This window comes from Sesamum indicum, linkage group LG2 (genome assembly GCF_000512975.1).
Source record: "Sesamum indicum cultivar Zhongzhi No. 13 linkage group LG2, S_indicum_v1.0, whole genome shotgun sequence".
Lineage (NCBI taxonomy): Eukaryota > Viridiplantae > Streptophyta > Magnoliopsida > Lamiales > Pedaliaceae > Sesamum > Sesamum indicum.
The window spans coordinates 3,809,976-3,882,064 of record NC_026146.1 but is presented as its reverse complement, the minus strand read 5'-3'; the positions used below and the strand labels follow the sequence as shown (position 1 = coordinate 3,882,064).

Sequence of the window (72,089 nt, the reverse complement as noted above, 5' to 3'; positions counted from 1 at the left end):
CAGTGCCCCGAAATATCATTTCCTATATCACAATAAAATTAAATGAAAAGTTAAGGATCATATTTCCTGTCCGAATCAAGAATCAAGACCCAAAAATTAATACAAAACAAAAGCAAAATTATAGGCATATAGTTCAATAAAAAAAAAAAAGGTCAAAAACTTAATTGAATGATAATATCTGTGTCTCCGATGTTATGTACTATGTGGAGGATATATAATTACTTCTACAAGCATGCAAATATATAATGAAGAACATCATGTCTAAGCTTTTGATGACATTATTATTTTCACTAATTCAATAGTCAAAAGAATTATATTTATACAACAACAACATAGTAACTATAAAAATATTGTCAGAATTTTTACTAACAATTTTTATCGTAATGATTCGTATCGTCTCAAGGCAGCGCATGCACATTTTTTCCACATGATATAGTTATCTTAAGTTTATGCATGCATTGTTCTTTATTCGATAATAATGTTTAACAAAAAAATGGGGTAAAATTTGTCTCGAATACTAACCCACAAGACGGCCACCATATCGTCCTCATCGAGCTTCTCCTCACCCTCGAGTGAGAGCAAAATATCGACAAAGTCAAGATTATCTTTCACTTTATATTGATCTTCTTCACTTCGATGTTCCTTAATAATTTCCTTAACGAGTTTTTTGACTCGAGGCACCAGAGCTGCACATCGTGCTTGAATACAAAAAGGGTCGTAAAAATACTTCAACCACGGCAGATGATCGGACCAATTGAAAGCTCCCAAGAGCTCAAACCCTTCTCTCACTAATTCATTCAACTCTTTAGCTTCATTATCATGCTTTGTGGTGTTGTACCTTTTCCCAAATACAATTTCCATTATGCTATTCAAAGAGGCAGCTTGGAGGTGCTTCCTGAGTTGTACAAACCCCTTAAGGGATTGTTCCTCACCTATAGCACTCAACATGGCTGCGCATTCTAGTCGGCAAACTCCTTGATGGGCTAGTACGCGCTTGGGTGCAAAAAGGTGAGTGGAGGCGATTCTTCTCAACATACGCCAGTGGGACCCGTCAGGGGCGAAGCCAATAGCTCGGCTGAACATGAGTTGCTTAGCCGATTCTTTGATCGGCCGGCTAGCAAAATGTGGGGATGTTAAGATTTCACGCGCAATGTGGGTGTCGTTAGTCACCACAACTGGAGTCGAACCCAAGCTAAAAGCCATCAGCTGGCTCGCTGCATGGCTTAAAGACATGCGTGCTAGGGTACGGTGTGCCAAGCCGCTGCTCAAGCTGAATAAGCTACCAAAAAAGGGGAGCCCATTGGGCCCTGGGATTGGAACTCGACCCATACGATGGCGGTCGTTCTTCCAAGCAGGCCCACCAGCCGAGCAAGCCCAATTGAGAAGTCCATAACCTAGGAATAGAATAAAAATAAAAAGTAACAGTAAATTAGCATCACATGATCTTGGGATTTCGAGAAGAGTAGGTAGGATAAACATCCACCACTTTGTGTCCTCACAAGAGGTAGTGAAGTCCATGAAGATGTTTGAAAAAGGTGAAAAATGAAAAACAAAGAGAAGGGGTAATTTCAAGAATACGTTTGGAGGAAAGAGAGTTGGTTTCACTTGTGAGGGAAGAACAAATGAACATACGCTGTTTAAATAGGTGGAATGTTTTGAGTAAGAAAGCATTTGTCCATTTATTTATTCATTGGAAACATAAAAAAATGGGATCGAATTCCAAGTTTGGTCCTAACCAAGTGGGAACGTTCTATGGATTGATGAGAGAGAGAGAGAGAGAGAGAGAGAGAACGAACAAAAAAGGTCTTACAACTTTGTGGTAGTCCGAAAGAAAGAACCTTAGAAGCAGCAAGTTCAATTAGGTAGTACGCTGATAAATTTCTTGTTCTAAATTTACGACAACATCTTTATCCTAGTACTTTTTCTAATTAGTGTCTGAGAATCATTTACCCTAATTCTTGTTTTAGTCTAAATCTACCCACTAATTTCGAGCATAAAGTAGAATAAATATTTTAATGATCGAAATAATACCATATAAAATTTAAAAATGTTAAATAAAGTTGAAGAAGGAAACATTTTCTTAGGAGTTTAATTGTTCAACAGATATAAATTAGAGAAAGACGTCTTAATTTGTTATGATATTTTTTATAGATACACTGTAAAACGATATTATTCTCTACACTATAAATTACTGCGGCTTAATAAATGAATAGTATTTATGACAGTCGTACAAAAACAATATAAAAACTTAAATTTTGATCACGATTAATCAATGGTCAAAATATTTGCTACAATTTTTAGCCGTAGAAAATATTTTGGTATCGTTTTAAATACGATTGCTAATTATCATTGCATAGTCGTGGTTAATTAGTATCATCCACTATTTGTTTACTTTTAATTATAGTAATTAACGACAGTGAAAATCATACTTCTTCTAGTGGTATTTGTCCTATGTTATATGATTTTTTTATCATGATAAATTACGTAGTATAGTTAAAAAAATTAATAAATTGTCGGAAATACTAGTTGACCACGCCTATAAAGTGGCTATTATTAATTATTATTTTTACAAATGAGGTCAAAATATTAATCATAGTTAAAAATTAAGGCAAATATTGATTATTACGGTTAAATTTAAATTTTTACATTAATTTTATTTGACTACATTAAATAAATTAATTTATAATGTATTTTAAATCGTAATAATTTATAATGTGAAAAATAATCCATTTATAATTTACAATTTCCTACGTCCTCTTTTTCTCCTTTTTCAGATGCTCATGAATATTTCAATTTGACTTAAGGTGTATGTTTGGTTGTGGTGAAAAGTAACAGTATAAGAGAAATGAGAGTAAAAAATAATGTATAAGAGATGGTTTGGTGTTTATTGGTTAGGAGAAGTAAAACTCGATGTGTATGAGACCCCTCTGAAGTCCAATTTTGTTTTTATCCAAAATTGGACGGAAAAGTGAAAGTATAAGGCTTAAAAGGATAAAAAAGTATATATTTTATTTTTATTTACTCAATTAACCATATATATATATATATATATATATTCTCAAATTCTTTTCTACTTTCTGCTGATAAAACTGTATATAATCGGTAGAGAAAGCATAACGAAATCAGTGAAAAACTACTGCATCGAAGTAAAAGATGAAAAATTTTATTAATAAAAAAATATTCTTATTTTTGTTTGATAAATATTTTTATTAATAAGGTTTTAAAATTTTTTATATACTAAAATTACATTAATATAATATTAATTTATTTAGTTTCTAATACAAAATGAAGGGAATGGTTATTTAGTAAAATTACAAAAAATAATCTTTTCTTCTCTATTTATTTTTCATGTACCAAACAAGTGAAAATTTAAATTTTACTCCTCTTCCAATCATACCAAATAAATTAAAAAAAATTATTATTCTTTTTCTCCCCTCCCCCTCCCCCTTTCACTTTCCTTTTCCTCTTATTTGCACAAAAGAACCCTAAATAAAATTTATTCTTCCAATATAATAACACTATCACAATCTTTCAATCATATTGTATTAAGGGATAATTACAGTACTTACATCCCCACAAAAATGAAAAATTATATCTTTTTCCCAAATTTTTTTTTAGAATTATACTTACACACACTACACAAATTTTGATTTAGACAAAAATGTCGATTTTAATAAAAATATTATATAAATTTTTAATTTTATCCCTCATTTAATATTCATATATAATAATTTTACACTTATAAGATAAATAATATAATAATGTTAACCCTACTCCATATATATAGATATATATATATATATTATCACTACAAAAAAAAATTGAGTTTTCGCTGCACTACAAATAACCATGGCTTAAAAACCGTGTTAAATCAATACTATTAACTACGATTGAACAAAATCAAAGTAAAAATTTAACTTTTTACTATAATTAATTAATATTTGTCATGATTTTAAGTAATAGTCAAAACATGTCATAGAATTAATCGTGGCTAATGTTTTGGCTACATTTGCAGAAACAACAACTAATAGTCGTTGCAAAGCCGTGGTTGATTTGTATTTGTCACAATCTTCTTTTCTTAATTATAGTAATTAACCGTAGTAGAAAATCATGTTTTTTTTTAATGTCTTTATCTCCTTATAAGTATAAAATATACACGAGAATATCAAATAAGGGCCAAATTTGAAAATTTACGTAACTTTTTTTTTTTATTGACGTCAGTATTTTCCCTCCAAATCCTAACAGATGGGGACCAGGTGTAAAATGAAGAAAGTTTGAAGGAGACGTAAGCGCAATTTTGAATTTTTTTTAAAAAAAATATAATTTTTTATTTTTAAAAGGGTCTAAATACAATTAACACTTGTATTAATTAAAATATAAATAGATTGATTTTTTTTGAATATTCAGTTCAAGAGCAATATATGAATTAGAGTATGAGAAATATATGATTTGTGAGGTGTTGAGGTGCTCGGAATACAAAGCTGCAAAGTTGACATCTCTTTTCTTAAGAAATACAAAGCCCAATAAAGGTTAATTTCATGTCCTAACTCACACTAATACCGAAGCAAAAGCAACCTCAGACTACTGAAAAATCTTATTACCAAGTTTTAATTAAAGGCTAAAGGATTACCAACTTTGCTAAGTAATTATTTATTTATTTGATAATTAAAGCTCAAAGCATGGATTTCTAGGTAGCCTTTTATGTCCCAAATTTATAAATAGAGATTATTTTTATAATTAATTATAATTACCATCCTCGACGTATACCTAATATCGCAAATACTTCTCCAATGTTTAAAACGTATTAAAAAGCTAGATCTGATTGACTTAAGCGCGTCAGTAAATTCATCAGACTGGTGCTGATGTGGTCTTTATATATGACCATTGGAGACATTAGAAGAAATATACACCAAGGTTGTTTTCATTTTCTAGTTATCTCCAATGCAAGTCAAAACATACTCAATGTTTATCGTCATTCAAAAACACCTTATTTAGGTGTTTTTAACTGTTTTAGCATAAATACATACATATACATAAATATACAAAAAAGAAATGATTTGACGATAATTTGACAATGAATAGTAATTTTTTACTCCCAAAACACAATATTAAACATATAAACTTATTTTAAATTATCTCCAGAAATAAATCCAAACATACATACTGTCCCTAACACACACTTATTTATTTTTATTTTTCTCTCTCTATCTCCATAAAACACGACAAGACACTCAAAAAATAAATTCAAACATTATAATAGTTTTTTTCACTATGGTTAATTGCCATAGTACTTACAAGTAAAAAAATCATGATGGATATTAATTAATCATGAGTGTGCAATATCTATTAATTAGTTATTATTTCTATAAGCCCGGCAAAATATTTGCTATAATTAAAAGTTGTAACAAATATCTTGTCACGAGATAAAATTATAGCAAATATTAATTAACCGTGGTTAAAATTTAAATTTTTATATCGATTTTGCCTCATCGTGATAGATAGTATTGATTTACTATAGTTGTTAAATCGTGCTAATTTATAATATAGGGAATAATTAATTTTTGTATAGTGAATTATCCACTAAAATTTTGTGGGCACTTTTATGCCTCAAATATATATATAGAGATTGATTTTATAATAAATATTTTCTCTTTTAATTAATTACAAGTATGACTTTTAATAAATTATTTATTTGTACAAAAAAATGAATTAGATCATAAGTAATTTTAAATTGATTTGGAAGAATTTGTTTGAGGAAATTAATTTTATTTTTAGTTTTAACTGAAAATTCAATTTTTCAAAAAAATAGTAGAAAAAGGTTTTGAATACATTACCCCCTATTTATTCTATCGAACACCATCAAACATAGGGTTTGCCGTTGCAAACGTGCTTTCTCGAACGATTCCATACTCAAACTTTGCATATTTGGAATAATTACATTTACACCCCTATATAATATATGGTTTGTTTCCACAAACTACTCTTTTTTTTTTTTTTGGATAATTACACGAATATCTACAAAAAAACATCAACATTTTTTACATATACCATCCCTGCTTTTCAAAAAAATACACATAGACCCCCAAAAAATATCAACATCGATTCATTACACAAACTCTACTCCTGTGTTTTAATTATCAGGATAATTTATATATATAATCATGCAAAAAATACCGACAATTTGTATAAATAAATCATAAATTAAGAAGTATAAATATAAGTATCTCTTTATTTTTGAAACAAGACAAGCCTTTCTTGATCAGGCTTAACATATTTGGACAGCTCTTTGATTTATATTTTCCCACATGAAAAATTATCTTCAATTTTTATTTAAATATCACTATCTAATCCTAAACGGTTAGATGTTCGATTTGTTCATAGTTATTACTACCAAAAGGATAATTCCATCAACACAACCTACGAAAGATACAAAATAAAATAGAATCACTGCTCATAATTACATAACTCATAGCATACAAACTCATAACCCATCTTTATGACAAAACACAAAACGTTCTTTTTAAACGACCATCTTAGTATTACAACAAATACAGTCATTATACATTTTTTGTGTTTTAGAAAAAAAAAATTATATTACAGTTTTAGTCATGTAAGTATAATTACGATGGAGTGACAATTTTAGTACTATAAGAATCTATTTTTATAATTTTATTCAAAAATTTAGCACATTAGGAATAAAAACGACTGGAATTTGCTGAAATGGCCGAAAAAAGTGCGATAAATTAAACTGGCCACGTACACTTTTTGACTATTTTTGTTATCAGTATACGAAAACTTTAAAATTACATAGTAAAATTATCGAAATGAGTTCGTACAGGACTAGAGTTGTGGACTCTGATTCGGAGGGACTAAAATTGCAATTTGACCCTGAGAAAAAGAGAAAGTTGATGTAGTGAAGAACAAGGGAAAGAACCTTTTTGGTATGTTACTCCAAGTAGTTAATTCAGTTGAAACAAAAAAGAAGGATCGAAGCTTGCAATCGAATTAATCGAAGATCCAAAGATCAATTAACTTTCTTCCCCGGCCCTTAATATGGAAACCTAAAATGGGAAGCAAATGTTGCTCGAGGAATGCACAAATCTCAAATTCACAACTCCAACGATGCATCCACAACTTGTGGGATGATTACATTTATAATTCTTTATTTATGCAAATATTTTGAACTTTTAAAAAAATTATGTATACGCCACCATAATATCAATATTATTTACACAAATCACTCTTATTTTTTTAGAAATTACGCATACACCTGATATCGATATTAATATACAAACTAGTACATACTTCTTAACTGTTATGGGTGGTTCTTATAATTATACAAAAAATAGTGGTGATTTGTATAAATAGACCATATATCAGGGAGTATAAATGTAGTTATCCCAAAAGTTACTTATGACATTGGCATTCTAATCAAGGTTGGGAGGTTGGCCTGGGGTATGTCATCAATGAAGACCGAGAATAAATCTAAAATCAGTAGCAACGATAGAGGTGCTGGGATCTTCCCCAATCAAAAAAAGACGACGGTCAAGTTAGAGAAAAGATTTGAAGGTGCAGTACAGAGTGAAATACTAACAAAAAGTTACACTATAACTTCCACGAGGGCTTCCCTGATTATACCATGTGTCTTGTCTTCAAGGACCAGGACTATGAATTTTTTGGCACATCGGCTGGGTCGATTCATCCCGCGTGCAAAAGATGAGGATCCTTATGTCATATTACGATATTTCAGGGGCTATTTCAAAAAAATTTTAGTTTTGACTCCATCACATTCCTTATTACGATAGATTATTATACAAACTTTTCTAAATTAGTACTAAAATTATAAATACATCGCTATTCTCTGAGGGAATTTTTTATTTCAATACATGCTTAGCGCGGACCTTTAATTTAGGAATTTTTCACTTAGTTTTTTGTTGATAGAGCATTTTTGCCCTAGTGACATTTTTGAACTAAATGTGACACCCCTTTTATTAGGACTAAAATTGCATTTATTTTCCTTACATTCCTCTGGCCACATCAGCAAAAGTAGACGAAGAAAATGATAGATTTGCCAGGAGTTAGCCCAAGCTTGGCAAGTGAACCCTTTAATTTAGAAATTTTCTAGCCAATTTTGTTGATATGGTATTTTAGCGCTGGTAATATTTTGAATTAAATGTGTCACACACTATATAATAATAGAACCAGAATTGTATTTTTTTTTTTTTTTAAACTCCTCTTACCACGTAAACAAAAGTGGCCGAAGAATGCTTCCATAAGGTTTTGGTTTTGAATTCTTTTAGTAGCAGAAATAGTGTTTTTTTTCCCCCAACAAATTCGTCAGTTTTAACGGTTAGATAATAAAAAGGATAAAAAAATGATAGAATTTATAAATTTGAAGGACTAAGTTTGATATAAGAAAAACTTGAAGGACCAAATTTAAAAAAATAGCATAGTTGAAGGACCAAAAGTAATGTTTGCCCTTTAAGTTCACTATCATTCTCACTGTCCGAAATCTAATAATGTTAAGAAAACCTAGGTAGTTTGCAAGAAATCATTCAGAAGTTTAAATGGTGATGAAGAGGTATCAAATAATATTATTTCAAAATTGGTAGGTTTAATTTAGGGATAATTACATTCTCCTCTATTGAGATTTGATACAATTACACATAAACTCCTTATAATTTAGAAAATTATATCTAGTACTCCTAAATTTTTCTTTCTTCTAATAAATAAGTTCCTCCTGTCAAAGTTCACTGAATTTGCTGATATTAACAAAAAGAACTGAATGGAAACTAACATTTTTCCTCGATTGATTTATTATTAACTTATAGCAGGTCAAATATGTTTTCTAGCTAAACTACTCTTATAATGGTGAAAATGTACCTCTTCACATGCCTTAACGCGTGAAGGCGTATGAGGGTAATTTGGTAATAAAAAAAATTATTTGATCTGTAACAAATCAGTAATAAATTGATTGGGGATAACAGATGGACTTATTTGTTAGACGACAGCAAATTTTAGGGGTATTAGGTATAATTTTTCAAACTACAAAGAATTTACGTGTAATTATACCAAATCTCATGGGACGGGAATTAATTATCCCTTCAATTTATTTTTCTATATGCACGATTCTTGATGTTAAATCCAATAAAGTACAATGGACATTATAAATTTGATATATTAACAGCCAATTAAGTGTGAATGTTTGTTTTCTTGGGATGATTAATTAAGATCAATAATTGTATAATATATTTATATATGTAATTAAATAGTTTGACATACCCAAACACACCCTTCTAAACCGCTTAGTTACAAGTGAAAAGGTGATGGAAGTTCCTTTCCTATACACATGAATGGGTTATTAGCCCAAGAACAAGAGCCTTGAGGATCACTACTACTTTTTGGTGTTAATTAGAGGCTTAATTCAACATTAAATTAGTGTTAGCAACTATTAATTATTATAATTACAACAATAAATAAATAAATTGTTCCTGCAAATGGCTATGGCTTAAATTTCGACCACAGTTAATGAATATTTGTCATGATTTTAACCGTAGCCAAAATTTGTTATGATGTTTAACTGTAGCTAATATTTTGGCCTCGCTTGCAAAAATAATGACTAATTATGATTGATGTGGTCGAGGTTTTTACGAAGGGATGAAACTAAAAATTTTACCCGCGACACGATAACTCGCCAGGTGAAAACACTATTTTCGAGGGAGTTTTTTAGTAAGAGTGGTCACTATCGATGAATAGTAGTTAGATTAAGAAAAATTAATATTTTTTTATATGTATAGTAGTATTGGAAGTTATACTGTGTGGTGGGTTGGCGTTTGTTTAACATGTGCCTCATATATGTTAAATTACTTTTTTACCCTTGCAGGTTAATTTTTTTTTACCAATATACATCAATTATATATAACCATTGCGCAATAGTAGTTAATGAGTATTAGCCATTATTTTTTACTTTTAACTATAGAAATTAGCCATGACAAAAGGTTACATTTCTTCCGGTGAATATTAGTTTAATTAGCTCGGGATGGTAGGATTTAGCTATAGGTTTAACGTAATTAATCCATTAAATCAACTTTATTTTTTAAAAGAAAAGGATAAATTACGGCATTTATCAGCTCTCTATGAGATTTAGTCTAATTATAAGTAAACCATGAATGGGGTCGTCAGAAGTCGTACTTGCATTTGTGTATGTTTTTTATTATATTAATATTAGATGAAAATGCAGCGAGAACTAAATTTGAGAAAATTTTCGATTTATGAGATACAATGTGTCATAACGTGTGAGATTAAATTGAAAAATAATCGTAACATATGAGATCGAAAATACAATTTTTCCGTATAGTTCATACGGCCGAACCATATAATTTACTTATAATTGACAATTATAGTTATATTTTATCTTCATAACTATAATTGATAAAATACTTTATTTAATCAACCTAAATTCATTTATTCATTTTTGCAAAACATCTTAAACGAAACTATCTTTATAAATATATGATCTTCATATCATCATACGAACTCTCAATAATCATTTTAAGAAATATTAATCTTGAAATATTCTTTAAAAGGAATAAATTACAACGATCTCTCCTAAGGTTTATACAACTACGAATACCTCCTCGTTGTTTGAAAAATTATAAATATCTCCTAATGTTTGATGAAATTATTAATATTTAGATGAAGGTATGAAATTGTCAACTTTGTCCTTATAGTATTTTTTTTAAAAAAATAATTTTTTTTTTTAAAAATCATACGGGGTGGATGAAAAAATTTTAAAAATTATAAAAAAAATTATCCACTTAATCCATAAAAAATAAAAAAAATTTAAATAATAAATAAAATGATACTTTTTAATTCTCAAAGGCATTTTGGTCTGTTCAAAACAAGAAATAGATGAAAATCTAACGAATTTTTAATAATGATGAAGTATTTATAATTATGCCAAATCTCATGAGAGATCGTTGTAATTTATTTTTTTAAAAAAAATATTACTTAATGATCACTTCAATTTCACTCCAAACAAAATGTTATTTATTTATTTTTTAATAACATGCGATTTATTGTATTTATATTTAAAGACTTATTCAATATATACATCAATAATATAAAATTATTGAATACGTTCAAATAAAATAAAAATAATAATAAATTATTATTATTAAGATAAATATATACCCAAATTCTTGATGGAACAAGTCCTGGGAAGTCATTTATTTAGAAGCAATGACGTAGTAAAATCGGTGAACGTGTGAGACGATCAGTTCGAGGAATACAGTACGGCTGGCGGCTGCTTTAGGGTTCTCATTTCGTAGCACATTGTAATAAGGAGGTAAAACTACTTTACTTTGTGTAACTCGGAAGAAACATTGCCAACTTGTACTAAAATTGATGAGCTACGTAATCCAGTTTTGCAGCCAAATGAAGGAGTTCATTGTTGAGCGGTTTTTTTTTTTTTTAATTAAGAATGAAGAATTATTATTAATTAAAATAAATTAATTATAATTATTTTTATTGAATATTAATATTTAATAAAGATAATTATAATAATTATACTATGATTAATGATATTAGATAATTAAATCTAAACAATACTTTTTATTGCAGTAGACAACATCGGTTTATTCACTTTTATATTATTAAAGAATTATAATTAAAATATATATATTTTTCAATGTTATAATAAAAATATTACAAGTCATGCATCTTGTCAACGATTTGAGGAAAAAGAATTTAAAATGTTAAGTAGTGGACCGGGTCCACGACTCTAATTTTTCTTATATTTATTATTCTAATTATTTAATTATAATCGATAATAAAGTTAAATTTTTATTAATTAAAAAATTAAAATCAATTGAAAATATTACGATAATTATGGGTCCTTTGTCAATTCGGATTAAGGCAAAATATTCTAAAATTGTTATATACTCGGGACACAAGCCTACATCATATCTCTAGCAAATCACGTACGTGTATAGATTGAAACCTACAACACATACAATACGTCACTAGATGGCGCATATGATATGATACGATTGTGCAAAGACCACTCCTTTCCAACGGAAGAGATAAAAAAATATGGATATTGGGAATGATACAACAACATAACGCCTCATTTCATATTGTCATCTACTGATATATAGAAAGTGGTATCAACCTGAAGATGCACCCACATTGCAAACTATTGTATGTTATATAATAAAACATACTTGATCTTAAACATGTTTTTCTTACACTAAAATTCATTAGTTTCTATATATTTCAGGCTGAACAACTACAATCCCTTCAATTAAGTTATTAACTTAGACCACATGATATGGAAGGGTAGAGCCAATCAATGGGCCAATTCAAGAACACATTTCAAAATCTTGTTGAGTTCATCAATAAGCCACAACAACATATAACGACATCTGAGAATGCCCCGACCACTTCCCAGAGGCAAAGAAGAAGTTGTAGCTGAATGTCTATTTATTCAATTAAACGTGATAATTAATGTAGATGTAGATACAGTTGGTCCTTCTACATTGTATACACCTTAAGATTACATGCCTCAACTATCACAATAAGCTGATTAGTTTCGGTCAGCTTCATACATGCCAAGCCATGCAGAACCTTATTATTCACATGTTGATGTTGACCTTGTCGTTTGACATTAATCAACCATATACACTAGGATATAAAGTTTCACCAATTCTATTTTCATCATTAAGTGCATATCATGACTATGTTGAGTCCAGTTTTCCAATATCATCAAGTCTGTTGCATTTTAATGCCGGTGATAATGATAATAACAAAATGAGTCAATACCAAATGTAGGTGAGGACATAAGAAGACCTCGACTCCAATGCCATCGCCGCAATTATGGGATGGACGGACATTTTTAATATTTATAATTATTGTACTATTCATAACAATTTATTATAACATTTTTTATAATATAATAAATAAGTAAGACGCCTACTATACGCTAATGGGATTTAACCCAGTTGGCGAAGTTGAGTTCCCATGACCTTAAAGATCATGAGTTCAAGCCCTACTAATTCGTGGGGTGTTGTTCTACTGGATAATAGGTGTTGTTTTTGTACTATAATAGTAGGTGTTGTCTAGATATGATTTATTTGATATTATTGATCAGTTTATGGTTGTTGTAATTGCCTTTGTTAAATATACATATTCGATAGTTGTTGTAGTTGTCTTTATTAGATATAAATATTCGACATCAATGATTGTAATTGATTTATTTCAAATAGTAACAATTCATCGTATTCACCTTAGAAAAAAAAAAAAAAACACCAATTATACAATAAAATAACATCCTACACATATAATGATGCCGGACCTCAAATAAAAATAAAGTTGTCATTTCAGTCATAATCATCTTTCTAGAAGTGATAAATCCTATATAATTCATGAAGACTTAATAGGATCCAATAGTGGGGAATTTATCTTTGCCGGATATGCCTTGTCGCCACTTGCCATCCTCCCATTTGGGCACCACTGACTTCTAGTCAAATTTGTACGTTATATGTTTGGTTATGACCGTATAAACCTACTGTAATTCTACTTAAAAAATACCAATGAAATTGAATTCTAAATTGATTTTTTGTACGGAGGATGGAATAGTTTACCGTAACTCTTCTATCTCTCCTTTAGTTTTTACCTCTGACGATAGAAGTGGGCTAATTTCATTCATAAGGTAAATCAATTTTTATCATATTCAATCGACATCCACCTAACGTTGCTTGCCATCCCTTGCTTATTCTCGAAAATGTCGATCGTTATGCAATTTTTGAGCTATAATGCACTAGAATCATGGATGTTTTTCAATATTACCATCATTAGAAAAATTTTCTCAATTGAGGCGAAATTACAGGAATAGAGAAGAAAAAAGATATGAATAATAGTAATAGTAAATAAATATATATTTAGATAGAAGTATTTATATAATTAGTTATACGGAGTAGGATTTTGTTTGCAAATTTATTTGTATTATGATTCTTCAATGCCATAAGCCTATAAATATATGAGTTAAATTAATTATTCAAGAACCTTTGATTATTAAATGAATATATCTAGAAATTGAAAATTTCTATATAACCATCCACATGGTCTTTTTTTTTTTTTTCTCTAGTGATTTTCATTAATCAAGAGCTCAAGAGTTCAAGGGATTTAGATCCCTTATCACAAAAATATTAATCGGGAAAATGGGGGGAGGGGGAGAGGGGAATAAGACCATTCCAATTGGCTCCATGTGCCCATTTAGACACGTCATGGATCAAACCATTATACTGTCTAGGAATTTTTCAAAAATCCCACTTGAATTCCTTCCCGTGCACTCAATTGTTTCGTGCCTTGCATATAAGCTCCAATTTGATAGCCCATGTGGTCAAGAATTCCTGTTGGTCACAACCGGATGGGAAGAAATTTGATTTTGGGTCCAAGATGAGAAGAAATCACTCTCTAAGTTGCAAGTGTGACAAGGGATGGAGTCTCACTTGCCATTTAGAGAGTAGTCAGATCCTCTCCGAAAATAGGCATTTCATAAACAAATAATGAGAATCTTCCAAATGAAAATCACGAAGAGGACATTCGGAGCATTGGATTTGAAATAAATTGCCAATCTTACCTTGACTTGGAAGCACGACAAAAAGTGTTCTCCATGGATTGCATGGAAGACCACTTTGGTCATGAATTTCCCTAACTTGGAGGGTGCCCAAAACGTTCCAATGTGGTTGGAATTGAATTTTTCTAATCTCACAGACAACATCATTTGGGAAGAGTTGGTGAAGGATTTCAAAGTTTCACTTAGCTTCAGACTGCATAATGAGTTCCCGAACATAGGTTGGCTGAGGGCATGCGGTTACCTCCCTAGGGGTGGGGGTAAAATCCTGAATAGATGGGATCCATGAGTTTTCCTAGATACAAACATAGGAGTTTGGTTTAAATGGGGAGACACGCACCCAACCTAAGAATTTTCATGCATTTCATCACATCTTGCCACACCCATGACGCCCCTGTAGCCTGCACACAAGAAAGCAAATCCGAATCATTTTTCATGTATTTTGCACGGAAGATTTGACACTAATTCTTATTTGAATTTTGGAGAATCCGCCAAAGGAACTTCTGTAATCCAAACCTCTTTTACTCTTGTAAGTACAAATTGCACTCCAAGATCTGAGCGCAATGAATTGGTTGTTATTCTCAACTGATTTATTTTTCTATCGAAAACATCGGACGATCGCATAAAGTTTGTGACATCTTTTTTGGGAGGATGAATGAGGACATATGGTAAACTGGTAGGGCCTGAGCCACATTTTTTATGAGAACCATTTTTTCCTGCTCTTGAAATGTTTTTTGCTTTCCACAAAGCCATTCGATTGGTCATTTTCTCCGTGAGATCTCTGAATGCTTGTGTTCAGGACTCTAATTTGCAGAAAGAAAATCTAAGATGTTTTGCATTGTGGTCGCATTTCGACATTGGTAGGATCTCCCCTATGACACACGCTTTTGTCTATTTGGGACATTTGACCTAAAGTGGATGAAAGATTTGTGGCAGTTTGTAATCTGGCTAGACTACTGTTCGAACGTATTGAAACACATGTGGACTGTGTGAGCGTCTTTTTCTTCAGCCCTACGTAAGATGGTCAAATCATCAACGTTAAAAAATGTGATATAGATGGGACATTCCTACGGACTTTGATTCTTTTAATATTCTCAAAGATTTCTTCATGGCATACAATCTAGATAGGATTTCAGCATAAATAATGAATAAGTAGAGGGATAGAGGGTCTCCCTGTCCTTCGTGATGGTCTAAAGAAGTCAAAGGGGCCCCCATTGATTAAAAGTGAAAAACTCGCTGTAGTAATACACTATTGGATACGGTCAACAAAAGTGTCACAAAAACCAATCCTTCTCAAAACTTGGAGGAGGAAGGACCACTCAACTTAATCGTATGCCTTCTTGAGGTCGATTTTGATTGCCATAAATCCTTTTTGGCCCTTTTTCCAGTGGAGGTAATGCATGATTCTTGATAGATGATGGTGTTTTCATTTATCATTCGTCCATGGACAAAACCCATTTGGATTGGAGATATGAGTTTATTGAGTAGGGGTTTGAGCCCGTTTGCACGAATTTCGGAGATGATTTTGTAGGTGGTGTTGCAGAGGTTTATGGGATGGAACTTGTCAATTGTTTCATCTTTGAGGCTTTTGGGGATAAGGGTGATGTATGTATGGTTGATAGTTTTTTAGCAAGAACTGTCCAGATGATAAAAAGTGTATTCTGGCATAAATGAGGTGACTTTCAATAATGTGCCAAAATTTTTTGTAGAAGATCGAGGGAAGCCATCCGGGCCCGGGCTCTTGAAGGTCGTCATTTCAAAAAACTGTCTTTAATCTCCTCAGTAGTAGGAATCGAACAGATCTCATGATTTTCATCTGCAGTTACAATACTTGGCAAAATCTCAAGAAAGCGATCACTTGGGGAGGGGGAGGTTGTGAGTACTCAAAATCTGATTGAAAGAGGGACTTAAAATAGAGGGAGAATTCATTACCAATATGTTCCCACTCATGACCACATTACCTTCCCGTGTCTTGATGGAGTGAATAAAGTTTGATTTAGATTGGAGGACAGGCGTGAGATGGAAGAATTTAGTGTTTAAATCCCCATCCTCAAGCCATCTTTGCTTGGCTTTTTGTCTCCATTTGATTTGCAATCTAGCAAGTTGTTCATCAGTTCAATCTGAAGGTGCTCTTGAAGGGAAATGACATTGCTGGTTTGGTTAAGTGGTTGGAGTTCCTCTAACTTAGATTTGATGGCATTGATATGATCGTGACACCAGCCAAATACCCTTCAATTCCATTTTCGAAGTTCCATTCGTAGCTTCCTCAACAGACTATACAACTATGATGTCAAATTTCCTGCAACAGAAGTTAAGCATACATCAGCCACAAGTGATTCATAAGAGAAATCTCAAAGCCACATTTCTTCAAAAAAGAAAAAAGGTCATGGGTGATTAACACTGATTGGATGTGTATCGAGGAGATATGGACTGTGATTGGAAATAAAAGATAGTAAATGAAGCATGTGGGCCTTTGAGTACAACATGCCACTCTGTGTTTGTGACACCCCTATCAAGTCTAGGTTGGGTATTCACCATTCCCAACCTTTTGGACCAGGTGTACTTATAACTTGAAAATCCTGAGTCAATGAGATTGAAAATGTCAAGTTCATCTCCCAATGAATTCCTAGAAGTAGAACTAAAAGGTTTGCCCCCTCTCTTTTCCACTTGGGAGAAAACAGCATTAAATTCTCCCATCACCAACCACGGACCAACAAAGGATTGGTAAATTTCATTCAGTGATTTTGCCAAAATACAGGGTTAAAACACGAGACAACAAAATAATTGATACCTGTAAACTGCTATGGACGGGGTTCGCATTCAAGAATATAAGAGCATTGATCATCCATGGGTTTTTCAGAATAATATTTACAGAGATGCTAGCAGTCCAAAGTAAGCATAAACCACCAGATTCGTTAACAGCAGGAACAAAATCAGAGAAAATGAGAAAAATATAATATACTTTGCAAAGGTTGTGCTTACTGTATAATATAATGAGAACATGGATAATTGATATCTTTCCCAATTTTTAAAAATTAAGAAATATGCATCATTCGTTCGTATACCTAATGCACAAAGCGTAAAGTGGAACATATATTTAACACATTCACATTTAGGTTTTTCGGGATGAATAATTAGCTATTTCTTTGAAATAACTTATTAGAGAAAATACAAAATAAATTTTGAAATACAAATAGAGTTTTTATATTTTAATTTGAAGCAATAAATTATTATTAATTGAAATAACTTAACTCTGATCAATAATATCAGATAAATAAAATTGTTCAAACGCATTCTCTCTAATGTCATAGGGCCTCAATTTTACTAGCTAAACTAGACCTCATTAACATATACAGAATTACGTGGATAAAAATATTTAATTGCATTCATACGTAAGTTACATATCTGGTTATCTTAACAAAATAAAAATGACAAAATGAGTGGATTCAAGTATCCGGATCTAAACATAGTGTTTGGATTTGTGGTTTCAGTGCTTTGTTTTATGTTTTGGAGATAGAGAGAGAAAAATAAAGATAAATAAGTGTGTGTTGAAAATAGATGATATGTTTGGATTTATATTTTGAGGTAATTTAAAATATTTTAAAATAAGTGGTGTAGGTTTGATGTTGGGATTTTGGAGACAAAAATCATTGTTCATTGTCAAATCATATTTTTTTTATATATCATTTTATATATAAATATTGTATGTTTAATATTGTATTTTTTAAAAACAAAAATCACTATTTATTATCAAATCATGTCTCTTTTATATTATATATATAAGTGTTTATATATATAAAAAGTTGAAAAATAAAAAAAACACACAGATAAGGTGTAAAAACACAAAAATAAATATTAACTATGTTTTATCTTATCTTGGAAAATACGAAAATATAATATCAAACATACTGAAGGTGTCTATACATCCTTAATTCAATTAAATTACTAATGCTGTGTTTGGATTTGGATTTTGGCCCATTCCCGAGATGGGCCAAAAACACAGCAATGTTTGGTTTTAGTTTTTACACCTTGAATAGGTGTAAAAATAGAAATTGGGCTACTAACCTATTTTTTTTTATTTTATTTTATAGGCCTAGCCCATAACAGAAATTAGTATTTTTTAAAGTGTAAAATTGCAGCTTCTCTTGTTAGTCGTCTTCAACCTTTTCTCCCCACCTTAAGAACTCCGATCGAACCGACCACAGCCTAGCGCCATCATCACCGGCGTCAGACCCACCACAGCGTAGTAAGAAAAACTCCATCGACAGCACAACCCCAGCGCCGCTATCACCCGCGTCCTCCCACCACGACGGTGTTACGATGACCAAGCCACAAACTCCGTTGGAGTCCGCCACCACTCGCCGTTCACGTCAAAGGTGTGTCGCCGGCTATTGGAATCGATTTCTCACGCGCCACCTAGTCCTCGTTCCACACCGTGCGTCAATCAAGCGAAAGGGCGGATTTTCCTCTGTTAAGTTTGCCGACAATTTCTTGTTGTTTTACTTTAATTGCACAATTTCTTCCATTCAATTTTTGATTTCTAAAAATTTTCTGACGTCTTGAGAGTTGGGTTTGGATGTATTATACTGAAAAGTTTGTACGGTTCAACAATAGTTGCCTTAAATTATTGTCTGCGATGATCTGATCTTTCACATGTGCACAGTGCTTTCTTCTTTAAATTATTGTCAGATTTTCACCTTTTCCTACTGTTCCTGTTGATTCACACATTGAATAGTGGTTCAATTTTGCATCTACAATAATCTGCAAACGGTTGTCTGTCTATATATACAATATATAGTGTGATATAAACACCACATTGAAGCTTTCATACTTCATATTGATAAATCAGAGCGTTATAAGATTCAAATCCCGTTTTATAAGTTTTTGAAGCTGCTAGTAAAAGCGAAACCTCGGTACTTTTTCCCAGTGAGTAAAACTGAATGCTTATATTTGTATTCAATGATGTGTTATTATTACCTTCATAACAATCTGATGTTTGTGATCTGTAGTGATGATTTATGTTTGTTAATGCAGTTATCACTTGGTTAAGTTACTTTCTATGTTAGTTCTGTCTATGACATCTTTCAATTTTGTAGGTGTTGAACATATTTAATGTTTATAGTAGTATATATTCTTCATTTCTTTTTGTCTGTGTGATCAGTCGGAGAATTGGTTGTGGAGTGCGCCCGGCATTTCCCTATCGATATATCTTTTAGTTGAGTACTGGATTATTTAGGTAACTATCATCTCTAACACTCATTGTGGCAAGTAAGTGCCTACCTTTCTCCATATCCATGTAACTCATACCTTATAGAGATATATATGATAACTGTAGCAAATGTGCCACTTTGAGGTTTTTTCTCATAGTTCTTGTATTTGTCTAACTACATAAGGAGTAGAATTTATGATGGTTTTCGTTTTCTTAAAAGATTAGGTTACAAGAACAGCTTCTTAAGTCTAGTAGTTTGACTCTCAAATACACTAGATGATCTGGCCTTGATTACTTGCAGCATTATGTCATAGGATGACAAGGGTAAGATTTGCGTTTGAAGGATAATACGATTCTCAGTAGGTTCCACTGTGTGATGTGGATTGACCCAACTGGCCCTGAATAAGTAAATTCAGCTCACAAGTTTTCCAAACTGGTGCAGATAATGCTAATTTGAGTTTGAGTTTAACAATTTGTTTGTAAGCTTGAAAGCAGATGGAACTTTATCTTGAGCTTCAAATTTCCTTTCGTTTTGGCCTTGGAGCATGGTTTGGAGTCTATAGAAAACTAGGGGTGAGAAAGAAGTATTTATGTGAAAGACAAATATCAGCAGACAATAGTTTCTTCTCTTTTTATTTTTTCTCTCCAATTGTAGGTTGTTTGCTTTACTACGAAAATGATTAGGCATTACTTTTCATATGACAAGCAGATGAGGGCAACATGTTTCAGGTTGCTTGGGGCATAGCATAAACCTAAAACCAGTTGTATGCTTCATGTGTTCATATGTATATGTTAGAATATTAAGGGGGGAAGCATAGACTTAAACAAGAAAAGATCTACACTTATAGAATTTGTAAGATACTAATAGTGTCATTGCTTTTGTCACTTCCATAGCACAGTGATGATTGCTCTCAATTTGCTTACATTGAACTTTTAGGAACTTTCTTGATGTATCATTTTGCATTAAGAAAAGATTAGATATCCTGAAATCATGTGTTGGGAGTAACGTGAGTCTCTCATTGTGAATAATTTGATCAGATTTCTTATTAAATTTTGCTGGCATCCTGTCGTATCAGCTTGTGATTGAAATAAGCAATACACCATCAAAACGTTTCATTCGTGATGAAGAAATTACCTGAAATGGTCTTAGGCGTGTGAATTCATTATTCCACTATGGATGATGTTTGATACTGTACAAGCTATTTTTCAATAAAGAGGTAAATTTTTTTTTTGTCAATTTCAAACGCTCTAGTTGCTCCTTGTGGATCTCTTCCAATAAGTCTTCATGTATATGCTTATAATTCAACATCAAAGCAGAGGCGGGATCCTACTGATAAATTATTATAATTGGTGAATATCAATATTTTTTATATAACAGAAATGTAGCTTGCCTGTTAAAAGTGAAATTTTAAAAACAATGTTAGTCAATTTGCGCATTTGTACTACGAAGGTGCTATAAAAACTCCCTTTCTATTTAACAGTAAGTGTTGTTTTTAATATATAATAGGTATTGATTAAATTTAATAGTAGAGGGACATTTTTTTATACGATCTTTACCTATACTATATATAATTGAAAACTGGTAAATTAGCGTCTCAATTGTTTTGATATGCTAATTTTAATATTTAATTTGAACGAAATTTATTTATTTATTAGATTTAGGTTTCTTTATATTATTTTTATTCAAATTTATTTTAAGAAATTTTGAATAAAGAAAAGAAAGAAGTCTATTTTATACTCTATCCCTTATTTTATCCTTACGAACTATCAGATGGAATAGAATGCTTACAAGAGATATAATGAAATTCTTTGATTGGCTCTTTCCATAAAGCAAAGGAATGATTCATTTTTTTATTTGACTGATGAGGCCAAAACAAAATTCATTTAATATAACAAATATATATATATATATATAATTTTATACTAAATCTAACGTAAATAAATATTCAATAATAGAATTAATAATCTAAATAAATAAACGGTGCCTTATTTTATTCGAAACCCCGCATGATCTGCAACCAATTTTGTGCTTCAAATTTGAACTCATTTACTATCTTTCAATAGTTATTTCTTTTTTTTTATTTTAATTTTCATTCATTTTTTCTCACTATATTTTTATAGTTTTAAGAATTAACTTATTATTTTATATATAATTTATTAAATAATAAAAAAATATAAAAATATTGTACTTTAACAGAAATAATAACACATGGTTTTATGTTCTAGTAACTCATTAGCGAGATAATGATTGTTTGTTTATAATTCCAACCCCTTGTGATGTGCGGCAGTTTTTTTCCTTATGGATGTATAAACGATTGTACTTAATTGTTACGACACTTTGATATATAAGACAACCTACAAAGATGCAACACCCAAATGGCGCTGGTTCCTCCCACTCATCTCGATACGATAAAGTGTTATGGAATACTGAAATGGAACGCGTGTTCATTGAGTTAATGCACGAGGAGTTCATCACACACCGACTCCAATCATCCACATTTTCACCGTCAGTCTGGGCTCGTGTAACCGAGCGAATGAACTCGATTATGAGTCAGGGTTGTCTTCTTACGACGGTACAGCTTAAGGGCAAACTTAACAGGCTACGTCATGCTTGGCGTTTGTTAAACGAAATTTTGAATAGGGGGACTGGGTGGGGATGGGATTCAGAAAGGAATACCATGACAGACGATGCAGGACGCTTGGAGGAGCTGTATCGGGTAAACATCTACTTGTGTTGCCTTCTTGATTGCAGTGTCCTTACAGAGTCACAAACTAATTACATATCTTGACAATGTAAATGAATGCAGGAAATTCTGGAATATAAAAAAATAGTTGAGCATGGGCTTCAACGCTTTGACCTATGCACTGAAATGTTCTCACAGAACACCGCAACTGGTGGGCTCGCGCGTTCGTCATCACAACAATGTCAAACAATCCACAGCACCAACCACATAGACGATGAACAGATGGATGGCACTCAATCGGGCAGCCATCATTCACGAGATGAGTACGAAGATACAACATTCTCTCAATCTGTTCCCATGACGTCCCCAGATAAATACTTTTCTTCCCCGGGACCATCGCAGGCTTCCGCTGGTCCATCTGGAAGCGGGCGCCGGTTCTGACGAGTAGCTAGTGAGTTGCAAGCTAGGGAGTGTGAGACGATGGATAGGTTGAATGAATCACTTCAAGGGAAGATTGACCAAACCGGGCCCAAAGCTACTGAATCAATTGAGCGGTGCGTAGACGAGTTGACAAAGTTTGACGATCTGCCAGACATCATCTTCACCACCGCATTGGAGCGTTTTCACAGTCACAGCACGCACACAATCTTCTTACGTCTTAATGACAAGAATAAACTCCAATGGTTGTACTCTTTGGGCAAGTGACTATATTGCTTGATTGTTAGAAAATTGAAAAAAAATTGATTTCATTATGTGTATTTGTGCATGTATGTCATACCAATTTACTCAGATTGCACTAATACCAAGTACCCATGATCGTTAAGTATTTTCATGTCCCCAGCCAACAGACATCTACTGCATGTAACTTACACACTAATTTGTCTTGTTTATGTTTAGCAATACATCAACGATCGGATATATGGCAAGCTCGGGAGTTGGTGGAGGTCTAGACTCGAACTCCGCATGCGAGTGTCCGAGGACCCTAGGGACTCCAGGAAGTAATGAATCTGATGTTCCGAAGGAATTTTACGCATTCAGAGATTTAATATGCCCAGAGTTATTTAGGAAAAATGTGCCACGTAACACATCTGCACTACAAGGAGCAGGATAGGTTGCGGAGATTATGACGACCCCACATCAGGGAAGGTTTTTTGACAACATTCGCATGACCAAGCCATGTTTTTATTCTTTGGTTGATGCATTGACTAGTAGAGGTTTACTGCCTCATGGTCAGACGTCCAGAGTTACCTCAATTGAGGAGGTTGCACTTTTCATGCAAACGGTCAGCATGCATAAAAGGCACCGCGATAATATGGAGCGATTTCAACACTCATTGGAGACTATTAATTGTAGATTCCACCGAGTGTTTTCTGCTTGTGCGCTATGGCACTAGAACTAATAACACATCCGAATTTTATAAACACACATCCGAATTTTACATACACACATCCGAGAGTGGCAAATAACCCAGATTTCTACCCATACTTCAAGGTACGTACCACATCTGTCATTGTCGTAACACCATCTCATAGTCTTCACAACCGCGTAATTAATCCAAACTTGTTTGACATAATATTTCATGCATCTAGCTATACATAATTGTTGACATCGATGTAGGATTGCGTCGGAGCGATGGACGGAACGTTAGTACCTGCCTGGGTCCCCAAGTTGACCAAAATCGATACAGGTCGCGGAAAGGCCGCCTAGCACAGAATATACTAGTAAGATGTGATTTCGATATGAATTTCACTTATGTGTATGCTGGGTGGGAATGAAGTGCGGCCGATACCCGTGTCCTGGACCATGCAGTTTCACAGGATCGAAATTGTCCTTTTCCTCCAAATCGGTGAGCATTGTAATATATAAATTAGAATCCACCAACCTCTTGTTTAAGGACCAATTACTTGGCACTAGTTGTTCTCTTTATGACGATACCTTGTGACAATGCAGGTAAGTATTATTTGGTAGACGCGAATTTCACAAACTACTAATGTTTCCTGGCTCCTTATCGAGGAACAAGGTATCACTTACCTGAGTGGAGGGGACAAGATCGTCGATGTCATACCCCACAGGACATGTTTAACCATGCACATTCAAGGTTGAGAAATATAATTGAACGATGCTTCGGTGTACTGAAGAAACGTTTTTCAATACTACAGTGGGGGATGCCGAGCTACCTTCAGAACCACCAGGTCGATATAGTAATTGCCTGTTGTGCCCTTCATAACTTCATCCATAAGTTTAGCAACGATGACATCATATTCAACGAACCAGATGAAGATATTCAGACTGACATGGACTCATTCTACCATATGGGACATCCAACCACTTATGAGATAGAAACCCAACGCAACCTTCGAGATAGCATAGCAATGCAAATGTGGGCAGCCAACCATCGAAACTAGCAATGAACGTAGTGGGCAATGTTGATTCATATGTAAACTATTAAAACTACTTTCCAAATGTAACTTTGTCTTGGAATGTTACGCTATAAGATTGTTTAGTACTATTTGCATGAAGAATTATAGAGTGTGCTTGATTGTTCACAATTGTAAAACTGTTTAGATAGTAGTTTTAAACAAATTGACATTTTTTTACATTTTTCAACTGTACACGTGGTGCTATTTTGCACAATAATTATTTTACTACCGTAATTCTTTGCAGCCATGGCATACCGCAGATATCTGGAGAGTGTTGGATTTCCACAGGACGACCATTGGAGTTTAAATATTGAGCAGCGCTTCACGTGGATGATACTTGACGACAACACTCGGGCGCCTATGAGAGACGATGCACTTGCGGAGGCGCAGATAGGTCACTGGGCACGTGAATTACGTAGACATTTTGGATATCCTTACACTTGAGACCAAGTCCGTGATAAATTCTACGAATTTAAAAATCGATTTCAACAGTTCCACGGCATCACTCAGATACCAAGGATTTATTATGATATCGAAACATTTATTATGGTGTTTCCAGTAGAGCTACGACCACGTGCGTTACGAGTACGTCATTTTAGTTCCAATCTGATTACATCTACTTAACAATCATCGTTTGAAAATACTATTGTAATTTGCAACGCCAACAAATTTATAAATGGACCCTTTTTGCAGCGTTTTTCATTGGCTAGATGGTACTATGAGTACCCAGAGCCACATCATCCCAACATGTTAGAGGTGTGGGGGCCCATCAGGTTGCCAGGTGTTCCTATTAAGGCACAAAGCGAAGCAGGAAATGACGAAAGTGGTAACACCGTGCGTAATCCAGTGAGAGTAAGCGTGGATACACTATTGTCATATTGGATTCTACTGCCCCATCGTTACAGTCACATACGCACATCGCCGGTTGGGATGCAGTGGACCATGTAGCTCGTGGAGATGGTGGCCCAGCGCTAACATGCAGTACCTCAGTAGCTGCACGACGCAGTATTGGCATGGGCTCGGAAGTGGGGGGGATTGGATCGTGGACTGACTACATTCTTCGAATTGGTGTGCTGTCTGATCGGGGTGCCCCGACGTACAGTGAGGGAGACAGCACAGCGCGCTCGCCGCGACCACGAGTACTACCACCACGCCGTCGTGATGGTCCTTAAGCATACAATGCCGACTGGAAAACTTTCAAGTCGAATATTGATTTAATCATTAAAAAGAAAACAACTAATCGAGCAGTTTGTGAGTGTCAAATGCATTCGTTTCTTATATATTGTGCAGTTGTGTAATTACATTTTCATCATTCCCTAAAATTTGACAGCCTTGTATGTTATGATTAAAAATAATTTTAATTGTTCTGTTTTTGACTAATCAATGGTAATTGCTTCAACTTTGATTATTTACATATTTTGGACTCAATATAGTTTTCTATTTGAACGAAAAAATTTTCAAAATTTGAACCGTGTGGACACTGTATAATTACTGCATGCGTAATGCAAAATACTTATTATTTGATTTATCAATTAAATATTTCACCGCGAATATAAAGGCAGATGAAATCATTTTCAACATAATACTGTAGTGCATGTAATTATTTATTTAATTTTTAATTATTATTTAATATAAAGTAATCAACTCCACACCAAAGCAGATGAGATATAGTGAATTTTTTTAAATTATCTATATAATGTATATTATATATTATTTAATATATGCTATATGTTAAATCTAAGCAACAATTATATATAAAAATAATTTTTAACTTACAAAAATATTGGTATTAAAAATATTTACTATCAATGCTACTGACTAAAAATATTTTAAAATTTTCTACCTCAATAAATTACTTAGTTTTGTATATTGCGGATAATACACCAATGCTATATACAAAATTCATATTTTTTATTATTTTAATTATCTATTATAATTAATCAATCCGAATATAAGGTCTAACGAATGTATTTTCATCACATTACTATACTTCAATTTACTAAATATTAATTACAAATTTTTTGAACTTACACTATTTAAATATTTCGAAATCAAAATTTTTAATACTTCTGTGAAATATTTGAGAAATTTGAAAATTGAGGACAATATACCAATAATATATACTTCATTAAAAATATCTATTATTCAAATGTTTATATATTATATTTTTCCAGTCCAAATTGTAGGTGTAACAAGATCATTTTCGAGACAATACTACAGTGCAGTAAATTATTCATTAATTGTAATTATTATTTAAAATGTTAAAAAAAAAAGTATTTAACAAAGATGATTACTTAATTTAAATAGATATACTATATTTCACTAACAAACAAACTATTATATATATACACAATTATATTAATAAAATATATAAAAAAAGACATAATTTAACATTCAACAGTAACTTGTCTCCTATCTCCAAAATACAAAATTAAAACACCCAAATTACAAATTCAAATACAATGGAAGGTGTCTTTATTGCATTTTCCAACACCATCACTGAAATGATTTGATGTAATATCAATTGTGAAACATCGTTAAAAATCACATAGACATTTGATGTTGACTATCGATTGGACATGAAAGGTTCTCGTCGCTATATGCCCACATTACTTTTTAGTTTGGTCTTAACGAGAGTTTACGATTATTTAAATAAGTGTTTTTTTAAATTTAAAATAAATTAAAAAGAAAAGAATTTTTTATTTACATGTTTTAATATTAAATTATTTGATATATTACAACAATATTTCTTAAAAATTTGACATAATTATGAATACTCATTCATTATTTAAAAAATTACTAATAAGTAGTCAATTCTGTTAGTTTTCGTTAGATTTTCATCCATTTGTTTTTTATGAACTAACCAAAATGCCTTTGTGCACTAAAAATTATAACTTTATTTTATTTTTATAAAAATTTTTGATCTTTTTATGGATTAAGTGGATAATTTCTTGTAGCTATTAATATTTAATATAAAAATATTAAAAGTTAATTTTATTGATTTATCTTTAACTCTTAAAATTAAAAAAAAAAAGACTTAGATTTTTTAATTATATTTTCAAATTAGATAATTTTTTATAAAATCTATTCATAATTTTAATTTCTTTTATCACTTTTGAAAATGTAAGAAGAAAGAGAGTCACTATTAAATTTTACGTTAAGCAATATGTTATCATATTTACAAGAGTTCAAAATATTCATTTTTCATACTATAGATAATTACATCATATTTGTCATATAAAAATATAAAAAAATAACATAGTTTTCTTTCTAAAAAGGACTAATTTGATAATTTTATAAACTTAAGGGACTAAAGTGATAAAATCAAACTTAAATTGATAATTTTATTCTCCAAAAAGTCAAACTCCAGCCACATTTTGCCGAAAAATGGTCAGAGGGACCAAAATGATACAAAAATTAAAGTTTAAGGATGCTATAATCAAGAAATAAACTTGAGGGACTAAAGTGATTTTAGATTAAAACTTAAGGGGCCAAATGTACCATTTACCCTAAATTTTTTAGCATTACACTAATTCAATCAATATATTAATATACTAAGAATAATAAATAATTCAATAAATTTCGGCTCAATTAATACTCAATATGATTGTAAACAAATTACAATAATTATAAAACAAACGCTTACATAAAGTGAGAAAAATAACCACATGTCCGATGAGACTCAAAGCCATGACTTTTGAACTTGTTCGTAAAATCTCAAGCTTAATCTTAACCACACGACTAGAACATTATTGATTCATAGTAATTTTATACCTATAAACTTATTTCCATAGGAAAAAGTATTATTTTAGTCTGCTAAGTATGCCTAATTTTAATTTTAGTCCGATAACTATGTCCATTTTTGTTTAGGTCCAATAACTTACGAAATTACTTATTTTTAGTCCTCTGGCAGATTTTCGGACAATTTTACCCCTATGAGTGCATATGGACTAAAACTGCCTTTCAAAAGTTGCATAGGGTAAAATTGTCCGAAAATCTGCCAAAGGACTAAAAGTAAGCAATTTCGTAAGTTACTGTATCTAAACAAAAATGAACATAGTTATCGGACTAAAATTAAAATTAAGCATACTTAACGGATTAAACTAATATTTTTCCCTATTTCCATATTACAAACGATTACTTTTCTTATTATTAATGTTGGAAATTAATTTAAGGAAGTCAGAAATGACAAAACATTAAGAAATTCTCCAAAGAATTTCATTAAATGATTTTCAGAAATTTTTAATTAGTAACCTACGCCAAAAAAAGCAATTTAACAGTAGGTATAGTTATAATTTAATAGTAAGTATTAATTAAATATAATTATTCGATATTGACGAATAGTATATAATTATTATTATTCGTAGTAGTTATTAGATATTAATAATTATAATTGACTAATTAAAAGAAAAATAAAAATTTCTCACTTTTATTTTAATAATAATAATAATTGCAATAAAAAATAATGTGACCATCTGGTCCTTGGTCGCGTCTATCGATTCGGGCTAGTGAATTGGTCTAGTAGAGCTATTTAATTTTTATTTTTAATAATGTACGACATGTAATTTTTATTTTATTCTTCTAAGTTAATTATTTTAGTAGATTTTTTAAACTTTTAAGATTTTATAACTTTTATCTCTGTTGTTTTACTTATATTGTTTTGGTACATTAATTAATTAATACTTTTAGGTCATTTTTGTACAATTTTATTTTAAGCCTCCTTTGATTTTTTATTATTTAAGTTTATCAGTAAGTATGTTTGTCAAATTATTATGTAGTTTTAATTAATTTTTTTTAGTTATAATTTTTTATTATAAGTGTTTGTTTGATTTAATTCATTAATTTATTTATTTCATATAACAATTCAAGTAATTATTTAAAAAAATAAAAATAAAGCAAGTCTAAGAAGGCCTAGTCTAAGCCTCAATTGGGTTGACCCATAAGTCGGACCTAAGTTTAAAAATGAATATAATTAAAATGTCTAGAACCAATCGTAAATAATACCTGGCTCAGGCTTTCTTTGATTCAATTCCAAATTGAAAACTAAACCGATTTTGTAAGATTTTATTAATAAAAGCAATCCAAAATCCAAACGAACCACAAGCCAAAATGTCGAAGTCCCATTAGCTATATGGGATTTTGTCTTTATTATTTTTTGTTATATTGATATATAAATAACCGAAACTCAGCTATGCGTATAGATAGCTCAAATGAAGACACTCATCTTTGCGATGGTATTTTGAATTTTGCAAAAGATCTGTCATTTGTGATGAGATTAGCAATGAGGAGAGAAAGCCATAGAAAATGTTCGGAAAGCTGTTGGAAAACTTTTGAACCACGATCTAATAGGTCGTTGTATCGAGTAGTTGGATCATAGTCTCTTACCATAAAAATGGCAAGCATCCCTCCTAATTGTCAAGGTTTTCGATAGATCTTGTCTAGTAAGGCAGGCAGGTACCTAAGCTGTACAGCTAAGCCGGATAAAAGACCGAAATGCAACCTGAGGGGTACTTTGTGGAGATTGAGCCTGCGCAAGTTCGTTTACTCACAAAGTCTTGGTTCAAAATAGGACCGATTTGGGTATGAGGCACCTCAAAAAGGCGTGAAACCTATGAATTTTTCCCAGAGGTCTCATCAATAGCAAGATAATATGAATCCCGTCGCAAATAGTATCACAATTTGCGACTGTCTGTCCTCCATCACAAAAAATATGTTGCAATTTTTGGAATTTAAAAGAATTGTGATGGTTCTTGGTACTTACTCTGCGACGATATGACTATCACAAGTTTGGGTTCCTCTTCTTGGAACACGAGATGACATCATCCGTTGCAAGCCCGTCTCAAATTTCAGCACTGATTAGGGTGGACATTGACATTGACCGTCACAAAATGCCCTTGGCAATAAACAATTGTTTTTTTAAAGTGATAAACAGCTGAATTGAGACTCTCATCTTCAAAATTCAAGATTTACCAGAAAGCAGCCACTACACAACGATTTCAAATTCTTACATGTTCAATGCATTCTGGGACAGCAAATAAACATATTACTCCACCAGTGGACTGTAAATGAACGTTAAAGGTCACCTTTTCCTTTATTCTCGATTCTTACGTTCATGCATAACAAACACACAGAGCTTCACATCCTTACCAATGTGTCCTTCTCATCGTCACTGCACAAGCTCAACATGCAAGAAATACGATGTTAACTACTAATACACAACGTGGATGGGCTGAAAATCCTTGTCGATCGACGCCTTAACAGCATCCACCACCATTTGAGTTTTCCTGCTAATTGTTGGCCATTTCTTCTCAGTTTCTGAACCATGATCTGTTATCTTCCTCACTAAAGATGAGAACTCCTTCACCATACGAGCTTCCTGGGGGAGATCGGTCTTGACAAGGTGCTCAGTTGGTGAAGGCTCGATCCCAATTGATAGCTCAGCGAATTTCGTATTTGCATTCACATAAAACGGCCCTACGCTCTCTTGGAAAGGGATTACAAAGTCGTGGACACGCAAGTATCCATTAGCTCCAAGAACGCTGATTTCCATGGTTAAATTGCTCAGAAACGAACAATAGAATGTTGCGATTTTGCCATCCTCAAACTGCAAGGAAGCACCACACGACAGGATAACGCCCGCCTCATTGAATTCAGCATCCCTCAAAGCAGTCACAGTTTTTGGTAGTTGATAGTCGGCAGCCCATAAAATTGCCCGGATACAGTACCAGCCAGTGTCGCCTAACGCACCTAGCGCATCAAGGTCTGGCTTCACACGAATATCGGTTTTAAGAAAATCAGCACCAGAATTGTACGAGAAAATGCTGTGTACCTGTGAACATAAACGGAGACATCTCAGGCAACATGTGGGCAAGAAGGTGAAGAACAGATAGAAAAAGAAAAACTTAGCTACAAGTTGGAAGGCAAGTACTGGAAAGGCATTTCAGTAAGAACAAATTTACCGCACAAAAACTGTATTCATGCGCTGAGCACAATAGTTTAGTGCTCGCTGAGGACCTATACCGTCGGCCTCAAACAACAACTTGGTCAATTGATTGTTATTTGGAACTTATTGCGCACGACTGCCTAGCCGACAGAAGTCATGGCCAAAACGTTCGTCATAGCTTTTGGCCGTTATGTTTTGGCTACACCTGCATGAAACAATGGCTAACAAGTTGCGGTAGAGCCGTGATGGATAGCTACTGACTATGGCTCCTGACGTTCAACTGTGCCTTTATAACCATGCCCAAAGTGAAATCTTTTTGTAGTGAAAAGCATCACAATTTTAGATGGCTTCTAGCAAGAATCATTTCACCAATCTAATTCAGGGAAATTAAACTAAGAACAACAATTTTCAACACAACATGAAAAAGGCACAGGCAAAAATGCATTTTTTTTTTCGAAAAACTAAATAGCAAATCACCTCCTGTATTTTGGAAAATGAGGTAAATTACCCCTTATCTAAACAATTGATAGTGGGTAATTTGCTTCATTTTTTAAACACAGGTGATAATTTGCTAATTCTTTTTTCATATGAGTTTATTTGCTTATTTCACATATCATAAGACGGTAAACTGCATTTAACCCTTTTTCTTTTCCTTCTCATGAATAGGTCGTTTTGTTTTCCATTCCACCTTTTACAAGATTCATAAAATATGCACATTTAGTCCTATCGAACGACACGTTTGGTCATTTTGTTTCACCTTTTTAAAAATTACTGGAGAGAGCCACCTGACATGCAAATGGTTGTTGAATCTACACTTAATTAAGGTCCCATAAAATAAGTTCATTTTACTTGTATCAATTTTATTCTCAATTTTCAATAGTATACGGATATAATTATTGATACGTTGTATAAACATTTTCAAAAGATTAGAATACAATATGAAAAGGAAACATGTAAATATATGTGCAAATCAGCATATTGATGGCAATCACGACTAATTTCTATAGTTTAATCTAAAATGTATGAAATCATAAAATCCATCAAAAAGAGGCAATGATAAATGATTCGTCGAGATTTGTATTAGGTGATGCATTCATAAAGTAATAATCATGTTTTAGAAAACAATATCATGAAGAAACCTGTAGATATTGGCGGGATCTTGACAAAGAGTCGTAAAAATTTATGGAAGTAACTACAAGATTTTGTTAAATAGTGCATTATCCCGTATTTGACTTGAGGTTCCATAGTAACCTTGTGAGGAAATACTGTGTTAATTTGTTTTAGTTTAAGACTTAATGGACCCGTGTTATGGACGTGTACTTTCCGTTAAAAATTTAATGAATTTAAAACTTAGAACTTAAATTGTGAATTTTTTGGAGCTATAGAATGCAATGTGAATAAAAATAATGGAACCAAAATTATCAATGAAGTGATTTATGGGATCTAAAACGCAATTTTTTCTAATCTTGCTTTATCCGGTGATTATACTTTGAGTCTTTGACCAATGATTAATGCAAGTACCCTGACTTTTGGGCATGGTCGCCTATATATCGAGGTTTGTGAGTTTCAATAGAAACTCTGTTGTATATCATCATGATAATGGGTGAATTATTTATCATTTCATTGATAGATGTGGTCAATAATTTGTCATGTGATTAGAGTACAGTTTAGGGAAAGTGACCAATTACGTAATAAGTTTATCATTTTGGTTACCATACAAGGCCAATCCAATCGGACTTGCACTGGACCAACAATCAGGCGATCCTAGGTCATTAAGTTAGGCAGATTCCAACAGGCCTTGAGTCGGACCAGCCTATTTTTCTTATTAGACCAATCTGGCCTTGATCCAAATTAACTAGATATGTCGCGTTTCTTGAATGATTAAAATTAAAATAATATTCCACATGGTTTTTTAAATGTAATAAATCAAGTTGATTTTAACATTTAGGTTTTATGAAAATGTGCTCAAACTTTCTTTACTATATTTAGTTTTTCCATATTGATATAATTTGATTTGTTTTTCAATTCTAACTAGTAACCTTTACCCAATTTAGCAAAATATAATATCTACACTTTCCCAATTTAGCCATTTGGAGAGCATACCGCTTTCAGTTGCCCGAACCGTCGCTCATCGGCGAGAAAACCCTTCATCTCAGCCGTCCGGGGATGGTGCATCCACATGGTAGCGTCCATGTACTGTACCCCACTGGATTCACACGCCGCCAGGATTTCATCCAGCTCCCCCACGTTCAGCGCCACCGGCTTCTCCAGCAGAACATGCTTCTTCTTCCGAGCCGCCAGAACGGCCCAGTGGAGGTGGAGGCTCGTCGGCAGCGGAATGTAGACGGCGTCCACGTCCGGGTCCTCCAGAACGGCGTCGTAGGATCCGTACGCCTTGGCCGAGGCCGGGAAGCCGTTGTTCTTGGCGAAGGCGGCGGCTTTCTCCAGGGAGCGGCTGCCTATAGCGACGATGGTGGAGTTGGGAGAGAGGAGAATTGCTCGTGAAACCTTGCGTGCTATGTTGGCGCAGCCGATGATCCCGAAGCGCACCGCCGTAAGTGGTGGGTCAGCCGCGGCCATTTGATTTCAGTAGGTGGAGCCAGAAAGGAGAGACGGCTGCTCTTTCTAGAATATCTTATCCCGATTGAAATTTTTATTGTAACTTTTGTTATTTGTAGTAAAATTTTAATCGAAATAGAATTTATCGACTGAAAATAATTATATAGTAAGTTAAATATATTTATTGTATAATTATATATAATTTTAAAAAAAATATTACTCTAAGTATATTATACTTATTTTGTGATTGGTTTCCCACTTCACAAGTACAAGTCTCGAGTATAAAGATTACATTGTCAATTTTATCTATTAAAAATTGAATTTTCTAGTACACTTTATGTTACATCTTATAGTCCAATTCAGACACACACATACACTAGAAGAATTATAACATTTAACTACGGTTAATAATCATAGTTGATAACAAATAGTCGTAACAAATACTTATTGACCACGACCAAGCAACGGTTGTTGGACGTAGTTTTTGCGAGAATGGCTAAAACATTTGTTATGCCTAAAAGCAACAACAATTATTTTGACCGTAGCTCTTAGCCGTGAAAAATATTTTTTTTTATGGTGAAAAAATTACTTTTTAAATCAATTTTATTTAACGATAGTTAACAATAGTCATTTATTATGATTTTTTATCATAGCTACTAATATTGCATCTGATGGCAATTTTTTTTTTTAATGATGCACACACAATTTGTATAAAGATTAGATCGTTAATTTGTATATATGAAAATAGTGGAGAACACTGTACACATGTTTGGTATGTTGTAAAAATTTGTATAGGGAAAAGTATTATTTTAGTCCGTTAATAATACCTAATTTTAATTTTAGTTCGATAACTATGCTCATATTTATTTAGGTACAGTAACTTTCGAAATTGCTCACTTTTAGTCCTCTGGAAGATTTTCGGACAATTTTAACCCTATCCTTTTCAACTTTTTAAAGGCAGTTTTAGTCCATATGCACTTATTTCATAATTTTTCGTTAATGCTCGCCTAAGATGGTATCAGAACCTAGATTTATTGAATAAATATATGATTATGTTATATTTTGATATTATTTATCCACTAATGGAGGAGACTCTTGAGAAAAAATGGAATCGAACGAAAGTTCGAGTTACAATGATAACAGGGAATATTTTCAAAATTTTGGAAATACAAAAAAAAAAATTTCTCATGGAAACAAGGCGATAGAAAAAAGGTACGAATTTATGAGGGCTTAATTTATTTCGGAAGCATGTTGCGTCATTTTTAGAACATTAAAATGGACTATTAGGTTTTATTATCAAAAAAAGGCAAAATGGTCATAAAATTGGCTAAAAAACCGAATCTAAGCAAAATGGAAAGATACAGACTAAAAATAATATTGTCAAAGTTAAACAACCAAAACGATTTTAGGATATAAATAGAGGACTATTCGAATCTTTTTCCCAATTGGTATATATAGAAAGTTAAGTTTTATTTAATTTAATCTATAATTTAAGTGGGGTTTAATTAATAAATTTGTATATGTTTTTTGGGTTAATTTAAGGATGAATCACAACCTTCTTTAAAATTTGATAGAATTACGAATACTCCTCATTTTAAAAAATTATAAATACTCCATAATATTTGATGATATTATATAATTTTTAGTTGAATATTTAAAATTGTCAACTTTGTTAATACTGTATTTTCCAAAAAAACTATAATAAAAAATTCGATATCTTTGAGCTCTTAAAACTTCTCGTGATATATAGGAGTTTATAAAATATTTCAAATAAATTTATCCAAACACCCTCCGCTGATCACATCGGCGTATGACTGGTGGTTCTATAGAATGTATAATCTTTCTATAGAAATTTTATTAAATATTAAAGTTTTATTGAATTTAATGCAATTTATCATTATGTGATATTGTAAATGAACAAATAATCTCCTATAAAAAAATAATAACAATTTATCCCAATGTATTTTTAAAATAAAGTAATTTAACTCTCTATCTAAGAAAGTAAATTACTTCACTATAAAACATACCGACGGTAAAATTACTGTATTTTAAAAAATATAAAAAGAGAAATTATTATTATTTTTAAAATTATTTTATAATATTATAATAAAATTACTTGAATTTTTTTGCAAATTTTATTAGTTATATTTTTTTTGGTCAAGTTGGGACAACATATGATGTGATTGATGGTGACGTGACTGATGATTGACAGCAGCCGCAATGCCGAGATAGCGTGTGCTACTTCTCCACCACACTCTTTTTGGTTGCACCTTTGCCTGAATGTTAGGTCAGGACATACCCAACTCCTTGGACATATGTCCCTTTTACTTTTTCTTAGATCAGTAAAGCCGCCTAAAACCCCTTTGCTAATCTTATGATTTGATTTAGAGTAGAAGATAAGTCAGTCAAGGCGGTCTAGATTAGGGTGTAGGGTCAAACTTATGAATTAATTTTAAGATTAAATTCAAACTCAATCAATATTATTAGACTCGAATTTAAATTCAGATTCATTAAAAAAATCAAATCCCATCAACACCCCACGGGTCTATATACCTAATTTGAACCCAAAAAATATTTTTATTTTTCTTTGTTGTTCCATTGAATTATTATTTATCAATGGATCTAATTTCAAGTGAACAAATTTAAAAAACTCAAGACATCGTAGTATTATTTATCGTATAATATTTCATAAGATTATTTCGTAAACCGTATAATAAATGATATATTATCTAAAAAAATTCTATAAAAAAAATGTGACGTCCGTAGAATTTTTCACGTAATCGGGAGACTAATTGATAATTATTAAAAATTTAAATTTAATTAGTAAATGAATTATAAATTGAATTTGGGATATAATAAAATTTGAACGAATTAAATTGGAGTTTTTTATAATATTTGAAAGTAAATTATATTAATTAAGAAAATTAGGAAGGACGTAATGAATATTTTGGCAAAAGTTAAATTAAATTTAAAAAAAAAGAGAAAATAAAAGGGAAAAAAAAAAGGGAGGAAAGAGGGATTAGGGAGGTGGGCCATCACCCACCGCCCAACCTCTATATATAAATATGTGTGTGGAATCAAAATTTCATTCTTCAATTGCAAATTCTCTTTTCTTTTTCAGCGACACGTAGCGAGGTAAGATTTGTATTTTAATTTTTATTAATTTATATAATTCTATTATTTAATTAGTTCTTTTATTAAATATAGTTTATATTGAGCGATATACTATTTAATCAGAGTATTTTATAATGTTAGCTATTTAAATTAGTGTCGTATTAAATATCACATTTGCTATAAAAATGATATAGTTGGGTAATTCAAATATTAGATTTGTTAGATTTAATTATTATTATAGCTAATTTATACAATTCCATCAGAATGATTAACCAAATATGTACTTCTATGTATTGTTGCTTAATTAAATTGTATAGCAACGATAAATTGACAGAAAATTCATAAAAATATTCCGAAAGTTATATTTTAGAAATATTATGTTATTAATGAGGGAAAAGGAGGTTTCAGTGGTAATATAATTTACGAATGTTATTAAAAATGATATTATAAATATATAAGGGGTTTGGTTAAGTGAATTCTTATGAATTATTTGGTAAATTAAATATATTGATTCGTATAATATTCTATTATAGGACATGAGGACAAAGTAGAGGGTTGAGCAGTCCCTTGTGAATCGAAGTATTTTGGAATTTACAGTAAGTATAGCTAATTGGATTTATATATATATATATATATATATTTGTAGGGTGGATAAACCCCTTAGTGATATTTTACCAAATAGCCTAACTGAACTATTACAATGACAAAGGATGGAGTACACAACTCCTTAAAATTATAGGCCAAAAAAAAAAATAAATGAATCAAAACGAATATAAACAGATTATATTTAGATAATGAAAGTGGCTCAGAAAGAACCAGATCTATGAGAGATGGCACAAAGCTCGGTCACAAAGACTTGTACGCCCACTGTCACACCCGCGGCTACTCCACCTTAACCCTTTCACCGAAGAACACCGAGAAACAGGATCACAGAGTCTGAGGGTTTAGTTCACCAAGAACTAATGCTCGGTCACAAAGAACTTTAGAAGGCTTTTGGAGATATGTGGGAAGTGTGTATCGTATCTCTTTCGGCCGAAGTTGAAATCCCCATTTATAGAGGTTACCGGGGTCGACATGAAAGGGAAGGCTTGGTGGCTTTCCATAAGCCATCATATTGGCTTAGGAAAGCCACCTCCATCTCCGGTGAGAAGAAGGGAAGGAGGATCTCGGTTATTGGAGAAGGAGATTTGGGGGAGGGAGAGAGAAATCAGCGGCGCAGTGAAGAAGGGGGAAAAAACTGATGAGAGGTAAAAACTTAGGGTTAGGGTTTTACTTAAGTGGAGTAGCGGGTCAAGTACCGGGTGTGGACCGGGTCGGACGAGGTGGGTCTTGCCAAGCGGGTTTAGACAGTGGGCTTGGGTCATTGGGCCATACCTATCCCAACATGCTCCACCTTGGACCAATGAACCCAAAAAAGGAAACATTGCCCGGAGCTTGTAGATCTGGAAATTTTTCATCACAGCCCGGGGACCCTCCTGCGTTAACCTGCAAAACGACAAACAGCTAGAGGAGAGCAGGGTTAGTCAGGATTTAATCTAAGAATTTTTAAACATGAATTGAACTTATCTACTGGTAGGCTTTTGGTCCCCATATCAGCGGGATTATCTTCAGTCTTGATCTTTTCTAATTTTATAACATCCTTTCCCACGATGTCACGGATAAAATGAAATCTCACGTCAATATGCTTTGTGCGATCATGAAAGACGGGGTTTTTACAAAGTTGTATAGAGGACTGACTGTCCGAAAAGACAACTAATTTTTCTTTTGAAAAACCGATTTCTTTGATAAGACCATCAAGCCAAATGGCTTCTTTGAAGGCTTCGGTTGTGGCAATGTATTCTGCTTCAGTAGTTGATAAGGCAACTATGTGTTGTAGTTGTGATTTCCAACTAATGCATGCACCGCATAAAGTAAACACATAAGAAGTAGTGGACTTACGACTATCACGATCATTTGCATAATTTGAGTCCACGAATCCAACAAGTTGTGTACAATCAGAATTTCTAGAAAAGGTGATGCCAATATCAATGGTGCCACGTAAATATCTAAGCAAATGCTTCACAGCTTCCCAATGAGGTATACCAGGGTTTGACATGTATCTACTAAGACAGCTAATTGCATATGCAATATCAGGCCGAGTGCATACCATGAGATACATGATGGAACCAATAACATTTGAATAAGGGATTTTATCCATCTTGGTTTTTTCAGAATCTGTTTTGGGAGATTGTTCTTTTGAAAGCTGAAAATGTGCAGCTAGAGGTACCGAAGCAGGTTTTGCATTTTCCATGGAAAACTTTTTCAAAACAGATGAGATGTAAGACTTTTGGTTTAAGAGAATAGAAGATTTTTCTCTATTTCTAGAGATGTTCATGCCAAGAATTTGTTTTGCATTTCCGAGGTCTTTCATTTCAAAAACATGACAAAGCTGTTTTTGTAAATCATTAATGAGATGAGAATTTGGGCTAGCAATAAGCATGTCGTCTACATAAAGAACAAGAAAGATAGGTGAATCATGCACATGCTTAAAGTAGAGGCAGTGATCATAATGACTCCTATTGAATTTCAAGGAATGCATGAATGAGTCAAATTTCTTATTCCACTGTCTAGGTGATTGTTTTAAGCCATATAGCGATTTTTTCAGCAAACACACAAAATCAGGCTTGGATTTATCAATAAAACCAGCAGGTTGGCACATATAAATATTCTCATCCAAATCACCATGTAGGAAAGCAGTTTTAACATCCATTTGCTTGAGTTCCCAATTGTAGTGTGCAGTGAGAGCAAGAATAATACGCACAGTTGTAAATTTCACGACAGGAGAAAAAAATTCATTATAATCTATTCCCTCTTTTTGCGTAAATCCCTTAGCTACTAACCTAGCCTTGTATTTGATAGGGTTTTCTTGCTTGATTTTATAAATCCACTTACAATCTACTATGGAAGCATTTTTTGGTTTGGGAACTAAAACCCAAGTTTTGTTTTTCTTTAATGACTTCATTTTCTCATTCATGGCGCTAAGCCAGTGTTTGGAATTCATAGCCTCATCTATGCTAGTAGGTTCAGTCATCTCAATATTTAAGGCGGTCTCGAAATCTCTAAGTCTTGTTGGGGCCCTAATTTGTCTTCTATTTCTATCCCTAGCAAGTTGGTAGTTTTCTAATGGGTTTGGTTCAAGATTTTCTACATTTTCGGTCTCACTATCAGGTTCAATTTCTAATGTGTTCTCTAATTCTCCCTCCTGTTGGTTATCCCCTAGATTGTTCTCCACCTTATTAAACGTTTGCTCTTTTTCTAAGTTTTGGTTTTTCTCTAAGCAAGGCATTTCGTTTTCATTGAATGTTACGTCTCTACTTATTAGAACCTTAAATCCGGGTTGACTACGTACCCAAAGGCGATACCCTTTAACACCCATAGGATAACCAATAAAAACACATTTTAAGGCCCTAGGTTCTAACTTATCAACAGATTGATGTGCAAAAGCAGAACATCCAAAAACACGTAATGCAGATAAGTAAGGAATTTTACCAGTCCAAATATGTTCAGGAGTCTTACCAAGTAATGGCACAGAAGGGGACATATTTATTAAGTGAGCAGCTGTAAGGATAGCTTCACCCCAAAACGTTTTTGGTAAACCAGAACTCACAAGCAAGCATCTAACTTTATCAAGTAAAGTGCGATTCATTCTTTCAGCAATACCATTTTGTTGGGGGGTATAGGGGTTGGTTTTATGCCTTCTTATGCCATGTTTATCACACATTTCAGAAAAATTTTGATTACAAAATTCCAAACCATTATCAGTACGAAGAGATTTCAATCTTTTTCCAGTTTGATTTTCAACTAAAACTCTCCATTTTTCGAACTTTTCAAACACCTCAGATTTGTGCTTCATTAAGAAGACGAAAACTTTTCTAGAAAAATTATCAATGATAGATAAAAAATATCGATTACCACCATGAGTAGGCACATTCGAAGGTCCCCAAACATCAGCATGCACATAATCAAGGATGCAAGTAGACATGGAGGGACTTGGGGAGGGTGAAGCAGGGAAATGCACTTTATGATGTTTACCAAGTATACAATCATCACAGAAGTCCAGTTTTTCAATGTTCGTATTCAAAATACCATCCTTTTTCAAAAAATCAAGACCTTTTTGACTAATATGACCAAGTCTCTTATGCCATAAAGTAGTGGAATCATTTTCAGAAACAGTTGCAGCAAGATAGTCATAAGAAACAGTGCATATATAAAGATTACGCTTGCGTTCAGCTTTAAAAACAACTAATGATCCCTTCATGATTTTCATGAGGCCTTTGCCCCATCTACCCTCAAGACCATCTTCCTCTAAAGCGGCACAAGAAATAAGATTATGACTCAAATCAGGAACATATCTCACGTTTTTCAAAGTCATTTTATAGCCATCTTTAAAACAAATAGAAATGTCACCAAGACCTTCAATTTCACATCTTTTCTCATTAGCCATAGAAACAAAACCAGCATGTTCATAACGCAGATTAGTGAAAATATCTTTGAAAGGACTCATATGAAATGTGCAGCCAGAATCAATTAACCATTCATGCATGTCAAAGGAATTCACAGAGTTTGCTTCGCACACAACAAAGACTTCGCCATTATTCTCATCAGACACATTATTAACCTTCTCTTTTTCTTCATACCTATCTCGATTATCCTTTATAGGTTTTCTACAATCCTTAATGTAGTGACCTTTTATTCCACAGTTATAACAACGCCTTTCTCTAGTTTTGTCATCATTAAAATTCTCTCTAGGTCTAGACTTGTTCCGATATCCATTTCTACTCTTACTTCTACTTTTGCTTCTATTATTATATCTAGAGTTTCTAAACTTAGGTCTTCCCCTAACCGAATTCACTTCATGTTGGTTTTGACTAGGTTTATTAGCCCTAAGGTCCATCTCCTTACTCTTAAGTCCGTTCACAACAGTTTCAAGATTAACAGAATCTCTACCATACTTAATAGCAGATTTAACATCAGAGTACGATTCAGGAATAGCATTCAGCAAAATAATAGGAGAATATTCATCAATGTTTTTATCACCGGTGAGCTTAATGTCTTGTATAAGCTTAGTAAAATCATCCAAGTTTTCATCAATGTTTTTTGACAAGTCAAGTTTATACTTAAAAAAATTTTCCAATAAAAACAGTTTACTCGGTAATGAAGTCTCAGTATAAAGCTCCTCAAGTTTATTCCATAAATCTTTGGAAGAGTTTTGTTTGCCAACCTTTCGTAAAACTGTGTCAGATAAATTTAAAATAATCGAGGAGTAAGCAAATTCATCATTTTCTTGAATCTTTTCTTCCGAAACGTTTTCTAAATAGTTTCCATCAATGGCCTTAAAAACTCTTTGTTGTATCAAAATTCCCTTCATTTTTTGTTGCCAAATTGAAAAATCAGTTTTTCCATCAAAAGGTTGTAGGTTATATCCGGCCATTTAAAAAAAAAGGTTTTTAAAAAAAATTTCAGCAAGTTTCAGAAAATGTACCCCTTTAGTGATTAACACGAAAAACCGAAATTCTCAACAGATACGGCAGACAACAGGTTATAGAAGCAGGGAGTCACAAAGAAAACAGAGATTTCAGCAGATGTAATAAGCCACAGTAATCAGTTTATTAAAGGAAGAACTGAGTCGCAACAACTTAAGATTTCACAGAAAATATGAGATCACAAAGATCACAGTTATTCTCAATTAGTTGATGGATGACAGAAATCACTCAAGAAAAATATACCAGCAGTTTTATATGAGGATCACACAGATCAGTATGTATCACAGAGATTAAGAAATCACCGTAAACAACAGAAATCACAAGGACGATAATATCAGAACCAAAAGATAATGCGAACCGAGGCTCACCAGCCTAAGTCCCGTCCAGATACCCGACGACCTCAAGGGTCCGGCCAGGAGGGATATTAGGGGGCTTAAACCGCGGTATAATAACAGTAATATATGAATATTAACAGTAGACAACAGCAGAATATATCAACAGTTATGATCAAAAGGAGAGGGGTTAGAAAGTTACCACCACCAGGAGCCGAATCTCAGAGGTATGGCTCTGATACCACTGTAGGGTGGATAAACCCCTCAGTGATATTTTACCAAATAGCCTAACTGAACTATTACAATGACAAAGGATGGAGTACACAACTCCTTAAAATTACAGGCCAAAGAAAAAAATAAATGAATCAAAACGAATATAAACAGATTATATTTAGATAATGAAAGTGGCTCAGAAAGAACCAGATCTACGAGAGATGGCACAAAGCTCGGTCACAAAGACTTGTACGCCCACTGTCACACCCGCGGCTACTCCACCTTAACCCTTTCACCGAAGAACACCGAGAAACAGGATCACAGAGTCTGAGGGTTTAGTTCACCAAGAACTAATGCTCGGTCACAAAGAACTTTAGAAGGCTTTTGGAGATATGTGGGAAGTGTGTATCGTATCTCTTTCGGCCGAAGCGGAAATCCCCATTTATAGAGGTTACCGGGGTCGACATGAAAGGGAAGGCTTGGTGGCTTTCCATAAGCCATCATATTGGCTTAGGAAAGCCACCTCCATCTCCGGTGAGAAGAAGGGAAGGAGGATCTCGGTTATTGGAGAAGGAGATTTGGGAGAGGAAGAGAGAAATCAGCGGCGCAGTGAAGAAGGGGGAAAAACTGATGAGAGGTAAAAACTTAGGGTTAGGTTTTACTTAAGTGGAGTAGCGGGTCAAGTACCGGGTGTGGACCGGGTCGGACGAGGTGGGTCTTGCCAAGCGGGTTTAGACAGTGGGCTTGGGTCATTGGGCCATACCTATCCCAACAATATCTATATGTGTAGTATTGTATATATTATACATATATTGGTTTCTTGGATGCGAACGTGGACTTGGCTTTATCTTATTATGTGTGGCTTTCGTATATTGATTGTTTATATAATTAGTTGTGAATTATTTGTTAGATTATCATAATATTGGTAAAATTGTTACTATGTGATATGTGATGGTAATGTAGAGATATGTGGGATATGATTATGTGATACTCATATAATTGATTGTTGATGAAATATAAATTGGGAGTTGTTATTGAGAAAGTGATTATTATAAAGAATAGAATGACGATTGTGAGTTGAAATAAAAGATGATGCTTACCTAGTTGGGAACACAGTCAATGGTTTATGAAAATGTGATTGATATTGAGATATGAAAAATATATGATTTAAGCTAGGTACCATGGCGCGTAGGGTATCGGGGTATTCCGGGCAGCGGGGAATATCCTGTGCTGTTAGCTACACACTGGGGTGGTGTGGGGATACCATGTTTGTTGTGATGTCCTGTGCTAATATTGCTACACAGCTGAAGTAAAAGAGTGTGGGGATATCACACAACGGGTATCCTGTGTTGTATATGAAATGATGATGGCCGGCGAAACTATTGACTGGTGTACTCCAATTAGAGTAAGTGGGGCCCTTAACTAATAAACAATAATGTCGAATATTATGTCATGGATTGATTTATAGTTGAGTATGTATTACTGCTTATATCTGATGTTGCTATATGATGAATGACTATTGTCGATGTGACTGCATGTACGTGTATTGTTGCATGTGTATATATATATAAACTGATTGGCTATACTTATTGAGTAGGTAGCCCATTCTTTGCCACGTACTTTTCAGGAGATAGGTCACACTGATTAGCCACATTGGACTTTGAGCGGTGCCGTCGTCTTTATTAGGTAGGTCAGCTGTGACTTCTGAAGCTAGAGTTTTTTATTGTTGGGTTGTTAAATATTCTGGTCTTTTATCTGAATTTGTGTTTTAAATTGTGGTATGATTTTTCTTGAGGTTATGTACATGAGAACATCTAGTGGGGGTGAATATAAACTTTCGGAGGTATCTATTACCTTTTGTGGTATATATATATATTATATTAATAAATTAGAATTTATTTTACGGGTTGAAAGAGAATTACTTATAAAATGAGTTTTAATTTAAAAAAGGGTGAAATAGTGATAATTAGATGTAGCGAATAGGGGGTGCTACAAAAAAGATTTGTTTGTAAATTGGTCTCAATATTTATGAATTTATTTATAAATTATTAGGAGTGTTAAAAATTTGGTTAATCGGTCGAAAATAGGCCGAGCCGGATTTTTGGTTCGTATCGAGAATCAAACCAAATATTCAGTTTGATTTTTTATTTTTATTTTTTTAATAAAATTGCTACAATCGGTCTCGGGGGAGGTCGTTGTAATTTACCCAAAATTTTAACTCCTCAAGAGATTAGGGTAAATAACATAAAATTTAGATATCCTAAAGGATAGAAAGAAATACAAGCTATATTTGACATCACTAAGAAAAATCTTTTTTCCTTGTGTGACTTGTATCATTTGCAACAACCTATTATTGGTAGATATGAAGGCATTTTAGAAATAGCATGCCATGAAATTCTAGTTGCAAGATGAGAAAATGGGAGCATGACTTTGGGGTTAAGTTTCCTCGACAATCATAAAACTTGGGAAAGAAAAAGTAATGATATGGGATTCAGTCTTGATGGTGTTACCATAAGGATTAAATGACTAGTCCCTTTGCTATATACATATAGGTTGGTATGTTATATAATCGATATAAGATAGAGTATTTTGCAACTTATATTGATTTCTAGGATCAGGAATTTGCACAGCAAAACCTGGAGTTTTTCCTAAAAAAGAAAGGGAAACCTTACTCATTATTGCAGGAAGGGATTCTTAACATAAAATTCTAATACTCAATAAAGGAATACGGGAAGCAATGATCATGATTGGAGGAGCATTCAGAACACTCATGTCTATTTTAATGATATAGGTGCTGATATCTTGCTTGGTGATAGTTTCATTAAAACATTTTGAAGATATATACAAGATAATCAGATGAATCTGTTAAATTTTGCTACTAAGGTTTTGCAAAGAGAAAAGGCATTTAATAGGATAATGCCCATAAATTTTCACAGCAAGCGTGGTAATTTTGATGTCAAATTAACTCATCCAAAAATGCAGGATAAGAGAAAAAATTTTGTCTTTTAGGAAATAGGGACTCATCAATAGCAATAGCTTCAACGAGGAATCTGAAGAAGAAATTAGAAACCTCAAGGAAGCATTGCACGAGATAAAGTCACTCGACATAAGCCAGGAAAGCAGGCTTTCTCTCGTAAATGTCAAGAGACTTATCTAGAAGAATTTTAGCAAGAACTCTCAGCATGATGGGATAGGACCAAGACCAAAGAAATTCTGAAAGTCAAATACGAATGCAAATATGAGTGTCTTTGGTAAAAGCCTATCCAGATGAACCTGGAGGATAAGAAAGATATACAAGAGATTGTTAAGGAGCATATCAATCTTAGACTCATTGAACCTAGATGAACCTTGTGGTGTTTGATATGTATATATATATATAATATTGTAGGTTGATAATACTTGCTATGACATGTTGGGATTACGTATGCAAATTGATTAGTTGATTATGTGCAAATTTATATATATGAATACAGGGATTACTATAAGTATGACGTTTAGGGAAGATATAGCCCTTGTAGCGAAGGGGGTGCTACAGAGTACATTTTCATTAGTATATTCAAAAAATATGTCTTTTTCCAATGTAATATAATTAATAAATATTCTAAAAATAGTAAGTATTTTAATTCTATCTTTATTATTAATTAAAAAAATTAACAAGCTCGAGCTTGAAACTTTTGCCCATCTCCTACACCCCACCCTACTAAGAAGTGGAATAGTATTCAACTCCTTGTCCTTTGTGCTTGCCTTTTACCAAAGGCTTTAGTGAGATCTCAAATGTGAAACTCTCCCCCTGCACAGGTAAATTGATGAGGCTAGTGTCATGAAGGCACTCTTGGAAGTCCTTCAATGTTGTCCTTGTATCTCCCGAAGTGCCAAGCACTTCATTCGTATTGAGGACAGTGTTAAAATCTCCACCCACTAGCCAACGAGAATCATCAATACTTCACTCGTATCGATGATAGTGTTAAAGTCTCCACCTACTAGCCAACGAGAATCATCAATAGCACAGTGTTAAAGTCTCCACCTACTAGCCAACGAGAATCATCGGGACAGTGTTAAAGTGTCCACCTACTAGCCAACGAAAATTATCATTAGTATGCGCAAGATGACCAAGATCTTGCCAGAGCTCCCGTCTCCCTCCCAACTCCTTAGCACCATAGGCAATTGTAAGTAACACATGCATATTCATTAATCTGATAAGCATACGACAATGGGTATGTTGTGGTCCAACAAATAGCAGTAAGACCTCAGAAAAAATATATAGGGTGCTTCCCTAAAATGAAGGCATTATTCACAATCAACTGGAGATTTTATTCTCAATGAAACAGGCACCAGGCCTGAATACACAGAGTTTGCACTGACATTACTGGTTCACAACAAGGATTTCACAATAAATTGGCAGGAGATGCACATAGTAAACACACATGCCAGGCAGGGACAACATAAGCATGCAACAAAAGTAACCTAGTTCATGACCTCAACAGTTTCGTAACCTCTCTCGATCGATGCCTTCACTGCATCCAAAACAAGTTGTGTTTTCCTACTAAGCATCGGCCACTTCTTCTCTGGTTTTGCATTTTCAAATTTGATGCTTCCAACAAGCCGGGAAAACTCGCTCAACATAAGGGCTTCCTGAGGGAGTTCTGTTGTAACGGTGTGTTGACTTGGTTTTGGCTCCCATCCCGTCACCAACTCATTGAATCCCGATTTGATGGATGTGGAGAACGAAGCCTTCTTCTCCTCGAAAGGGATTACAAAGTCGTGAAAATGCAGAGTGCCGTTTGTTCCAACTACAGTCACATCCATTGTCAAGTTGGCCAAAAACGAACAGTGGAAGGTTGCGGTCTTTCCATCTTCCCATAGCAGAGAAGCACTGCAAGCTAAAATGACTCCCGAGCTATTTAAAACTGTGCCACGCAATGCAAGTACTGATTTGGGCAGCTCAAAATCAACAGCCCACAAGATTGATCTGATGCAATACCACCCCACATCACCGAGGGCACCAAGAGCATCGAGGTCGGGCTTCACGCGGATGTCATTCTCTAGAAAATCTTTGTCTGCAGCAAAGGTGAAGCAGCTGAGCACCTGAAGTAAAAGAAAAAAGTCACTATAAAATTCATAAACAGCTGAGAATATGATGGCTGGTAAAAGGGAAAAGGAGGATCCATGTGCTGACGACAAACAAGTCCTAAAGAAATATATGGCCAGAAGATATAACCAAAACAGTTTAATACAATCAAAGGTACAATGCTGGGTAATTTCTTACCTCCAACAACATGTAAGTCTTGGACCAGCTAACTTAACATGGGATGTTTATATTTCTTTCATCTTTAGCACTATTTGTTTTAAATATAAACTAGAATACTCCTACAAATCTACTAGCTACAAAGGAAGTTCTTGTCGTGAACTATAAAGATGACAGAAAATTTTAACTAAACCTGTGCACATTTCAATGTTCTATAGAATAAGAAACCTGTCTTCTGGAAGTAAATCTCATTTACAAGTAAACGAGCCTGTGTTCAAAATACACGCAATTAATTCGCTTTCCTTACAAGCTTCAATCTCATTCAATGTCTTTCCCAATTTGCTATGTGATCGAGTTTTCCTGTTCTTTTCCCTTCGCTTAAGGGTTCTTTCCTTTCTCTTGCTTTCTTCTAATCCCCTTCTTCTCCTGTTTCTTATTTCCCCTTAATATTTCCAGAGTTGCTTCAAACATTGCCTAAAATGCTTGGAGGTGGTTCTCGTGGCAGCATACACAATACTCATAAGTGAGAAGGAAGAAAAGGGCTGGTGTGTGGTGTGTGGTGTGTGGTGCGTGCTGGGCTGTTCCACGATTTCTTTTCAAAACTCCATAGATGAAGAGCATAACAACCAAAAACAACAAATGCAATCCCTCCAATGTGCAACAATCGAACAACTTCAGTAATTCCCATATGATCAAACCAACAATTAGGCCGACAAAATCCAAATTCGTTTCTATATCAGACCCTCTGTTCTTTGTTTATTTTTTCATCCCATCTAGCTCCACTTCATAGATACATGCCAAGAGTGATATATTCTGTAATTTATATACTTAATGAGACATTTTGTCTGAGTAATACATACGAGAAGGGAATACAAACCAAAGAACTAATATCGGAACATATGATCCTGAACCATCCATTTTCACCAGAACCATAATGTCGTCATGGGATCAAAATTCTCAACTTTAACAATGAAAGGTGGATGTCTTTCTCTAATTAACACTGTAAGGAAAAGAAACCTCAAGAACAGTAGAGCAAAACTTGGCAATTTCAATTCAACAATTTCTTGCCTTAAACTAACTTCAAAACCAAGAAAACACGAGCATATTTAAGAGACATATGAACATACAGATTTGAGTTCGCCAAACATCGAATTATCCGACAAGAACTCCCTCATTTTGGCCGTCCTCGGATGATGCATCCACATGGTAGCGTCCATGATCTGCACCCCACTGGATTCACACGCCTCGAGAATCGCATCCAGCTCTCCGACGTTCAGAGCCACTGGCTTCTCCAACAGCACATGCTTCTTCTTTTGGGCAGCGAGCACGGCCCATTTGATATGCAAGCTGGTGGGGAGCGGGATATAGACGGCGTCTACGTCGGGGTCATCCAAGACGGCATCATACGAGCCGTAAACCTTAGCCGACTCCGGGAACCCGTTTTCTCTAGCAAATTTGGCGGCCTTTTCCACTGAGCGGCTGCCGACGGCATAGAGAGTTGAGTTCGGGGAGAGGGTTATGGCCCGAGACACTTTCCGGGCGATGCCGGCGCAGCCCAGAATCCCAAATTTGATCGGCGGCGTAACCATTCTGTTGGCTAGTTGGTGGGGGGTAGGTGGGCGTTGAGTGGATGGAGAGGATTTTAGAGTGAGGATGAGGAATCCGGAGCCTCTGGACAAACGATGAGCCGACAAGTCAGAATAATTAATAATTGCTCATCATCAATGGCACAAACATTTCACGATTTGAGCTGCAACTTTTGTGCTTTTAGCTATTTGAGGCAACCCATTTCCGCAAACTGACAAAGAATTGCGTGTTATCTCTTTTTTTTTATTTTTTTGGGAAAAATCCTCATACAAGTGATAATATAAAGGTTTAAAAAAATTTCTATAAAAATTAAAATATCAAATACTCTCTTTATAATATAAAGTAAAATTAAAAAAACTTTTTTCATACAAAATTTGGATCACACGCACGTTAACTGTAATTTTTCTATGAAAGTACATTTTTTTTATATTTTTGTCCTTCTCTTACATTTAATATATATAATATTATATATTTATTAATAATAAAATATTATTTTTTATAGTAATTACTTAATTATTTATATAATAAAATATTAATTTAATTAAATTATATTAAAAAAAATACAGTGGCGGCAGCGAAGAGGAGGGCGTCGCACCCTCCTTACCCCTGGGCGATGGCCAGCGAGGGTGACGGCTAGTGGGGGGGGTTATAATTATTGTTTTAAATTATATATATATATATATATATATTATAAATATATTTTAATAGTATTAAATCATATATATTATAGATTAAAATAATTATAGATTAATAAGCCAAATTTGACCCGTTGACTAGAAGGGTATTTTAGTCGTTGTTTCTAAAAAAATAGGTTCAAATTAACTAGGGGACAGTGTGCTTATTTATTCGTAATATAGGGGTGATTTTGATATTAAAAATTTTATAAGGAGATTTTTTTATATTTTTATATATCACAGAGGGTCAAAATGGATTTAACCCCTTCTTTTTCCTTTTTTTTTTTTGTGAAAATTGCCTAATACCCTTGTGTTATACTAAAATTACACAAATCTTACCTATATTAAATAAATAGTCATAAAAGACCCTGTGAATTCTGAAATCCTACAAAAAAGAACTCCTTTGTCAAAAACTGACAGAAGGTGCTGTACACGCAATGGAATGAGAGTAGGAGTATTTTTTTATCCTATTTCAACTTTTTTGGTAGTGCAATGATCCAAAATACTCTTCTCCTTCACTGATATATAACTTAACATCCTCCCACAAACATACTACATAAAAATAGGGTTTTAAGTGGGCAGATATTCAATTTTCCCTTTTATTTGACTATAAATAAAAATCACTTATAATATTATATATTTTTAATTAAATTCCATTATTATTTAATTCAAATATACTTAAAATTTATTTATAAAATATACTAAATCAATATAACAATACCTTAAATTTATATCAATTTTTTTAACTTATTTAAAATGTTATATTAAAATTATTAATATAAATTTAAATTAACCATTTCATATTCTTTATTATTTTTAAATTTTATTAAATTAAATAATTTTATTTAAATATAAATAAAAATCACTCACAATATTATATATTACTAATTAAATTAAATTATTATTTAATTTAAATATATTTTGATATTTATTTATAAAATATACTAAATAAATATAAATTACCTAAAAATTATATTGATTTTTTTAAATTATATAAAATATTATATTAAAACTATTAATATATATTTAAATCAAACATTTAATATTTTTTATTTAAAATTTTGTTAAATTAAATATTTTACTTAATTTTTGTTTTCTCTTCTTCTCCATCGGCGACTGATGAAAATGGCCAAGCTTGGCCTCGTTCGAATCGTCTGGACGAGAGGAGTTGAGCGGTGATAGTGTCGGGTGTTGATTCGCCCATACAGCGGTGAATCAACGGCAAGAAACTTCACGACAGAAATGAATTTAAAATTTTTGGATCTCAGCAAAAACTTGATGAAAATGAGCAAGGTTGATCTCTTTCGAATCTGGAGGTCGAGGCAAGTCTAGTTGTCGTGGTCCTAGGCCGAAATTCATCTGGACGACGATGAATCGAAGCCAAGAAGTTTTGACGGTCGTGCTCGGTGCCCATTCTCTTCGATCAATGAAAATTCAAATTGATTGTATGGATATGTTCGCTTTAAAGGGAGGATTTGAATGGTATAAGCCCTGGCCAAAAATTCTTTCAGACGACGCTGAAATCTTAGAGAGAAGATTTTGGAGAAATAGTATATTACATTGTATATAATGTATATATAAAAATATATAAATAAAAAATATATTTAAATTACTTAAGATGTGGACCGTTTATTTTTTATATTCAAATATCAATGGTTGTTATAAGAAGGGTTTAACTGTTAATTTAGCAAAAACTTAATGCCGTTAAGGTTTACCTAATGGAAAGGGAGAGTATGCAATATTTTAAAAAATATAGAGGGGTTTTTTGCCTATTCTTTTAGCATAGGAATTTTTAACTAAATTTTAAAAATACACGCGAAATTTATGCAATTTTTCCTTTTTTTGGAGTGTTTAGTTAAGCTTCTCCAAACATCTTAAAATATTTGGTTACTTTGGTAATTTATAAGGTTCAAAAGAATTTGTAATTTTTTTTAACAGTGTATAAAATTTAAAATAAAATATTTTAGAACTTATAATATTTTTGAAAGAAAAAATTTATTTAATTTTTTTAAGATATTTTATAAAATTTTATGAAATTAATTTGTCATAAAATAAATATATTTTTATTATTTTGTTTATAATACATACCCACCTTCCACATCATTCATGTAGTTTCTGAATTTATGTCTCTCTCTCTCACGCACATACACTTTACTCTCTCTCTCACACACACTATCTTTGGGAGTTTAAAGAATTTTCTAGTGATTTTTTCTTCATATTATATGTACTGAAAAAAAAAATATAGATTCAAAATATTATAGGTTATATAATTAAAATTAGTTATTACATTAACAAAGAAAATATCAACTATATATTTATATTAATAGTGGATTAGTATGAATCTAAATATATATTATTTTCATTCAAAAATTAGGTAATCATTTATCAATTTTTTATATAAAATATTATTTATTAAATTTTTATTTAAAATTTAATTAATGTGTACTATTGATAAAAGTATTTTTAAAAAATTTGGATGCAAAATATGTGAACGAATAGCTATTTATTTGATGGAAAAATGACCAAATAATAGTATTACGTCCTTTTTTTATTTTTTAATCAATGTAAAGATCTTATTATGTCATACACTATAACATCTTATAAGATGTGAAAACATCTTATTTATCCAAATATTTTATAATCTTATTTTAGGATCTTATAAGATATTTTAAATAAGTTTAGCCGAATGACGAACACCGTTTTAATCCTTGTAAGGCCCAACCTACCCTCAGAGATTTGGCCGAACCTAATCATAATGTTTGGATTCATTGTTTGGGTGTTTTTTTTTGTTTTGTAAGATAGAGAGAGAAAAATAAAAATAAATAAGTATGTATTGGAGATAACACTGTGTATGTTTGGATTTATTTTTAGAGATCATTCAAATTAATTTAAAATAACTATTGTATGTTTGATGTTGTATTTTGGGAGATAAAAGTTATTGTTCATTGTCAAATCATGTCTCTTTTATATATATGTATATATATAGGTGTTGTATGTTTAATGTTGTACTTTTTTAAGACAAAAATTATTGTTCATTTCAAATCATGTCTCTTTTAATTTATATTTACATATATGTGTTTATATATATATATATTATATCTATAAAGTCCAAAATCACAATTTCACACAGATAAGGTACAAAAAAAAAAGACAAATATTGGGTGTATTTTGGTCCATCTCGAAGACCTCCAAAAATAAAAACAAACAAAGCCAATAGTTTATTTCATTTTACCTCAGCCTATAGAACCAAAATCCCTGTACTATTAGGCTAAAACAAGGTATTATCGGTAGGGGTGGGTGTTCGGATCGGGTTGCTCAGGTCCTGACCTTATTCGATCGAGTGGTGTAAGTTGAATCATTTTTTAATTTTTGGTTACCCGAACCTGATTTTGCATAAATTAAGTTGGTTATCGGGTAGAGATAAATACTCGATCGGATTAATCGGGTACCTGATATATAATTTAAAAAATGATAAAAAATAAAAAATTATTATTTATTGTTACTAATAAAATAATAAATTAAAAAAGAGAATGATATATGACTTAGTTGATCTATTTATCAAATTATTGATACTACGAATTGAATTATTTTGTTTATTAATTTGAATTAATCATGATGTTATACTATTTTTTAACTATAATAGATTGATATCATAATTTATATTAAATTTTTTAATAATATTTTAAAAATAAAGTCACACCATGCATACAAATTACAATTTATAAGTATAAAATTTTCAAAAAAAAATAATACAAACTTTTAAATATATATTTGATATTTTTACTTTTCTTCACATTTAAATTAAAAAAAACCAGGTATCCGACTTTAATGGGTACCCGATTAGTCGGTTCCTTATTTTATCCGATTTGTATCGGGTAGTTAAATATACTACCCGACAAAGTTGGGGTACCCGACCCGAAAAAATCGGCCCACGCCGATCCCTAGTTATCAGACTACCATTCGATTGCAATCCAAAACCACAATCCCACATGGAATAAATTCAAGTAGGCAATTTTGTCCTCTTATATATCTTAAATTTTGTGTCTTAAATACCCCTCAATTTCATAAGAATTTTACAAGACAAAGTCTACCACTGATGGGGGATTACCCTTATTTCAGGACAAAAAAGCCCATTCGTAAGGGTAAAATGGACAAAATACAACAAGACCTGCGTATCAACTCGTGGGTCGGGTCACTGGAGCTCCAACTTGTAAACCGACCCAGGATGGCACCATCGATGAAAAGTAAGGAATATCCAAATTACGTTACGTGGCCCTGTCAACGGTATACATTTGGGCCTGATAAATACCCAGATACAAGTCATTCTAGACAACTAGCATTTATTACTTTCGACTATACACCTTCTAATCGCATATTTCTATCTTGACCCAAACTAACTTGAGCGTCGGAAGGTTTTAATCGGGGACGAATCCAACGAGCCTAACATATGTGTTTTAATCCTCAGGGCCATTAACGATCTGGGGAGATTACATGGCTGATTTGGATCGCCTAAAAAAGTCGCATATTTCAAGCCGGATCAGTTTGGCGGCGTCTGTGGGAATTTGAGGATCGCTAGCTTTAAGATGGAAGGAACGTCGAGAGGGAATGTGCAATGATTGGAAGACACACCTAGAAAAGGAGAGTTGTTGGTACAATTGACAAGGGAGGAATTATAATGGAAGAAGCTGGAAGGAAAGCGATTGTGGCATACGAGAGAAGAATTGCCATACCCCCATAGTTAAAGAAATGGCTATAAGATAGTTGCTCAATGATAAGGAACCTGAAGCAGAAAGGATATTTGAAGCGGTGAGCATAAGGGAACATGTGAAAGGTTAGGAACCAAAATAGTCAGAAGTGGGATCTGGTAGCAAAAAGCGGATCAAAAGAAGAGAACCTACGATCTCGCATGCGGAAGTAGATAGTGTTGGGAAGCAGATAGAAGTACTAGGCAAGCAAATTGATGAACTGAAAAGGAGGGGGAAAATAGTGGCTCATAATAGAAATTCCCCTTTTTGTAACAAAACATTGACAGAAGTGGTGAACCCGAATTTTAAGATGCTTGATCCAAGGATCCCTAGGAGCATGTGGCAGCCTTCGAGTTGGTAATGAACTTATATGGGCAATCTGGTCCTGTCAAAGCTAAATTGTTTGTTACCACTCTTGCAAGAGAAGCGCAGGAATGGTTCACCAACCTACCTAATGGCAGCATCAAATCGTACGAGCAACTATTGCAGAAATTTACCTTTTACTTTGCGAGCAAGAGAAAGCAGAAGAGATCTACTACACTGTTCATGATAAGGCAGAAAGAAGACGAAACACTTAAAAGTTTCATGGGAAGGTTCAATAATGAAACTTTGGAGGTTCAAGATCTTAGGATCGACATAATGGTGAGTATCTTCATTCATGGATTAAAGAAAGGACCTTTTGCTTCAGTATTGGCACGAGATCTACCTACAGATGTGGAGCGATTGATGGGATTGCACAAAAATATATTGATGAGGAAGAGATGAACATAATGAAGGATGGGGAATGGCAAAGTCGCAGAGGCCGAGATCAAGATCGGGATCGAGTGAGAGATGACAGATATAAGCGATCAAGATTTGACAAAGGAAGAGAGCCACCCTATCAACCTAAACACCATAAGCATACTCCACTCCCATGACCAGGGTGAAGGCATTAATGATGGTCGAAAAGTCTGACTTACTGCAATGGCCTAGGCACACCAGATTTACACCTGCTAAAAAAATACTCCAACAAGTATTGTAAATTCCATAGAAAGAAGGGGCATGACATAGTGATTGCTATCAGTTAAAAGATGAAATAGAAAGATTGGTACAACAAGGGTATTTCAAGGATCAAATACTCAAAGATCGGAAAGGAGGAAGAGATGAGGTAAAAAGAAGGAGCAGATCAAGAAGCAAGGAAAGAAGAGTACATCGGGAAAGAGAATAAAGTAGAGACTTAGGAGCTTAGGAAAACGCATCGATGAAAGGTGTGATCCACATTATAGTTGGAGGACTGATCGGGGGAGATTCTAGGAGAACAAGGAAAAGATATGAAAGAGAATCGAGATCGACAGAAGGAGCGAGTTCGTGATGAATGTTGAACCCAAAGAAGAGATAGTTTTTGAAAACAAGGATCTAAGTGTTGAGATGGGATCGCAAAACGATTCCATGGTTATAAGGATGGGCATTGCAAACTTCACTGTCCATAAAGTATTGGTATATAATTGTAGTTCTGCGGACATCATCTTTAAAGATGTGTTGAATAAAATGGGATTAGATAATATAAGATTGGAACTAGTGCAAATACCATTAGTAGGATTTGGGGGTAGTGAAGTGACATCACAAGGTACCATTGAGCTCTCAGTATCTATTGGAGATGAACCGACAAGAAAAACCATAATGGTAAAGTTTTTGGTGGTAGGCACCCCTTTTGCTTGTAACGTAATATTGGGGGGAAGACTTGGGTTAAAAATAATTTTAAATATTGATTTTAATATAATTAATTTAATAGATTTTAATATAATTTAAACTAATGTATAATATAATCTATATTTATATTATATCAAAAAAATAAAAATAATTTAATTTTTTTCAAATTTTAAATAATTTAAATATTTTTCCTTCTTCTTCATTATCGGCTACTACATGTCGACGATGGCACCTGGGCAACAGAGGTTGCCCATCTTCTCTGGGTGAAAAATGTCGCCTAGGTCTAGGCAACGCCCCTTCCAAAAGGGGCAGAGGCGAGGTTGCCCCCTTCTACGGAGGCGATTGAACGAATGAGGGCAACTGCTTTGTACATGGCCCCGTGCCGTCGTCGTCGTCGTCGCCCAGTCTAGGCAGAGGCGGCTTCTCCACCCATGTAGGTGGTGGCTGTCACAGCCCACACATATATAATATAATATGTATAAATAATATATGTAATATGTATATATATAATATATATTATATTGTATGTGTATAATTATACATAAATAAACAATGTATTTTAAATTATCTCGTTCATTTTTAACAATTGAAGATTAATGACTATTATAAGAAGGGCAGAACGGGCGATTAGCATAATATTTAACGCTGTTAAACTTAGTTAACGAAAGGGGAGAGTATGCAATATTTTAAAGAAAAATACAAGGAATTTTTTGCCTACTTTTTTAGCACAAGGGAATTTTTAGCTAAAATTTTGAAACACATGGGGGTTTTATGTAATTTATCCTTATAACCATAGTATTAGCATTCAGCATACCATCTAATAGTACAAGCTTTCTCAATTTTAGATTTGAGTTTATTGTTCAAGAAAGCTTTAACATCTGTATTATCATTTTTAGAGTAAATTCTTTGGCTATTAAGAATAAATGCCACTTCTTAAACGCATTCCAAATCATAAAGAATTATTTCTCGTTAATATACCAAAGTTTGGCTTGTTGTTCAGTGGACAACCCTCTATGTATCTATATGGTTCTTCACCATTAGTCGTTTTTTTCATGAGCATTGCTGCCCATCTATAGTAATTGGTGTCCGTATAAACTACTAATCCATCCTCATTTTATTGGATTGCAAGCTTTGGAAGGTTATTGTAGACATGTTTTAACTCACGAAACCTTTGAGTGTGAATTTTCTTCCATTTCCACTTTGAGCTTTTTGTGTCCTTCAGAAGTATTCCGAAATCTTTTCTGTATTCTGCAAGATACTTAATGAAGATTTCTGCAAAATTAACAACTCCCACGAAGCTTTGTAGTTGCTTCTTGTATTTAAGAATATCTAGAAAATTGTGGATTTTTTTTCCATAATATGCTCCTATAATTTGATACTTGCTTCGTCAATAAGAAACTGTAAAAATTCAAAATTAATTGGCAGCTATGATGAAGCTCTTTTCAGAAGGCACTAATCCTTCTTTATGGCGTCATAGAGAATATTTCAAAATGTCTAATATGATCCTACATATTTCTAAATGCAATGAAGATATTGTCTATGTATACAAACCTAAATTCTAGATAGTTTTTGAAAAGATTTAGATTTTTTTTAAATATCTAGGGTGCATTTGCAAGTCCAATGGAAAATACATTCCAGATATATTGTCCTTGTGATGTGAAAAATGTTATGTATTTTTTTAAATCATTTTTCATCTTGATCTGATAAAAATTAGATTTGCAATCAAATTTTAAAAGCACTTTTTCACCTTTAAAGCATTCAATTCAGTGTTCTTTACTTGATATGTTATAACCATCAAATTCTAATATCTTATTGGTACCTTGATTAGTTAATTACTAATTTGGGTTTACCTCTTTTTATTTCACCATGGTTTCTTACCAGAAAATCGAGGCTACTGTTAGTAGAGACTCCAGGTTCGATAAATTTAATATTGATTTGCTCCTTGATGATTTTCTGCATATCTTTCTTATCCACCATGTTCATTGAATGGGTTCGTATCAAATATACTCATATTTGCATTCATCTTTGACATTCAGAGTAGCTTTAATTTTATTTCTATCCCACCATGCTAGAGGATTCTCACTGAAATTTCTAAGGATAAGTCTCTTGATATTTTTTAGAGAAAGCTTACTTTCATCATTTATGTCTAATGACTTATACTCCTATAATTTTTTTTTTGAAAATCCTAAGTTCTTCTTCAAAAGCTTCGTTGAAACCATGTTGCCTGAAATACAAAAGAGCCTTAACAAATTTTCTTCTATCCTATATTTTTGGATGGGCCAATTTGGCATCACAACCACCACGTTTGCTGCGAAAATTTACAGGAATTATCCTGTTAAATGTTTTTTTCTCTTTGCAGAACTTGCATCCAGCTACCATAGTTAGTAATAAAAATCAACAGATTCCTATGGTTATCCTGTATATATATATTGCAAAGGTCTTGATAAAATTATTACCTATCAAAATATATCCCCTGTATCCTGAAAGTAAATAAAAGGCATTTTTACCTTGAACTAAGGTGTTCCAACTCCAATTTTAATTTTTGCTTCTTGCATTCCTTTATTAAGCACTAAGATTTTTTGTGAAAAATTCGTTTCCGCAATAACGGGTAAGGTTTTCATAGCTTTGCTAGGAAAGACATTAAAATTTGTTGTACAAATCTCTAATCCTGAATCAATATAGGCTGCAAAATATTCAGGCTCATATTTCTCATACTACCTACCAACAGATATCTATATAGAGATGGACTAGTCATTCGATTCTAATGGTGAAACTATCTAGATTGAATTCCGTACCATTATCTTTTTTCTTCCATGCTTTATGATCTTCGAGAAAACTTAACCCCAAAGTTATAGTCTCATTTTCTCATACATATAACCATGATCTCATGGTCTGCTAGTTCTAGCATGCCTTTATATTTACCAATGTTAGGTTGCTCCAAATGATATAAGTTATCACAAAGAAAATAATTCTGTTTTTTAATGATGACAAATACAACTTGAATTTATTTCTAGCATTCAAGACATCTAATTTTACATTATCAACCCTAATTGCCTAAGGAGTTAAGCTTTTAACAACTCCTTCTCTTTACTTTGTTTGTAGCCTGTAATCCTATCTTCTGATAAGAATAACCTGCTAGTAAACTTAGTTCTAGAGCTATGTGTTTGATCTAAAACTGGATGGTCCTTTATTAAAATATTAACATCACCTATTTTAGGTATCCTAATTGGATCTGGTGTCATTACCTTAGCAAATTTATTGAAAATTCAAGGAATCTCAATGTACTCTTTCCTAATATATAAATCAAAATGATATGTATTGAGAAAAGCATAAGTTGTTCTATATGTTAGGGAATATAATCTATTTCCTCCTTTCATATAATCATTTCTCTTGAAATTCGAAGGAAATGTTAAGAACGACTAAAATCTTGGTCAGCTAGGTTATATACAATTCTAGGGTGAATATCAAACATTAGTTTTCCTACATAACAAATTTTCTATCGTTATTCCAAGATATCCATTTTTGCTATCCATTATTGGTAAATGTATTTTTGAATAAATTCCTTCCTTAAAAGTTACCTTTATTACTACTTCAATAGTTTCTATGTGAATCCATGTCATAGTAACAGTTATTTCTTCTCTAAGCTTATTTAATTCTTCAAGAATTTCTTCTTTAGGAATAAATTGTACTTCTATCACATTACGAGTAAGTTTCATAGGAACAATAAATTCACCTGAACTGAATTTGTAGATTATGTGATGCTTGATTTAGTCCTATTTGGTTGAGGACTCTACCGATTCCTCCAATAATAAATCCATCGTATGGGCTGAAATTAGAGTCTTGACGTATGATTCCTTCTATGGTTTTGTTTGACAACATCATTCTTGAAAAGAATTCTGCCAGGCTATTAGAAGTTTGGAACCTATCTCATTCTTTTAATTATTCTGACTTGATTAAAGATTCATCTGAATTACTCTCTATTTCTTCCTCGTGATGCTTTCATCTACGGAAGGTAGCGATTGATGGGTACCAAATCGTCATAGTAAACTGCATTCAAGATGTTGTCCGTGGCTTTAAAGTTTTGTAATTCACCATGTTTCTAGGAGCAATCTGAGATATGTGCCATTTTGCTCTGCATGTCCAGAAGTTATAATCTTTGAAACTTTCATTGGCTCTAATATAGGCTCGTCTGAAAGTTCTTTTAGTACGAATTTTTTCCTTAGATCTTGCGTCTGTTCATTTAGATCCTTAAGATGAAGCCCTTATTAGTCCTATTTTCTATCCAAATTTATATAATCTAGCCTTTGATATGGACTACCATTATCTCCTTTGAAAAGAGGAATCTGGAACTTCTAGAGTATGAGCTATTGCTCTTCTTCTTCTTCTTTCTTTGCTCATTTGATTCTTTTTAATGGTTCGAAAAGTATCATTATCACAACAAAAAATGGTTCTTTTCATTTTACCGAGTCTTTGTGCAATTACGCTTTTGGACTCTCCTTCCATAATACTTGCGTTGGTGTATTTTGGGATATTATCTAATATAACCTTCACAAGACCCTCCAAACTTAACCCCAATAACCATATAAAATTTTTTCGGTTCAGTTCTAATGTGATTGTTGTTATCTTCATGGTTGCAGCTCATTCATCTATCAACTTTTTAATGTTTCAAAAGTCAATAATATCATGGTTAAGTGTAGTGTCATATATATAAAGGATGGAGCATTGTCCTTACCCATGGTGTATCTTTCAGCACTCTTTTGGATTCATCCTGGATTTCTCTTAATCTTGTCCCCACGAATCTTGGAGTTGCATTATTGTGGATATACGAACTTTCTCTCATTGGATGATCCTGTGAGGGATCATTTGAACATGTACTTCCCTTTGGTGGTAGTAGTGTTAGAGCGATTTTATTGATTTGGATGTTGACTAGATCTACAATTCCAAGTTGGAAAAAATATTTCTCCATCTCCTACAGATCTGATGGACCAACACTTAATATCTCAATTTCGCCACCAGCTCATATATGATTATTGTCAATTTTTATGCACAATATACATAAATAAACACACATTTTTTCAATTTTTTGTACACAATATTAGTAAAAATATTAAATCAACTTTTTTTTAATACAAATACATTCTAATAATAATTATTTAAAAGAAATTGTTTGATGTCGTACTGCAAATAAAGTCACGCAATATGATTATTTTCAAATTTTTGTACTCGATATTAATAAAGTTTCAATACTATTTTTGTCAATTTTTTATTATTAGTTGATGTAATTATTTTAAGTAAAATTACATAATATAATTATGATCAATTTTTTTTGTAAATGTGATTTCCAATCCCATTTCAAAAGTGGGATTTGAAATACCAGTTCTATGGCATGTTTATTTTTTTACATTATGCAAGATTCGGGATTTGAAATCCTGATTCTGTGGAGAATTTTTTTTCAAAAAAGAATGTGTCAGAATTGGGATTTTAAATCCCAAATCTACCTATATTATTAAACTTTTAAAATAGTACCATTTCGTAATTATTTTTCTTTTTGCATTTAAAAAATTCTCGCTGCTTTTTTGGACCCACAATTTTAAGAATTTAACACATTTAGTCTCATAAAATAAATATTATAATACTTTTTATCCCATAAAATAAAAATTATAAAATACTTTACAGTTTATCCATTTGTCCTCGTGGACAATTGTCCTTGTTTGGTTTTTGAGTTGGGTCCAGCCCATCTCATCGGCCTATATTCGACCTGGACTCGGATAGTTCAATCCAACTTCTAGCTCCATATCACAGTTTATTATATACTTCATTTCCTATTGCTTAATATTTCATCAATAATCTCTTTTTCATGTACATTTCAAGTTAATCTATTTAATTAATTTTAGTCAATAAAATTTTAATTATACACATATATAAATTATGATTCAGTCACGAAATATATATATATAAAAAGACACTATACATCACGAACGATGATTAGTGACACTGTTATCTCAATTGTATTTCTAATTAGATAATTATAAAAATTAATTATAATTATTATTTTTTAATAAAAGTGACTCCACGTCATTTTAACACCACTTACCAATTCTTTTGTTGTGTCTATAATACTTTAAATTATTTTTATTTATTTATTTTTTAAATATAATTTATTAATTTATATATTTTATTTTTATTTATAGTATTTTTTAAAATATAAATTTTATTTTATTATATACATATAGAAACGCGTGCCAGAAAGGCAAGTAAAATATAAACTTGAGGTATAACTAATTATGGACTCAAATGGAGAAAGAAATCAAACCCGGTCCACGAAAAGGCCTAGTCCATAAACCGACCGGCGTCCATAAACCGACCCGTCTTTCTCTCTCTCTCTCTCTCTCTGAGGGATAATTAAATCTGCCCTCATACTGAGAAATTACAAATAAAAGCGAATTTCTCCTTCAATTTTCAAGAATTAACGGAAGGAAATATATTGAGCAGGAGAAAATGGAGGCCGCAATGGGGTTGATGCGAAGAGTTCCACCGAAGCATTCGGAAACGGCTTTATCTGCACTTTTAAGCCTTTTGCCGCAGCACTCCTCGGATCTTCTTTCTCAAGTTGATCAGCCTCTTCAGGTAAAATTCCGTAGACATTTTATCTGGTTCAATTGTGCAAGTGATTGTTTCAATGTGTTCGTAATATGTTCGAATGGAATGTGGGTTTGAAAGAAATGGAAGTGAAATTTTAGGGTTTTGAAATGAATATGTACTGTTTCTTTTGTCTTTTGATGTTTTGAAGAAATGAGGAATGTGTTGGAAGAGAACAGCGGTTCTTCTGGTTTGGATGTAATGTTGGAGGATTTTTATATTTATACGAGTTATTGAATTATTAATTACTCAGATTTTAGTTTTAGCTTTGTTGAAGTTCTGGGTTAGGTGTTGGACTCTGATCTTCTAGTTGGTAATCAATCATCAAGGGGAATTGTCTATTTTCCATTTCTTATGAATCAAGTGTATATCCATCACAGGGAGCTTGAAGTTGGTTTAATTTTATATTATCACTAATGTGATATGCTACAAGTTGCCTGAAGGCAGCTCATTAGGTCAATTTTCCTTAACAAGCGATTGAAATTTGGGGGTTTTGGCTGAGTTCTATAAGTTTACTTTTGGTTGGTTGTTATTTCAATTTCAAGGGGTATTCAATCATTTGGGCTGAAAACAAATCAAAGGAATTCATTTTCCCGTTCCAGATAATTAACTGGTCACTCTTGTTAGACATTCCATGTTTAGATTTTGTGTCTAAATATAGTAATTCTTTATCAGGTTTTATGTGATGTGGATAGCGGGAAGGAGTTCATATTGTGCGAGTATAACAGAGATGCGGACTCTTATAGGTAACTATTTTATGATTCGAGCTTTATGAGTTCTTTTGAAGCAAGTGGAGTAATGAACGGCCGAAGAACCCCTTATAATTAGTATCAACATTTTCCTCAGATATCTGGAACTTAAATTAAATCACCGTTGGAAATAAAAATATCGTCAGAATGCTGCTGAATTCGTCTAATGCATTATTGTTAGAATGGTTTGTGTAACTCGTACCATGGTTTATATAGGCACTTATTTACTGTAGCAATCATTTAAAATTGAACATTTCTTTTTCATTTTTTTACTTCATTGGTATAATAGAGATACTGTTACTAATTTGTTTCTTGTTTTCCACTTGAAGGTCACCTTGGTCAAATAAGTACCATCCTCCATTAGATGACGGACCCTATCCATCGGCAGAGTTGAGGAAACTTGAGATTGAAGCAAATGACATCTTTGCTATCTATTGTGACCAGTGAGGTCCTTTACTTACCTCGTACTTTCTCTTTTAGCTTTATACAAATGCGACTGCTTCTCTTTGACCTGCCTAAGTTTTAAAATATAGCAGAGTTTGGTGTTGTCTTTGTAGAATTCGTTCCCTGTTTCCATGATGATGTAATATATCACGTTGTGATGTTTTATTTTATATATATGTTCAATTTACTGCATGTTTATTTAAGAGCTTCTGGCAGCTTAAATGACCAAACAATGGATAGGTATTATGAAGGTGGTATTTCTTCAGTGTATATCTGGGAGGATGAAAATGAAGGGTTTGTAGCTTGCTTCTTGATTAAGAAAGGTAATGATATCTCTCAAATTTTATGGTAAATGGTGTTCTTCTTTCCTTTGTCTAATTTTTTGCCTTGTGAAGATGGTGCAAAGACTGCACACGGTAAAAGAGGTTGTCTTCAAGAAGGATCTTGGGATGCGATACATGTTATTGAGGTAAATTATCTTGCATTGAAATAAAGAAAAATGACTGTCCTCTTAATATTATGTCGTTTCTTTGTGTTTTTCCAGGTGGGACCAGTGGAGGACGAAACTGCTCGATACTGCTTGACTAGTTCTGTGATGCTTTCGCTGACCACTAATAATGATTCCTCTGGCACCTTCAATTTGTCAGGATCAATTAGAAGACAGGTATTTGGTTGTTGAATAGGGATTATTGATGTGCCAAATGAATTGCAATTTATTTGTTTTTCATTTAGTTTCATTTTTCACAATGAAGTCGTGTAAATATCCCAAGTCTCTCAACACATTTTGAACCCTTTTCTGTATAGATGAATATGGAGCTTTCAGTTGCAGAGGGTCATTTATGTAATATGGGAAAAATGATCGAAGAAATGGAGAGCAAGCTGAGAAACTCATTGGATCAGGTATTCATTATTCTTTTCAAATGATCATGCTACATCGCAGACGAAAACTTAGCTTGTAGCATGGCAAGAAATCATTGTTTCCATTTGTGAGGCGATTCTTGTTCTTTCCTAGTATACTTTTGTGCATCTTTTTGAAGATGCAGTAATTAATTGAAATAAGTACTTGTTTCCAGGTATATTTTGGGAAGACAAAGGAGATGGTTTGTACCTTACGACCACCTTCTGAAATCATTGAAATGAGACTTCCTGATAGCTGAATACATAGAGTCGTAAACACTGGATTGCTTTCGTTACGATTCGTCCTGCTCTCCGCTGCATCATTACATATTATGTCTTGTTTATCTTGTGCCGTGTCTGTTATGGTTTTCGCAGTTTGATCATGCTCCATTTGTGACTCGGGCTCGTTTCTCTGTAAACATATGAAAAATGTTGGAAATGAATGAAAATGTTAAAAAACCATTGCACATCATCATATGCCCCTTTACACTTCACTGAACCGTGGCTAGCTAGACTCGGACACAGACGGGTGAGAGGAGTGAGAGAAGAGAGTGAGGGAGGAATGGGGAATGTCAAGTATCGATTATATATCTTTCCATGTTGTTTCCAAAATCTGGTACAAAAGATATTACAAAAAGTGAGTAGCCGTGTTTAAAGGGATTATAATAACATAGCCGTGTGTAAAGTTGTTACAAATAGAGTTATAACATATGGTATTTGTATCACCACAAAACGACATCGTATTGAAAATCGTGTAAAAAGCTGTTGCAAAGTGTATTTCAAAATTATAAAATGATGTCGTTTTGCTCCTACGCATACAAGAAGCCGTTACAAAGTTTATTTCAAATATTAATTATTTTTTATTAAATGTACAAAAAAAAATTCGTATTGGATAATTTAATATTGTAAAAAAAGTATTCAAAGTGTGGAATAATACGATTGGAATACATAAAAAAAATTGTAATTGACATCTGTATATTTTCACAGTATGCAATAAATTTGTATATTCATAAATGTTCCTATTTACGTTGATATAACTATCATCTTACATCAATGAACAACATGGGTTAATCATGCGTCAAAATTCAGAGTAAACCGTTAGATATGATTATACTTACAAAAGATTACATTTGTCAAAGTTTTAGCCTTATTGGGTATACGGATGTCGAGACATCGTACCTAGAACATAAAAATAATTATTTAAGACGGTGCATCATTGAATCAGGCTATGTGATTTTAAATCATACCGATTGGTATGATCTAATGGACATATTCTTGTATATATTTAAATTTGGTATGAATCGGATGGTGAATTCTTGAAATAGGTCAAGAGTTGCAACAGCTTTTAAAGCGGTTCAAATATTTAGGCTTATAGCGGCTTTTGTAACGGCTAATTAAATGAAAAATTCTCCCCAAACTCTTTTATTTTGCCGTCATTAATTTCAGGTGTACCAGCCTTTGTAACGGCCTATTAAATCATGGTCGTTACAAAAATTCAACATGCTCCATTTTCACAAATGGAGCCAAAAGTTTTTCGTCATAATTTAAAACGGCTATTGTAACTGTATGTTTAATATTTAGCTGTTTCAAATAAATTATTTTTTAAAATATTAATTTTTATAAATTATTGCAAATTTGAAATATATTATTACAAAACAGTAAATTATGAAAAAAATAAAGGGAGATGAAGAAAGAGTCATTAAACTAAATAAATTTTTATTTATAAAATATTGCAAATTTAAAATATACAATTACAAACACTAGATTGTGTAGCCTCATGTCGACGCAAAGGGGAATGTTAGACACGTAGCCATTAGGAAACTTAAGACAATGACTCCACTCACATATCCCCCTCTTCTGCTCCTTCGTCAGGGTAGAAATCGTAGTGTTCGGTCTATGTTCATCCAACTCAAGCTCCGGGCAATTAGATGATCATCAAGTCCTTTCGTGCATTCAAATTATCCTTCGTCTTTCCCTTTATGTCAATCACGGTGTTGAATATATTATCAAACACATTTTTCTAAATGTACATGACATCAATGTTGTGTCGAATCATAAAGGTTGTCGAACCCAAAAGATGTTTTTCTTTGTCCACTTGTGGTTGCTACTATAGCCGGAAGGGAGGGTCAACGGCTGTTCAACTACAAAACTAATTCTGCAACCCAATCATGGACTTACTCTCCTGTCAGCCTCAAACGTGCAACCTTATATTCTATACGATTCTCTGTGAAGACTTTCTTGTTCCTTCAGTAGGGATGGTCCTCAGGGAGAAACTGTTTATGGTAGTCAAAGTAGCACGCTTTTCTATCGTGCTGCAGATGGAATGCCCGTATGTCATCTATACAAACTAGGAAACCCATAATACAGGCGGTACTCCACCTAGACGCCATCCTATAGGCTTCACAGTCCACATCGACGCCGCCCGCATAATGAATGCCTTGTTTGTGGCATTGTCGTGCGTCCGAACACCCATATGTCACAACTGCAACAGTTCTTCGATCAACAATATTAAGTACACATCGATCACACGCTTTTGATTAGAAGGGCCAGGAATCACCATCATAAGAACATATATTCAGAACTCATGCACGTACCGGGGTGGAGATTGTACATATAATGATAACGAGCCAACATGAATGAGTACGACCGTACTGCCTCTACGGCGCAAAACCATCTGTGCAAAGGCCTAGATGAACATTACCCGGCTCTTTTGCAAAATAGGGATACATCCGGTTAAAATGCTCCCAAGCCTCTGCATAGAAAAGATGACAAAATAAGCTCTCCCCCGTCTGATATGTGGCATGCCACGTCATATGCTCCGCAGTTGCTCTCGAGGCATACAACCTCTGCAGACGGGGAGTAAGTGGCAGGTACCTAAGAACGGTATACGAGGACTTCTTGCAGCGGAGGTCTCCCTCCCGTGTCGGCTTGTACCTAGCGTCTTCACAAAATTTGCAGTACTTCAAATCGATGTCGTCCTTCCAATACAACATGCAGTCATTCTTACACACATCAATCTTCTCAATGGTCAAACCCAAATCCTTTATCAATTTTTTCGTACTGTAGTAATCTCTCAGCAGGGTGTGACTGGGGAACAATATTTTATTAGCCTATTGGGATATTCGATCATATGATCGCTTGAAATATGGCATGTCCGCTTCACCAACTTAACAACGGATGGCAATTGAGATTGGGTGCAACCGTTCCACAACGACTGGTTGGCAACATGTATTACATCGTAAAATCGGTCTGCCAACCGTTACACATAATCATAGGGGCCATCGATGTAATAATGTGAACTAGGATCGACATCAGTAGGGCAGGACCTCGTACCATCACTAGGTACACCATCGTGAGAAGAAGAAAAATAACCTGGCCCAACTGCATAAAAAACCATCCCCCAATCTATCTATTGTTCATCACCCCAGTATGGATAATTACATTCCTTATGAGCAGCTGGAGTTTGTTCCTCTTGCATTAGAGACGCAGCCACAGCATCAAAGTATTTCTGCACTCTCACCATTCTATGTAAAATTCAATTATAATATTCTGGCATAAAACCTCACATACACAAGTGATAACTAACATCGTCGGGTGTCCGGAACTTTGTGCTTTTTCACTTCCGGTAAGGGCACCTAATTTTGTTCCATCCATATGTCCACGCTAATACTTGACCTATTCTATGAAAGTCTTAACCCCATCCTTAAATTTCGATGTAAGACCTGTCATTCCTAGGAGGTTCTTATCATACATCCATCTCCTTAGTAGTCGTAACATGATGATATGTCACTGCATATTCACACACACTATATATATAATTATATAATTCGACCTATAAATTTAAAATCACATTATACTAATTAAGAATACATAACATATAAGAAGAAGATCATAAAGCTATAATAAGTACACTACAATTTATTAACCCAAACGACTTAAATTAGTTGTTGTTACCTGGTCAACCAACTCAAGAGATCAGCAGTTGCTGGTCCAAAAATTTAAGCAATCTACCCGATCAAGTGTATATGAACGAAAATATGAGAGATATTGAGAGTGTGTGTGGTTAATAAGTAATTCCACAATAAATGAAATGAAATAAAAACAACTTGCAACACACATATATATAAGTTGTTTTCTACCGGCCATTGTAACGGCCTTTGGAACGACTTTTATAATACACGTGGGCAAGAAAAACCATCCATATTCCCACGGTTTTTCTAACATCAAACCAACATAGCATTTCTCTTGGTTTTTTATATGGTTCTTGTAATAGCTTTACATTTTTTTAATAGTCGTTCCAAAATTAACTAGCCGTGCCAAAAACCATATGAAAATAGTAACAACCAAAAATAATTATCGGCTCGTCCTAGTTTAAAAACTTTGTAGCGGCCTTTCATACATTGTTTATAACGACTGACATTATAAGAAATGTTGGCCGTCCCTAAATTAAATAACAATTACAAAAATCGTGATAAATTGTAACGGCCTTATGTTGTAATGGTCTTTGTGATATATTCACTTTGTAACACTGTTTACACGGCTTAGGCCGTTACAACTTAACAAAATTTATATTATCTTCGATATGACGTCAGCATAACTTATTCGTTATAAATTTGTGTCGAAAGTCGTGGATAGGCCGTTCCAAAAATAGTCGTTACGAATCCCGCATTCTTTTGTAGTATGAACTGACTCGAAGAATATGCAAAACAAGTGGCAAAATAGCAAGAGGTGATGAGGACCTCCATGGTTGATAGTATTTTTTGCTTATTATTTTACTTGTTATTTGTCAATAATAATTATTTTTTGACAAAAAATAATAAATTCTATTTCGATTAGTATATTTCATATTTATTTTTTAAAAATATTACAAAAAAAATATGTTTAATCAAATAATAATAGGTGACGAGAATAATATAATTAGATGATATAGCAAAAAAAATATAAAAAATATAAAATATTAGATATGTGAAAGTGTAAATTCGATTACTGTTAAATTATGGATAAAATACACTTTACCCACCTGAACTATTCTTGATGTGACATTTACCACCTAAATTAACAAATGTAACACTTAACCCCTATAATTAAATTTTTGGATAATATTGCCCTTATTACATATATATATATTAGATATATATTTATAGTTCAAAGAATTTCTTTGTCTAATAATTTTACATTTTAAGTTTAATTAAATTTTTTAATTGGAAAATATATCTTTTAATTATAATAAAGTAATATATACATAGTGAGTTAAATAGTTTGGATTTTATTATATTTTACAGACTCAAAGTTAAGTAATGAATGAGTACAGAAAATACACAAAAAAAATTCGTAAAAAGATTTTATTAATTTAGTAATAAAATTAAGTTATTAACTATTTATTCTTTTAGATAAAATTGAGTAGTTAAATATTTTTTTGAATATATTTTCTTTAAAAAATATGGTAAAATATTTATAACTATTCATTTTCTTAAAAAATATTTAACTTTGGTTATTAAGCACATATATTTGTCAATTTCATTTAAAAAGCATATATGAATTTTTGGTTATATATATTTGTTGTGTATCTATTATATGTATATATTAATTTATACTCCACTTTCAATTTAAATTCTTCTCTTATTAAAAAAATTAGTTAAAAAGTAATTTGGTGATAATTTGATATACAAAATACTAAAACTATATTAAGAACAATACAGTTATCAAAGTATGAGGGGCATTTTTATACAAACAAGGAGGTAAGTGTTACATTTATTAATTTAGGGGGTAAATATTACAACAGGAATAGT

General features: G+C 33.0%; 6 protein-coding genes across 7 annotated transcripts in view; 3 read left to right on the top strand and 3 right to left on the bottom strand.

Moving 5' to 3' along the window:
• LOC105179094 (cytochrome P450 78A7-like) overlaps positions 1-1,518 on the bottom strand; it is a 2,138-nt gene extending 620 nt beyond the window's left edge. The window contains exons 1-2 of the mRNA XM_011102692.1: positions 523-1,518; positions 1-22 (exon numbers count right to left, since the gene is read on the bottom strand). The exon at positions 1-22 is cut by the window's left edge and continues 620 nt beyond it. Of these exons, the coding sequence (XP_011100994.1) occupies positions 1-22; positions 523-1,518 (1,018 nt within the window). The remainder of the gene's footprint in view (positions 23-522) is intronic.
• Positions 22,208-22,969, top strand: LOC105179087. The gene is made up of 2 exons (XM_011102685.1): positions 22,208-22,561; positions 22,727-22,969. The coding sequence occupies exons 1-2, from the start codon at positions 22,208-22,210 to the stop codon at positions 22,967-22,969; spliced, it is 597 nt and encodes a 198-aa protein (XP_011100987.1).
• Positions 30,898-34,583, bottom strand: LOC105178946 (uncharacterized oxidoreductase At4g09670-like). Its single transcript, XM_011102538.2, has 2 exons — positions 33,995-34,583; positions 30,898-31,777 (listed from the first exon to the last, which is right to left on the bottom strand). Exons 1-2 carry the CDS (start codon positions 34,469-34,471, stop codon positions 31,157-31,159), a joined length of 1,098 nt encoding a protein of 365 aa, XP_011100840.1. The 5' UTR covers positions 34,472-34,583; the 3' UTR covers positions 30,898-31,156.
• Positions 47,919-50,651, bottom strand: LOC105178934 (uncharacterized oxidoreductase At4g09670-like). Its single transcript, XM_011102529.2, has 2 exons — positions 50,004-50,651; positions 47,919-48,716 (listed from the first exon to the last, which is right to left on the bottom strand). Exons 1-2 carry the CDS (start codon positions 50,463-50,465, stop codon positions 48,096-48,098), a joined length of 1,083 nt encoding a protein of 360 aa, XP_011100831.1. The 5' UTR covers positions 50,466-50,651; the 3' UTR covers positions 47,919-48,095.
• Positions 56,243-56,647, top strand: LOC105179070. Its single transcript, XM_011102668.1, has one exon. It carries the CDS (start codon positions 56,243-56,245, stop codon positions 56,645-56,647), a length of 405 nt encoding a protein of 134 aa, XP_011100970.1.
• LOC105178919 (probable F-actin-capping protein subunit beta) lies at positions 63,959-66,775 on the top strand. 2 transcript variants are annotated; one of them, XM_011102514.2, is made up of 8 exons: positions 63,959-64,198; positions 64,886-64,956; positions 65,289-65,402; positions 65,620-65,726; positions 65,799-65,872; positions 65,948-66,067; positions 66,208-66,303; positions 66,477-66,775. In XM_011102514.2, the coding sequence occupies exons 1-8, from the start codon at positions 64,070-64,072 to the stop codon at positions 66,558-66,560; spliced, it is 795 nt and encodes a 264-aa protein (XP_011100816.1). In that variant the 5' UTR covers positions 63,959-64,069; the 3' UTR covers positions 66,561-66,775. The 2 variants fall into 2 exon arrangements, with proteins under 2 accessions (XP_011100816.1, XP_011100820.1); XM_011102518.2 differs by having other exon boundaries at positions 63,963-64,198; positions 65,644-65,726.

Excerpts from the sequence above, each read along its gene's own strand:
- LOC105178919 (XM_011102514.2), top strand. The coding sequence starts at position 64,070 with ATGGAGGCCGCAATGGGGTTGATGCGAAGAGTTCCACCGAAGCATTCG. Across the intron at positions 64,199-64,885 it reads AAGTTGATCAGCCTCTTCAG|GTTTTATGTGATGTGGATAG; the intron begins GTAAAATTCCGT and ends ATTCTTTATCAG. Across the intron at positions 66,068-66,207 it reads CAGGATCAATTAGAAGACAG|ATGAATATGGAGCTTTCAGT; the intron begins GTATTTGGTTGT and ends TTTTCTGTATAG.
- LOC105179087 (XM_011102685.1), top strand. The coding sequence starts at position 22,208 with ATGCAACACCCAAATGGCGCTGGTTCCTCCCACTCATCTCGATACGAT. Across the intron at positions 22,562-22,726 it reads GCTTGGAGGAGCTGTATCGG|AACACCGCAACTGGTGGGCT; the intron begins GTAAACATCTAC and ends ATGTTCTCACAG.
- LOC105178946 (XM_011102538.2), bottom strand. The coding sequence starts at position 34,471 with ATGGCCGCGGCTGACCCACCACTTACGGCGGTGCGCTTCGGGATCATC. Across the intron at positions 31,778-33,994 it reads GGTTCGGGCAACTGAAAGCG|GTACACAGCATTTTCTCGTA; the intron begins GTATGCTCTCCA and ends TTATGTTCACAG.
- LOC105178934 (XM_011102529.2), bottom strand. The coding sequence starts at position 50,465 with ATGGTTACGCCGCCGATCAAATTTGGGATTCTGGGCTGCGCCGGCATC. Across the intron at positions 48,717-50,003 it reads TGTTTGGCGAACTCAAATCT|GTGCTCAGCTGCTTCACCTT; the intron begins GTATGTTCATAT and ends CTTTTACTTCAG.
- LOC105179070 (XM_011102668.1), top strand. The coding sequence starts at position 56,243 with ATGAACTTATATGGGCAATCTGGTCCTGTCAAAGCTAAATTGTTTGTT.